This window comes from Strongylocentrotus purpuratus, unplaced genomic scaffold (genome assembly GCF_000002235.5).
Source record: "Strongylocentrotus purpuratus isolate Spur 01 unplaced genomic scaffold, Spur_5.0 spur5_scaffold_16, whole genome shotgun sequence".
Taxonomy (NCBI): domain Eukaryota; kingdom Metazoa; phylum Echinodermata; class Echinoidea; order Camarodonta; family Strongylocentrotidae; genus Strongylocentrotus; species Strongylocentrotus purpuratus.
Genome location: NW_022145601.1, coordinates 26,199,668 through 26,260,615, shown reverse-complemented (window position 1 = coordinate 26,260,615; position 60,948 = coordinate 26,199,668). Strand labels below are relative to the sequence as shown.

General features: G+C 37.2%; 3 protein-coding genes across 8 annotated transcripts in view; all 3 read left to right on the top strand.

The window, feature by feature from the left end:
* Positions 1–1,088: 1,088 nt before the first annotated feature.
* On the top strand, positions 1,089–34,055 carry LOC579383 (mesenchyme-specific cell surface glycoprotein). 6 transcript variants are annotated; one of them, XM_011677657.2, is made up of 13 exons: positions 1,089–1,317; positions 21,154–21,372; positions 21,983–22,639; positions 22,676–23,553; positions 23,983–24,434; positions 25,811–25,955; positions 26,593–26,704; positions 27,415–27,612; positions 28,180–28,248; positions 29,362–29,624; positions 30,193–30,410; positions 31,840–31,973; positions 32,343–34,055. In XM_011677657.2, exons 1-13 carry the CDS (start codon positions 1,113–1,115, stop codon positions 32,423–32,425), a joined length of 3,633 nt encoding a protein of 1,210 aa, XP_011675959.1. In that variant the 5' UTR covers positions 1,089–1,112; the 3' UTR covers positions 32,426–34,055. The 6 variants fall into 6 exon arrangements, with proteins under 6 accessions (XP_011675959.1, XP_011675960.1, XP_030843019.1 ...); XM_011677658.2 differs by having other exon boundaries at positions 21,983–22,663; positions 22,712–23,553; XM_030987159.1 differs by having other exon boundaries at positions 21,983–22,969; positions 23,156–23,553.
* Positions 34,056–49,516: 15,461 nt separating this feature from the next.
* Positions 49,517–52,330, top strand: LOC587614 (insulin-like growth factor-binding protein complex acid labile subunit). Its single transcript, XM_030987498.1, has one exon. The coding sequence runs from the start codon at positions 49,517–49,519 to the stop codon at positions 52,328–52,330; it is 2,814 nt and encodes a 937-aa protein (XP_030843358.1).
* Positions 52,331–59,173: 6,843 nt separating this feature from the next.
* LOC100888659 (DNA-directed RNA polymerase II subunit 1) overlaps positions 59,174–60,948 on the top strand; it is a 16,880-nt gene continuing 15,105 nt past the window's right edge. Inside the window, exon 1 of the mRNA XM_030987155.1 lies at positions 59,174–59,432. Within this exon, the coding sequence (XP_030843015.1) occupies positions 59,302–59,432 (131 nt within the window). The 5' untranslated portion in view covers positions 59,174–59,301. The remainder of the gene's footprint in view (positions 59,433–60,948) is intronic.

Here is a 60,948-nt window from a genome sequence, read left to right as displayed (position 1 = left end):
ACGACCACAAGCGTTAGGAGGTGTTACTTGACGCTGTTAAAAAAATGTATTCTCCAAAGTCCTTAAAATTGCTAGGCGAAATTGTTTGTTAGAGGACTGTGTCTCATATATAATTATTTATGTTGTGGAAATCATAGCTTTTCGAAGCTGAAGAAATAATCAGCCAATTCACGTCATGGGAATGCAATTACTTTTTACAACTTTTTTCTTGTTAAGTTTTCGAACATTATCTTTAAGTAGTGTCGGATAGGGAGGGTTAAATTATTACCTAAAGTTATCATGCATGTCATAATTTTCTGCAAATAAAGTAACAAAATATTGCATTATTATTTTGTTCATTGTTAGTTTCCAAGTTCTGGTCAATCATTCGTAAGTACAGTCTGTTAACAAAATTAACTTGCTTACATCATGTTATTCTTAAGGTTTTGTTTGAAACTTTTGGATGGATGAATCATTCTTTGGAATAAAAACAAATGAATCAAATGTCCTAATGTTTGAATTGACTACGTTTATTCCAAATCTTCGAACTCCGTATTATAAATTAATAGAAAGCCAAACATTTTGGAATGATACGCTTTGTGAAAATATCATTTTCAGCACATCTACAACCTACGTAAGTACCTGACAATCTCAGAAACTTCTGAAATATGATTACCGATATTCATTATGGCGCATGCGGGATTAAGAAGGCGGTAGATATACCGTTCGGCCATGAAGCCAAACCGGCATCAGGTCATATCAATAGTAGCACCGTCTTTCCAATGTTAGTAACTTGGCTTTGGTAAGCCGCGGCAAATTTAGACTCATTTCCTGCCTGCAAACCGATTCATCCGCCTGCCAGTCTTCAACCGACAAACCCTCGGAAGACACGTTTAGTGACTCGCTGAGAGCCTCTCCTGTCCTGGGTCTACAGCAACCTTCTCTCTGCACTTACCCTCGGTCTCATTCAGTCTTTATTTTGACTGCAGAGCTCACAGGTTCAAGCTCTCTTCTCCTCCATAACTGTTGAGGAATGCAGTCACTACGTATGCTCAACGAGGTTTGAATTTCAGCTGATATTACAAAGCCAGGGGACAAAATTATACCTGGAGACAATAGAAGAAGTCTTCGTCATGTTTTGTTTTCGCGCGATTTTGGTACTTTCTGTCTGTGTTGTGTACGGGCAGAAGAAAGAGAAGACAAACGTGTTCACCATCAAGCCAGTGTCGTCTATCTATCTGCCTCATTATGTTGCCGGGAAGAAATCCTGGGGGATCAATAAAGATGCAGCCGTCAAAACAGCTTACGATATGGATACTAAACTGGCATACAGTGCTGGTAAGAACACAAAAGTTACTCTTGTTATTTGATTGATGTTTATTAAATACAAACTGCTATGACAAACTAAGTAATACAAACTTAGTTATTGGTAATAACTCATTCAGGGCATTGCCCACATGTTTATGCTTTGGCTAAGTAACTTAAGATTTAAATTTTAGAACAATAGACATATAGCATATACATGAATAGGCCTATAATATACCGACACAAAATAGCAAAAAAAATTTGCTCACACGGTGTTCATTTTTGGTGCGCTGCTAAGAAATTTGAAACCATAGGTTCTTGAAGGGTCAATACGCCTGAAAATTCATAAGTTGACAAAATGTTGGAAAATTCGAAATCTCGGTTTTGCTACAGTTAATTTGCATTAAAAAAAATCTGATAATGTAGACCAATGATGCAGACTATGGCAATAGTACCAAATCCAAGTATTGCCAATTTAAAAAAGGAATACTTTAGTAGTTGTATTGCTTTAACACTTTCTGGTTCAGATGGCTTAAACGAAGTTATCTGAAACGGAACAAGGATACAAGGAGTACCTAAGACCTCAAATCAAATCCGAGGCGTTGATGATTCATGTCAACAGGCATTATTTCACAGGGTTGGATTTGAGCAAGGGGCCCAGCAAGTTAAAAATATAATTGGTCTCTCTGCGTAGGCCTCGGGCAGTATAGTGAGAAGATTTGTCTAAAACAGAAGATAGTGGGGTCACTGATATCATGTATATAAATACATCGCGTAAGAGAAGGGTAAAAATGGCCAGAAAGGAATATGCATATAAATAAGATGCAGTAATCTACATGTAATAATAATAAATAATAATAATGTAACTTATATCGCGCCAAATCCACTTTGTGGAGTGCTCAAGGCGCGTGTAAACAGGAAAAACGATCAAGACTTGAAAAGAAATGTTTTGAGATGAGTTTTGAAAGAATCAGAATCAGATAAAAAAAAAAATTTGATGGGTAATAGTAGATTAATTTGGAAACGTGTTATCTGATTTATATTCAGTGGTATTTTTTGTTGTTATACCAAGTCTTCACGACTTCATCTTATCAAATTATTGTCCTTCAATCATTGTCTTTCAAATTGACTCGACGAGTAAACAAAATCTTTGTCTTTCTCCAAGATTGGTCGTTGTTGATGATAAACCATTTTTTTACAAGGCAGTGGTCATCGGTGTTTTATGTTCTATAAACGAATAGGCTCTACTCGTAACGATTCGTTTTCTGTTACCTGGTTGCCTATTTAGTGAGAGACAAACACTTTTCCAGGAAAATATGAATGTCGAATTCAGAATTAGTCAGATTAAGTTCTTTCTTTATGAAAAAATATTATAGATGATTTTATGTATATATTTAGCTTCATTATTAAGTTTCTGAATATCCATGCATTAAATATATGCACTTTTGTATCGATGGTATGTGCTCACGTAGACACCATCCTTTATTAGATTAAATGAGTAATCATCGAAAGCACGATTTACTGTGTGGACGCAAATGCTATCTGCTTAATGTACGCGACTAAACTTGTTGATTACACCACGGGTAAAAGCCTTCTCCACGAAGGACACGCCCTTCCACAACATGGCCGTATAAATCTATTAACGCGAGGACTGCTTTGCTCTAAATCGTGTTACATCCTTCAGACTTCGTTCATACTTATTAATGTGATTGTTTTGGTGCACTCTGCCAGTCGGAGCCATTATAAAGTGCATGTACGTGATGATATTCTCTATGATGTGTAAAGGTTTACACGGAGAAAGTGTTTATATTGCATGAAGTTAAAGTGTAGTCCACCACGATGATTAGCTGATATTAATAAAAGCAGAAAATATACCGAGAGAAATAGATGAGTGAAGTTTGAGCAATACCCGATTAAAATTAGGAAAAACAAAAGTTTTAAACTTTTTTGAAGTTGTCATCCGTGAAACACACATTGGCAACAGTGTGACGTATCTTGTGAGACCCTTCCAAATATGCTCTGTACAGTAAATTTGATAAACTTCATTTTCTTAGTTATTGAAGACGGAATATATTTGTTTTATACAGAGGTTGTATATAAACATATATGCAATAATCATATTTTGGGTGCATGTGCAATTGAGAATTTTCTTTGGGGAGTTATGAATTTCAGATTTTCTTTTTAAAGTGCAGAGCAAATGACAGGGAGGCTCGCAAGATACGTCACAGAAATGTTAGTGAGTTTTTGATTGACTCCATCTTCAAAATTCATAAATTTCTTATTTCTAATCGGATTTGGCTAAAAAATTGTACAGGTATGTTTCTCTCATTTTCTGCTTCTAGTAGAACCAACTTGATATATCAGGGTGGACTACCCCTTTAAAGAAGTTGGCGTCACCTGTGACTGGGAGGAGAAAAGCTAACTAAATCACTCATTGTGTCCGTCGGGTCTCCCCTCCCGATAAAACTAACTAGGGATTGGCAAAGATGGTGATTCACCTCGATAAACATGGATTCATTACGTCCTATCCGAGGGACGGAGTGTTTCCATTACCTTATGTCTTATGAAAGGGGGATAAACACGTTAACACACATTGCGTGATTCGGTCATCCACCTTGGTAGGATTCGAACCCACGAATCTGTGGTTCGACATGCATGTGCATTACTTACTGAGCCAACTCGCCTCCTGAAATATAGCGACAGAATATAAAATAGCGACACCAAATCCACTCGCTCGTCACTCGTCTGAGCAGTTCTTTAGTTCTTTATTTCCTGGGACAACGGATCATGTTCAATTCCACTTTGAGACATCTTAAGACATTCGAGGAAAGATGAATCATATTCCTTTAAAAAACAGAATATGGGGAATGATATATCGTGAGGATTTGAACCGAAAGATAGGAGAGATGATGTTTCTATTCTCAAAAACACATGCATTAACTCTACACATCCACCACCGATTCATATGATTCAAATAAGGTTAACAAGATTTTGGTACATTCTTTTTCTTTCAGTTCTTCACCTTTTTGTTCACAACCTCTTGGAAATTTATGAATTGGACACTGGTCGTAATATACGTCATTTATTATGTTAAGTTATTATTTAAGTTCAGGGAGCACGGTAGTGAGTGGCTTTTATACTTCACTTTAAGTTGAAAAGTTGAGGGTTGGAATTCTTGACAAAGCATTTTACATCCCTTTTCGTGGTCCGGGTGTCAAGTAGGTACACGATAGGATCCATTAAAATTACAGCACTCATAACTATTATCATTCAAGATTTCTTGTTGTGATTTTCACAATAAAATTTAATATATACAAATTTCCTTACAATAATCACTATTTGGTGGGTCTTGAAAGGAGTCTCATTATAACCTTGCACTCCCCCCACAAGAGGGTAAAATAGAATAAATGATGAAATGATAAAGGGCATAAATCCAATAAAGCTTAAAATCAACAGTCATCTTTGTGTGTGTATGTGTGGAGTTGGGGAGGGGGGGGGGGGGTTATAAGTGATTCATGTACAATCTGTTGACTTATCGGTCGACATCGGTGACCAGTATTGTGTTCATAATTCAATTTATTATTAAAGTATTGTTGCATATAGTCTCCAGCTTACATAACTTTGAAGAAAAAAAAAAAGCCTGTAAGATAGTTGTAAGCTTTCTTGGAAGTCCATTTTCTGCTAACATATTTGATAACATATTAGTTTTGAATTTGAGATGAACTGATATTTACCCAATACAATATTAGCTCATTGGCCAGAAGAGATTTCTTTCATAATAATTTTTATTGATGTCAACTCAAACATGTATTCTAACAAAAAAAAAAAAAATTAAAACGACATTTAAGGGCCACGTTAATTAACGCAATACATTTCGGATGCCATTATCTATAGTCAGAGTGCGACGAATTCCTTTTTTTAGATCTTCATGAAATAAACTCCCAGGACATATGAAAATAATTTGACCTCGGGTAGAGGCCTTCAGGTTGCCTGTATCGGACAGACGATAGAATAACAAGGCTGGGCTATTTTAAGAAGACTCAATACAGCGCCTTTGTCCACAATGAATTACGTATCATTATACTCTGGCAAAGACATCCTATTGTCTTAGGGTATATCCCTTCAAATACAAATTAATATTGCTGAATTATCCAAATTGAGGCGAAAATGAAAGCATGTATGTTTAGTGTTTGTAAAGCAAGATTTTCAACGGGATGAATCATCTTTGAGAGACAGCCAAATTGATGAATGATTGCTTGTGATGTCTCAGTGGTATTAACAAAATGCTTTTCAATACAAGGAATGATAGGTTTAACCTCGACGCCAAATTATGTGGCTTTGTGAGTGACAAAGACAATAGAAACAGAATATTTTGACATTCCCTAATAGGGTTACAATTATTTTGTCCATGAACAATCATATCGTGTTTGTTGTCTAATATTATGCGACAATTAAATCATCAAAATGTGATTGTTTGTTTGCAATGACTCAGTGACAGAAATAAAATTCCCCTAAATCGACTTTTATCCATAATCCTCATCGTTTTATTTTGTGTGTCTTAAAGATGTATCATGGAAAAAATAGAACATATACAAATAATGTTTGAGTTCTTTAAGTTCTCAATAGCTATATTATTGGATAATGTTTGATGTCGAAGTTGACCAATCAATTGTTGTATTTAATCAATTTATTTTCTAAGGAAAATTCATTATATTTTCTTTTAGTATACTCACTGCATTCGATCAAAGTAATTTTGAATTTTATTTTCTTTGGAAATTATTATTCTTTTGTCCATAATGAAAGCTCGCCGTACTCGTCTTTTATCATTTTATTCGAAAAATCTTTGTACTTTGATAGGAAAATCACCTTTTTGTTTTAGATCCCAATCAGTTCATTATGTATTTTTCCTCAAATCAATGCTAATATTTGCCATAGACTTGAATAATTTGTGTAATATGAATAGAAATACATAAATAAATGACAATATAAAATGGGCTATTTCTCTGATGGGGGAGAATTTCGAGGTTGTCCAAGATGATGGCTACGTCATTGTCCTCGAATTGGTAGTCATATCATGGTCTGATACCAACACCCACGAGACCCCCCATACCTGGAAATGGCGCGCAGACTAATTAGCAACTTTAGGTTTACACCTTCCCCATCGCTTCCTTTTCGAGTCGTCTATGTTCAGTATTGATTTACAATAGACGCCGTAAACTATCAGCTGACAGGCAACTGTTTGAGACATTGAGGGCTTGTAAATACATGATAATGTGGCTGATGTGGTGATAATATAATTACCACATGACTGGCTTCATAGCGACTGACAAAGGCGCCATATTGATCTCCTTCATGGGGTTTCCATACTAATTTTTGTTTTAGAGACACAATCATCCAAGATGGCGGTCATGTAATCGATAAGAGTACATGTATTACATTGTGAAGTCTTATTTTTCTTATTTGTATGCATTAAATTTCTCCTCTTTTTCTCTCAAAACTCCAATTCTTTTAATAGTGTAGAATCAACAAAAAAAAATCTAAAACAGAACTTTTTATTTATGATGTGCTAACATACATCACAATCTAAGTGACACAGTACTATACTGTAAAGTTCATATGTTATGATGAATCAATAATAATATTATCGTTTTGATCTTATTCAACATTCATTACAGATCGAGTGATAGATAAAGCTGTTTGATGGCTGATAACTTTAATACATGTTCAGTGAAACATTTGCAGTCTCCCAAAATAGTTGTTTTTTTTTATCAACATTTAGATACGTCACATAGATATAGCTGTTTGATGGCGGATAACTAATTGAACATTCATTACAGATCGAGTAATAGATATAGCTGTTTGATGGCTGATAACTTTGATACATGTTCAATTAAACATGTGCTGTCTCAAAAAATATATATTTTATCGAAATTCAATGAAGTCACAGAATCAAAGAAAAACAGTATAACTTTATAAACAGTATTACAATGCTTTTTTTCATACAGCCATACGTACAGTAAACGTTGTTGTATCTATAGTAGGCACTTAGATCACCCCTTCTAGAACACGTTAAGCTCTGAAATTAAAAAAGGTAGATAACACTGCTCAAACTGTAACATCATTTCGTCATTTCTATTAGGGGAGAATCTAAGTAATAACATTTAGCAACGGAAATAGATACTGAAAATCTTAATTAATGATAAAAACAACCGTGTGATAATCTATGGGTACTAGACACTAGACAGGTGTTACGGACGTCCCTTCTTCTCCTGCAGGATGTTCCTTCTAAATCGGGAGCACGGAAGTTTCAATCCTTGACCACACCACACCGCCATAAAAATAGACGCCAGACTTCGATGGATGCATGTTTACGTGAGCCGTCAACAACAGAGGCCTTGCTATAGTGGGAAGGTACTCATCATGTGCTTGAGTCGGTTCTATATGGTTAGAAGAAGTCCCGTGAAGCTTAATACCATTAACGTCACGGCCTGACACACCCTTTCGTGATATACTTATGACATGGCATCATGTCTGTAATGAAGGAATAGTGGGGATTAACTAATCAATAAATTTGACGGCATTTTTAATCAAAGATGACATGCTCTGTAGAAACGTTTCCGATTGATGATAATCCTATTGTTCACATTATTCGACCTTTCATGCTACTTCCTGTTCCTGGACAGATTGAAAAAGTTCAGTGTTAACTTCAACAACACATATTTCCATGCTTTAGAAAAGAAAATGTGTTCACATAACAAAAAAAAAATGTGTATTGGTCTTTAACACACTGCCCAACTGAATTTGAAATTCAAAATTTCAATATAATATCTTAAAATAGATTTATGGACAATCATTGTTAGAATGTATCAATAGCACAGTCATGCTTTTATTTGTTACAATGACGTTACTTAAGTGTGAATATAACTGTTTAAGGAAAGTATACAAAATAAGCAACTTAATTTAGTGATATACCAACATTGGTTGTTGTATTCTAAAAGGGATTGGGTAACTTCGTCTCAGATTCTAAAAAAAATCCTAGATTTAGCTCATGCTGCAATCATAATTATAATCCTTTAGGTCATACGTGAATCCCATGACTCTCACAAGCCAATCGCCTGTCTGATTATCAAGATATCTATGATTGGAATCAGAAATGTCAGAATTCGTTTTCCTAACGGTTTTCATAACACTACAGTCTAATGGAAAAAATGAGTATGGTAAAACCGGTCACTCAAAGATTCTTACTTTTTTAGGCACTTCGTGATCATTTTGAAGCGCAATTTCTGTAGGGCCTCATTATTACACCATATCACAGACAATGATAATACGTAGGGCCATGCATCTCAGATTTAACATTGTTAAACGATGCCTTTAACCTTAATTTTTCAAGGGTAATTCCAATTTCCTTTGAACGAATTATGGGAATTATATTACTCGTTCGTATAAATAAAACGGGCAACACTAATTGCATGAGCGGGGTGTGTGTTTGACATATTAAGATTAATGAAACTTGACCATTGCAAATTAGTTGAGACTGGTCGGTTTTCCGGAGACGTGGGAAGATTTTAAGATCAGCCATGCATGTGTCATAGTACTATATACATAAAAGAAAACACGTAATTATTACACTATTTTTGACAAAGCATTGTGTCTTTGACCTCTCGAAGCAACATCTTAAATGGTAGCGATATCCTGTCACATGTACTCCTTGATATCTTATTCAATTAACTTGCAATTAATCCAATTAAGGCAAATAATTGATCACGTTGTGTTATTAATCAAATATCTTTTATTTTTAAGTAAGCAGAAAAAAGGCCTTCGAGCATTGAGGAAACAAAAGAAAATTATTTAAAAGCGAACAAGAAGAAAGAAAGACTGCTACTGAACGAAAAACATTGAATGAGAAATGGAACATCTTAAGGTAAACAGTGATAATAAACATGAAAATTGAATGAATGAGGACCGGAGGGGTCCGCTCATTTCGCATTTATGTGTGATTGACCGCCCTCGACTGCCATGGACTGCTCAATTGAGTTGTATATATTGTGTAATCTATATGCTATGTAATACAATTTGAAATACTGTGTATGATGTACATGTATCGAATGAATACGATATAATAATACTGCAAAAAAAATTCAAGGTACACCCTAAACAAAAAATAATAACAATTAAAAAAAACTTGCCCGTTAACTGGTCACTCCATTAGGGCAAGGATTCGGTTCCTCGCTCTCATCGACACAAATTAATCCGTTTCAATTATAGTTTCATGTAACATATTCGCAGTAGCAACAAGTGGGGTAGTTTTTTATATGGACACTGGTTATATTTTCATAAAAGGACCCTGTTTTAAAAGGAATTGAGGTTAAGTGTGAGGTCTTATTTAAGGTTCGTGTATTCCAAACGCTTATCTAGTCCATTGTATGAACCTATTTTATTTTAATATTACAAGTTTCCGTCGGACAGGTGCCCGGAAGATCCGCCTGGCCGACGGCACACGTGACCAAGAATTTTAACCTCCTGGACCCTGTTCTTTTCTGAGGGTCCCACAAGACCAACGTTCTATACTGTAGTGTTCCGTCTCGGGATCCTCCTTAAAGAGAGTCCACGAGATAAGGTACTCGTAATTTAAGGGAGATAACACGTGGATCTCTAGTCTTCTAGGCCTGGTTTGTGCTGGTCTTCAGTCGTTCCCTTCAAAATTCGACCATGATCCTACTACATTGTAGGTCCCTTATCCTAGAGCACATACAATATGTATATTCCATAAATAGTACGTGTCTATATCACTTACACGTGTCTTATGTGTGATTCGTTTTTTTGGTAGGCCTTTGGAAATCTTTCAAAGCCGTGTCATGGGAAAGAGGTTTTGACTCATCTAACCTTGATATGTATGCACACGTGTTTGTTAAAAGTTTACTAGGCAAGTCAGGCATCAGTCCTACTCTCAGTAATTTAGTACAGGAGAGAGCAGCTGAGGCACTCGGAGGGGACAAATATAGAGAAAATTATAACGCAATTATTACGTATGAGAGAAAGAGAGGAAAGACGGACAGAAGAGGGAAATATGGAAATGGGATTGAGGGAAAGAAGGGGAAGAGAGGGAGGGAGAGGGAGGGAGAGAGACAGAGAGAGAGAGAGATATATATTTATATATACGGTGTTAGCTAAGGGAATAATGGACAATACAGAGAGAAGGCTAATAGTTGCATAAAGAAATATCAAGTAGGCAAAAAAAAAGGCGATAAACAACAACAAAACAAACGATGATGACTGAGCCTACTCACTCACAACTTTTAAAATGCATTTGAAGATATTTCAGTAACATTCAACATTCTTTCTTACTGTGAGCGTACTACCGAAAATATGTCGTCAGTACATTCTCTTGCGCTTCCCCCAACATGGAAACTCGGGATTGTGATCATGACATACGTGACAATGTGTACTGCCTAACAACCATCATCATGCAGCGCTTCCTAAAATAGCTCATTCCTCCGAGAGGCCTCATGTCTTATTTTCTCTTCCGCTTTCTATTGAAGGAATTGTAACTCATTGTTTAATACCGCACGTACTAGCTATGCTCTTTGGCATTTCATAGTTAATGGAGAAGATTAAATAAAACAATCTAAAGCTTTAGCAAAAGGGGGCTTACAGCGAGGCGTAAGGTAGTTAGTTGATGAAAAAGTATTAACTAATAGATATAATATTAGTCGTAGTAATAAGTGAAGTATCCCATTGATTTGTTAGAATATATTCAAAAGGGATTGTATTGATTAGGAATCCGTAAAAATAGTAGCAATAGTAGTAGCAGTAGCAGCTGCGGTAGTAGTAGTAGTGGTAGAAGTAGTATTAATAGTAGTAGTAGTAGTAGTAGTAGTAGTAGTAGTAGTAGAAGTAGTAGCAGCAGCATCAACAGTAGCAGTAGTAGTAGTTGAAGAAGCAACAGTAGTGGTGGTGGTGGTAGGAGGTTTATTAAAAGTATTGTGTATTTTTCATTGAAGAAGTTTGAGTGGTAGAGGTTGGGGGGGGGGGGGACCCAATTTAATTGATGGTACTAATGAGTGCAGGTAAATAGAAGAAGATATGGTTGACATACATATTTTCAGCACTAACTATAACTCCCATTGTTTTCAATTCATAATTATTATATCTGCTTCTCATTTTTATATCAAAAGTTTTAAAATCTAAGAGTGCCTATATTATTTACAACAAGTGCCGTATCATTTTATAATATCGAGAAATATTTCTAAATCATAAAAAAGAAAAGAACTAGAACTGTGATGTAACAGTTGTTTTCAATACTGTGTCATACATGGTGTAAATTTTGTCTAGTGCCCAGTGCATACATCGATTAAACAGTGTTGCGATGACCGTCTGCAATGCGTGTCAGTCAATATCAAACAGCATGGAAAAAACAGGATGGTTATAACCTTTCCTCCCATTAGAAGTAATAATAGTTGTTACTCATTTCGGAATATAATTTGAGTGGGCGGTCTAGGCTTGGCGACAGATGATCTCATTGAAGTGTTAATCGCTTTTAAGACGGAGTGCTCCATACCGTCATGTGAGAGCATGATTTTGCGTGCACATGGTGGGTGAGGTTATCCCGGAAACTCAGGCTTGGTCCACGGGGAGTGGAAACGAAAACCTGGATTGAGACTAGGCTGAGAGATCTAATGCATCAGACTTCCACTTAGTCAGCTAAAGAGTGCCCTCAAGATGGCTCTGATTTCTTTTTAGAGTTTTACATCTTCCGTTTTTATTTATATAGAAAGTCTTAGAAATGGAAGGATAAGCACAGCACTTAACTTGAGAAAAGTTTCCAATCCCTCTCCAAATGCTTTGCCTTCAAGCAAGCAGCAGGAACCATTAGGAATGGTAGGACTACCTCTGCTTATTATATTATTACAACAGCATGAAGAAGATGACGATGAAGAACAAGAAGAAGAACAAGAAAAAGAGCAAGAATATCAAGAAGAAGAAGAACAGCAACAACAACAACAAGGACAACAAATACTACTATTACTACTTCTACTACTTCTACTACTACTACTAATACTACTACTACTACTACTACTACTACTACTACTACTACTAGTATAATTACTACTTTTACTACTACTAATACTACGATAACTTTTTCCACTACTTTAACCCGAAATACCCCGGTATTGTGGCCCCTGACTATCAAATACTAAAAAGTTGCTTGGAACAATGTTCTTGCAAAGATCGATAACGTGATAACAAAAGTGATTAGTTGAAATATAATATAAATCTATATCTAGATAATTTGTCATGACCAAGTGATTGAACATGTTTGTATCTTCAAAAGTCATTCCTAAAAGTGGCGATTTCTTCTGAAAAATGAATTCCCCAATCAAATAACTTCAAGACATTCTCTACGAGTTTCAAGTTCCTAATCCTGAGAGTTTTTATAGAGTTTTCCTTTCCAATTTGTGACAGACGTCATCTCATATTTAACTCCACTTGACCTAATAAATCTTTGAATCCGACAGATTTGAGTTAATTGAGAGAAATGTTAATACTTTGCGGTAAAGACTGGGGGAATTTACTAAATGACCTCTATAAGCTTTCATCCTTTAAACGAGCAGGAAAGCGTATATTTGTACATTTCTTTAATGAGTGAACCTGATATTCTTTAAGGTACTTTCTGTCGGGAAGTCAAATTCAAGTGGGAACAAAGAGAAATGGAAGTTTGAGAATTTCTAAGAACGAAATGTTGAACTTATCTAAGAAACGCGTGTATTCATTACGAGTAATTCAACGAAGAAACCTCATTACAAGATAAAAAAGTTGTATTTGATTTTCTTGGACACATACATGTATCTGTATATTCCTACTATATTATCCTGTCGGTGTATACACACATATACACAAATACTGGCCCCTTGAATGTGCAGTGTATTTGACCATGCATCTAATGATTACCCTTTTGTAATAGACTATAAGTGGTATATTTTTTTGATTGAATACTTGCTGTGATCAAGTGTCCATTTGGTCACATAATTCATCAGATATTCCGTTTAATTGCTCCTGGTGTGCATGAGTAGTACAGCAGTAACAACGAAGGCATAATTATTACCAAGATTTGATGTAATGAGAAAGTGAAAATGGTGAAAGAGAAGGTTTTTGGTATATATCAACTCATATTTTGCCGTCCACTAACACCCCTGTCTACATGGAGAGATGGGGTTGGAGGAAGTCATATTGTTTGAGTGCCATAGTAATTGATCATAATATGTCTACTTGTTAAGAATGTCGGTGTCAAAATCCAAGCTTATTAACACACCATTTGGAATAAACACAAATCTACACAACTATCAAAACAAATATTAAACAAGTAACAATTCTAAGATGTAAATAGTGATGTAGTTAGGAATATTCGATGTTGGATTACCCCCAAAAGGGATATTATTAATCTACTCAAATATGAGAGGGACATGAAAAAAGATAGTGTTACTACATGAACATGTATCTCGGGAATAAAGTGCTGAATACAGTATCCAACGTAAAACAAGTCTGTATTGTCATGGCTATCTTGCATAGTTTAACCTGAGCCAAATAAATATAAATAAAAGTGCTTTCATAAGGTTTTTCAGAGTGATTACCCTCGTATGGATTAATACCAATGGGAAGATAAAATGGTCCGTTGATTTGAAAGTCACAGTCATATTGTTGACTACTATGACTAAAGAAGATTTAAGTTCATTTTTTCAAACCTCCTATGACTTTACTTACACAGACAGCTTAAAGGCTTAAAAGAAAAGAACATAAAACATAGCCATCTTGATAATCAAAGTGTATTAGATAGTTGGAATGACCTCAAAACGAAAAGTAAAGAATACTATTCAAGATTGTTGCTAATTTGCTGTACGAAGTAATTAGGTGTGAGCTCTTAGGAAGAATATATTTGGGTGGATATTTGCGATGCGATGACCTTGTTTAATTTATGTTTAGTTTGCCCCGACTATGATTTAGCTTTAGATTGACTAATGCCCCTGTCACAATGGAGAGATGGGAATGGAGGGGAGAATTGAATTCGTGTCATTCTGTATGAAAATGATTGATTATATATGTCTTTTGACTTATTTTTTGTATATGTACCTAGTTTGTTTATTACTTTCTATTATGTTGACAAATGAGGAAATCAAAATCAAACAAACACACAACAAATGTTATAATAGTTGAAAACTAATATATCTTTTAGGTATAATTCTATGTTTAAGAACATAGGAGTGTCAGAAAATAGGACCGTTTTTTTCCTTTTGGAAACTGCATGACCTGTTTGTTTCCAACATCTAGTCGCATTTTAAACGGCTGGTAAGATTTTTAAAAAAACCTTAGATAGAATGTGCGATTAATATATTTTAATCGTAAAGGAAGAACAAATATAGCACATGAAGCTAATATCCGTTGTCCCTCTCTTCTAGACGAGGTCAAACTTAAAGGGAACAGACTAAACCTCTGATACTGGAGTTGGAAGCATGTATCAAGGATTGTCAGGGGGGTATCTTTTTCAGGAAGAGAGGTTTCGGTTATGAATCGGGGTTATTGCCTCACCCTCTTTACTTTCCTTAAAAAAAATGTTTCCCTATTTCTATTTTTTGTGGGCGCCGGCCATTTCGGCCGCTGTATCGGCCTATGGAGTTGCGTCACAAAACAGAGTTTGACACTTTACAACTGTATGCAAACTGTTCCACTTGCATTATCGCGATATTTCTTATTGATAGGCGAAAAGGTAAGAATGACTCATTGACACTCATGGCCAGTTTGTTTTATCATTTCCCCTTTTCCATACTTTTCAGTCTTAACGTTTGAAAGGGGGAGGGGAAAGAATGGGGAAGAAGAATCAGCTTGAACAAACCACACTCATGTCCTTTGCAAGGAAATTCATTCACGTTTGCTTAGGGATGATAATAACATGGCCCGCAGGAAGTGTAGTATTGACTCTCTGGTGGCTACCCATGGTAAATCATTATTTTTCCTACTTATTATTTATCAAATGAATACCATAGCGCACTTCTGCATGGATGTAAACATTCAATTTACATTGCTGAGTGTAGTCGTTTCCCATTTGTTTATTTATTTATTTTATTTCCAGGCAAGATGATAACATACAAAACATCACAAGGTTGACAAATGATATAATATAAACATAATGATATTTAGCACCAGCCAATACCTGAGGATCACCTAAAAGAATTTTAAAATTCTGTCTAGAGGCTCTCCCATTTCATAATTCATAATTGTTTTAAGTGGATTAATTTTGTTGGCGGAAGGGGAGGTGTCAGTCCAATTCTATTTCACACCCGCCCACTCATTGATTCTGTTTGTGTGTGTAGTGGCATGTTTCACATTCAGCAGGGAAGTGATGTCATTCCCCCCTGAGGCTGAGATGAGTGATATCTCAGCTATAACGGGAACCTCCTCGGTCGGTGCGGTCGGTCAATCTTAATTACTTTAATATGTCTCTTTTTAAGATTGGCACGTTTATAGAGGAAGTAATCCAATCCGGTTCGTCACAATTTCGTCTTATGGTATCTCCTTAATGCAAGTAGAGGAAGATTGTATCGTTAATGAGAGAGTAGTGTGGAAATGGAGGAAAATATCCCCGAATTGGCTCTAAAATACTCTCTAAATACACGTACATAGTAATAACAATTAACCCGATCATTGGATCCAATTGGTATATTCCGCACAGGATATTGCAAACGTTACGCTCCCTGCGGTGTATTCTGACCAGTCGCCAGTTTACAAGCGCACACATTTCAATGCAACCACATCAACACTTGTATTCCGTCTGGTGAGGAGAAATAATATAGATAAAATACCTTTCTAGAGGATATACGTGCAATTCTGGGGATCGAACCCACGACCTTCGCATCTCAAGTCAAGTGTTGAAACCGCCCAACTCAACTACGACACCTCTGTTATAATTATAATTATTGATATCAACCTTAACATCACTACTAAAATCAATTTTACCATTATTACGAATATCATCGTTACTAATATTATTGTTGTTGTTGTTATTATTATTATTGTATCATTATTACTATTATTATCATCATTATTATTATCAGTATTAGTAGTAGTAGTAGTATCATTATTATCATAATCATCACTACTTATCATGCTACGACTACTGCTACTAGTACTACTACTATCATCATTATTGATATCATAATCATTAATGGATATTTTTTTCAAAAAATTATCCCCTAATTATTAAGAATTTAACCGGGCATGGTGGCTCAATGGTTAGAGCGTCCGCCTCATGAACGGAAGGTCGTGGGTTCGATCCCCGGCCGAGTCATACCAAAGACTTATAACAATGGAACCTTCTGCCTTCTAGCTAGGCGCTCAGCATATTAGATTGGAGAAGGGTAATAGTAACATGTTATGTTATGCAGGGCCCGCTGGGAGAGCAGTTTTATAACTGAAGTGGCTACCCTGGTTAAATAAAACGTTATTATTATTAATATTGATTATAAAAAAAACATTAACTTAAGTGTGAGCTTTGGAGACTGTGCATGAGATCGGTGCTTAAAATACAACAAGAAATATCGTGGAACCCCATCTCTAAAAGTAAATATGTTGCCAACATTCTGCATTTGAAGGCCTTATGATTAACTGGCAAGATAAATTGTGTTTTTCCTAATTAGATAAGAGTATATTAGACCGACCTATGATTATGAACACTGCCAGGATTTACATATCTTTCATCAATACAGGTGATGTTTATATATAAGTTTCAATGTTTTTTCCTTCTTTGGTTAAATGAATTACCACTGTGTGGGACAAGTGAATGATGTTTCTATTTAAACCCCTCATTAGATGTTTGGAAACTCAAGGATGATCGATTATATCTCTCTTGTCATGGCATAACCATCGCTATATTTAGTATTTTGAGAAAGTATTTTAATTCTTTTTGTTAAATGATACCCCATTTGTTATGATTTATATTGATCATATTATGTATTGTTACATCATAGTCGAAAGCATGGCATGTCAATCTCTATATTGTAATGTGTTTTTGTTGTATGAGCAAACGCATTTATATCAAAATATATTGTGCATGCAGATTCATATAATAACCGCATAATTCTTATATTGAACTAAGACTTGTTTAGCTCTAGCTGAAATAAGTTGAAGAAATATCTTTCTTTAGTCTTCCGTTCAATTGCATATATATGCGTCCGTGTGTATGTGTGTGTGCCTTGCATAGAATAACCCAATCATAAACTGTCTGTGCCTGCACTGCCAACACTTGCGGAGGCCTCATAAAATATCTCATTATGACTTAAAGCTATAAACAATCGATAACAATTCATTCACTTCAAACAAATTATATTTACAAACGTACATGACTGTATTAGTTTAGTCAATTAGATTAAACGGAAGTGTTATTCAGGGAAGAGGGGCGGGAAAGGGATTACGGGAGAGTTGACTGTTTTTTTTTTTTAATGAATGGTCGTTAAACTGCTATCTCGTCCTACAAAACATTGTTATTTGTTCTTCTCAAAGCGCTTGATTTTTACCCCAAAAATGTTTTGCTGGTGGCATCAAACTCGAGACAGCTACAAATTCATATTACTACATCATTCAGCTCAGTTTCATTCCTCAATCAGTTCTCCTGGAAATTAGCCCTTCCGATGTTTTATATATATATATTTTCAAGGTCAACAAAACTATATTTCAAAACCCAAAATAGGCTTATTTCATCACTTTACCTTTCGATTTATAAAAGATACACCACGCATAAAGTTAAAAAAAAAAAGTTTTTACATGTAATTCAACAAATTTTGATGCTGTACGTAATTATTGACATAAAATATTCAATCATATAAAATGCATGTATTTTAATGATTCGTCAATTTTCCTCTGCATTGTGTAAATATTTAAGTATTAAAATATTTCAATAATTAAGTATCATTTGGCAATTTTGAGATCGAAATTAATACACATTAAATGTTATCTTCGTAATGGTAGGTTGTAGACGCATTATCGAGAAGGTGGGAAGCGTCAATTAAACGTGTATCCTCCTAAATCACAGCATAGTGATCATCCATCCGAATGTAACTCTGCTAATGAACCAATGTGTCAGAGACAATTATAGTTCGGGCACCTCCCCAATTTAAAACAGACAGAATCATGAAGGTTTCATGATTAAACATTTATGGTTCATAAATTGAATATATCACACCGTTAGTAAATTGATAATTTTAGGTAAGCAACAGGCGATAACATTATTGTATTGCTTTCAATCAAATTATGAAACAAGTTATAAAAATGAATAAAGAATGTTAGATTATAATAAACCATACGGTAATAGATCAAGTACTGTTGATTTTATTGAAATCTCTAGTCGTGTGTAGAGAAAAACTACCCGAAATGGAGATCGCCAACATCAACTTAAAAGTTATTGTTTTATTCCTGCTTCTCGTTTGTTTGGGATTCTTGTTTTCTTTTGAATAGTTTTAGTCCTTTGAAGAGGATCGAAAGTTGGGTATAGGGCCAATGGATGTAGGACCTACAAGACTTTTAAAATTAGAAGAATGTGACGTAGGAACATTTATGAAGATCTTTCTCCTTATCCTTTAGATTTTCCGAGGTCTGACTAAAATAGGAAGTGACACATCAATCATGTCAACCTTAATACATGAGATATTAACGAGAAGGGGGAACTTATTATGAAGGGGAAGCCATTGCAAGGATACTTTTAAAAGTCCTTTGTCGATCTTAACTTGGGTATATAGTTTAATCGAGAAGAAAGTGTGAGATGTCATGCAGAGACAGTCGGTGAATATATCGTTAACTAAGTCGTGTTACTAGTCAATATATTTGAGATTTATTTAAAATTCCGGGTTAAACAAACCAGGTATAAATTGATGATCAATGAACCAACATTAAATGACAATGAAATAAAGAGCCCAATTTCTGAAATAGTGAGAATGGAATTATAAACTTTATTTATTTCTTTTTAATTTCCATACATCTTCGAGCTCCTCCAGAGACAATGTCTAAATTATGTGGACACTTTCTTGTCATCATAATGATATGTATTCATTCCAGAGTGGCATAGTGTCGGAAAAAGAGCACTCCTGGAATGGGAAAGTCTGTAATTAAAAATAAATTAGAAAAAGTTATCGCTTGATAAACACACCTGTACATAAATGACCAACAAGCAAATAATTTTTTTTTAATGTTTTCCACCTGCTGTGGAATCCAAATATATATATATATATATTCTTTTCTTCAAAAATTCTACTTAAATACGTTTGGCACTGTACACTTTCTAGAAGGATTTTTTTTAAATACACTGCATAATGTAAGTAATCTATTTGGATCACTAAAATTTAATATATATATATATACTAAACGATATCGTTTATTATCTCGACATTCAAATAGGCCTACACTTAAAAATTATACAGTTGACAAATATGAAATTATTCAATATCCTTCTCAAAACATTAAAAATAATTGTATTAAATGTACTTGGCACAGATCTCAAACTTCAAAATCTATGAAAAATTAACAAAAACAACAAATTAGCGAATCTTTTTCTTGGACCCTCAATATTTCGAAGGTCACGTAAGATATATGGAGACGCTATTCAACCTGATAACGCTACCAAATGGATATGTGATATACCACTCCACCTCGCAAAATGATTAGTATAACCGGAAAAAGGCAATTAAATGGATTTGGGTTACATGCTTTAACCTTAACCTTTGGTATGTAAGGAATAACTGTCATGCCATGGTCAGTGAGGCACTCGGTGCAGTAGCAAATGCTTGAGGATTAACCTTAAATAGTCCAACATTCAAATCTAGGGCACCACATTAGTGCTCCTAATTATATAAACGGGGCTGGGATAATTCATGCGGCTCAACTATTATCTATAAATATGGGCAGGATGATTATAACCCAAATAAAACGTCCCTGTGGAATAATGGTCAAGTAATAAAACAAATTGATGATTTATGAATTGGGTTTATCAGGAATTCATTTTTATTTGATATATGAATATAAAAACATGTTGTCAACTCAGGTATAGTGAACAAAGACAAAATTTTTTATTGTTAAGCTTCTTTCATAAACTTTGACTTTGTTAAACGTATCCAGAGAAATTGTAGTTGGAAGCGGTGTTGTGGAAGAAAGACGGAATAACAAATAAACTTTTCAAAGAACAGACCTGTTTTCTTTTTATAGACTCAACCTTGTATATCTCATTCAGAAACACCTTTCGATACAAATTTTCTTTTAATGACATCAATATTGGTATCAAGGATTATGAGGTTATTTTTAGAACTTTGGACTTTTTGCCAAGAAGGAAATTATACTTTACTCAAATAAATTGCTATATAAAACACGGCAATGCCCTAGCCAGGATTTATATGGCAAAGTCTCAAAGAAATTTGTGTTTGTTTTGGCAAAACCTGGCACCCGTGCGGACTATTTCTTAGCAATTGGTTCACTGTCCTTTTAATGCTTTTTTTAATCTTTTCTTTTAAAATATATATGCTTACTTTTTAACCTGATCTCATCTTTTAGCATCTTATGGAAATATCTCGAAAAATTAGAAGCAAAAATTGCTTCCGAAATAGTTTGTACCTAATTAGGCTCCTTTATAGAGAGAGGAAGGTGGCGACAGACTGAAGAATAAACGACGACGACTCATAGTCCCTCGCATTCTTTCCTCTGATAATAAGACAAACATCCTATGATTTAGTTAACCCTTAGCGATATGCAGGGATTAATTATGAATAGTACCTTGTTTACGTTTTCTTGACAGGTGTTAACTTTTTGGTCTTCACTTCATTTATTTTCTTTTTCTTTCAGGTAAACAATGGATCCACGTTGTCGACTTTGCGGATATGTTTTTTCCCAAGATCCTGGACAAGTTCGATTCACCACGCCCTGTCACGGATATCGCCGAGTGCGGGCGCTATGTAGCATGGGCTGTAGAAGGTCAGGAGATTACAGACAGTGGATCGGTAGTTCTCTATGATAAGTTCTCAAGGGTCGATCGGAAGTGGAACAGAAATTGTGAATTTATAGGTAAGGGATGATTTCATCACTTTTTTTTCCTTTTTTCCTTTCTCCTCTTTTCTCATTTCTCAGTTGTCTTTTCCTGACCTTTTCCTTCTTTTTTTTTCGTCACAGTATTATTTTTGTTCTTTTCTCTTCTTCTTCTTCTTCTTCTTCTTCTTCTTCTTCTTCTCCTTCTTCTTCTTTTTCATCTTCTTTTCCTTCTTTAAGGATCCCCCACTGGCATGCATACTTTAATGTGCTATTGTAATGTATCATAGGTTTTGATTCGATGTCCATCAAGGCTTCAATAAATACTTCGACTCTGTTTATAAAACACCATGTTGTTTTCCTTTTAAGTAAATCATTTGGAAATTACGTAATTCTAATGATTTTTTTGTGTTTTTGTTTTTGTTTTTGTTTTTGTTTACAAAAAGAGTCCGTAACATAAGAGAATACAAATATCCCCAGGTTGAAACCCAAAATTTCTCATCTCTCAAACTATTTTAAAACAGCGAAACAGGTGGTTCGTATTTGGTGGATTTTAAAATGCCTCAAATAGTATTTTAACCGTTATACCAGGAAATGGGGATGGTGTAGATTTTACTAACGTGATTTGTTATTTTCATAAATTTTACAGTTGGATCCAGGCCAAAGAGCATCAGATTCACGAAGGATTGTTCCACCATCGTTGTTGCTAACGAAGGAGTTGCTGATGTAGCCGGTACAGGAAGTGCTTCACAATGGGTAAATCCCGAAGGTACGGTGAGCATCATTAGGTTGTATGGCAGAATGCATCAAAGGCAAGGCCAAGGACAAGGAGGAGGAGGAAATGGCGGAAACAACTGGGGGAACCAAGGAACAAACCAGAATAATTGGGGTAACGCAGGCGGGAGAGGACAATGGGGAAACAATGGTCAAGGTGGACCACCCAATGGAGGACCAAACAACGGTCAACCTGATTGGAATAACAGAGGAGGCAATGGATGGAATAATAATGGACAGAATCAGGGACCCAATCAGGGACCCAATGGGGGTGGCCCGAATGGGGGAGGAAGAGGCTGGAATAACCAGGGTCCAAACCAAGGGGGAAATGGTCCCAATCAAGGACCAAACACAGGTGGACAGGGATGGAACAACCAAGGCCCAAACCAGGGCCCAAACCAAGGACCAAACCAAGGACCGAATAGAGGAGGAACTGGATGGAACAACCAGGGACCAAATCAAGGAGGACGGGGTCCCAATCAAGGACCAAACACAGGTGGACAGGGATGGAACAATCAAGGCCCAAACCAAGGCCCAAACCAAGGCCCAAACCAAGGACCGAACCAAGGCCCAAACCAAGGCCCCAACCAAGGCCCTAACCAAGGACCAAATAGAGGAGGAACTGGATGGAACAACCAAGGCCCAAACCAAGGAGGTAGGGTACCAAACCAAGGGCCGAACGGAGGTGGAGGTAATGGCTGGAACAACCAAGGTCCAAATCAAGGAGGTAGAGTACCCAATCAGGGTCCAAATCAAGGAGGTAGAGTACCCACTCAAGGTCCAAATAGAGGAGGAACTGGGTGGAACAATCAAGGAAACAACCAGGGACCAAACCAGGGACCAAACCAAGGCCCAAACCAAGGCCCAAACCAAGGCCCGAACCAAGGACCAAATAGAGGAGGAACTGGATGGAACAACCAAGGCCCAAACCAAGGAGGTAGAGTACCCAATCAGGGTCCAAATCAAGGCGGTAGGGTACCCACTCAAGGTCCAAATAGAGGAGGAACTGGGTGGAACAACCAAGGAAACAACCAGGGACCAAACCAAGGCCCAAACCAAGGACCAAATAGAGGAGGAACTGGATGGAACAACCAAGGCCCAAACCAAGGAGGTAGAGTACCCACTCAAGGTCCAAATAGAGGAGGAACTGGGTGGAACAACCAAGGAAACAACCAGGGACCAAACCAAGGCCCAAACCAAGGCCCAAATAGAGGAGGAACTGGATGGAACAACCAGGGACCTCAAGGAGGAGGTGCCAGAGGAAATCCACAGATTCCTAATCAAGGAGGGCCCAATCAAGGACCAAACGCAGGGGGAACCGGGTGGAACAGAGGGCAGACCAATACACCTAATGCTAGAGGAAGAGCTCCACCAAACAACCCCTCTAATAATCCTGGACAGGGCCCGTGGCAGATCCAACATGTGCTTGGCCACCTTATCCGACAGGTAAATCTTATATCCCTTTAAAAATGTCTTCGTGTTTTTATAAAGACTAAACATTATACTCTTTTCCTTTTCAGAATCAGAGCTGTAAATATCTCCTTGATTCAATCACTCAATAATCATGATGAATCTAAAAACGGCTATCACATTTCGTATACTGCTTCCAAATTATTTATTGTGGCTTTTTAATTTCCTTTGATAAGTGGGTCAGACGGATTGTATTTGGTTCAAAAGAAAATCTGCAAGTTCGTAATCTGTTCTAAGTTTGTTTTAATTGTGGACAAGGGCGGAGACGTTCGCGTAAATTTGGAAGTTTCTTTTTTTAATCACCTTGCGATCTAAGGCAAATCCTCTCGCAAATATAGTCTAAATCATGGAATATGTCAATATAAGCATATAAATGAATAAGCAGATTATTTTTGCCTCACATAGAAACGACAATATCCTCCACCACCACAAACACCAAACTGGCAGCCACAAACACCGCAGTGGCAACCACAGACACCGCAGTGGCAACCACAGACACCAAGATGGCAACCACCTCAAAGACCAACCTTTCCCCAGACCCCAGCCAGGGGTCCAGGCGGCGGAGGTCACGGTATGAACCCTCCCAACAGAGGACCAGGATTCAATCCAGGACAAGGTCAGGGACAGACACAATGGCAGAGACCAGGACAAAGACCAGGTCAAAGACCTGGACAGAGACCAGGCCAGTTTCCCCAGGTCCCTGGGCGAGGGAATACACGAGATCAGAATCCGCAGGGGCAGAACCCAAATGGACAGCCCCCTCAAGGAGGAGTGACAACAAGCAGAGGTACCTGTTCTGGTGGTGGAAACTTTAACCCAACCGTTACAACATTGGATTTCACCAAATTTAACGCAAGGTGGGTACATCAATTATTCTAGGAGGCTTCAATAAAAAATACTCTTTTAGACACTTACTCAGTTGTTTCATTATCCATGCGGTTATCAATATCAAGAACCTTTTTTTAAATTATGAAAAATACATTTTTGAATTGAGATTTTCCCCAGATGCAAATCTGGTGCAAAAGATGTTTGTGAATAAGAGTTTTACATAATTGAATTTTACAAACATTCTGATCTTCTTAATATTGTTCTGTTATATTTATTAGCAGGAATACTGCATAAGATTTATAACTCTTTATCTTTTATTTCGAGTTTTGCGTCAGTTAAAGTTAGTGTATCCCTTTTGCAACCAACATCCAATTCTGTAGAACTTTGCAGGAATTATGAATATGTCACGTATTTCTTATCGGTGAAATTTAAACGTTAGTATCTAGGGTCCTGGTATTCAGATTATACAGGTAAACCCGATTACTGTTTAGACTTCACTGTCAGACACTATTGAGTGACTGACTGACTTCTTTTTTTTCTTTGGTAATAACATACATGAAATGAGCTGTAATGGGTATGTGAGCATTTGTCTACATCAATAACCCACTTCGTGTTAAGCCAAATTAAACTGATTTTATCTTTGCGTAGCACAAAACAAACGACCACTTGGTACAAGGGTTTGAAAATCAGACTAATAAATTAAACGATCGCGATCGCTAAATTCGATTCGACAAGTAACGGTCGGTATTTTCCCACAAACAGACATTGTTTTGGCATGAAGATGGTACATTGTACCTTTAACACTGCCCCAGGTATAGAGTCATTCAGATCATTTGCATTAACACGATTCAAATTTAGCAAGAAAAAGAACATTCATTTCAGGCAACGCGAACATATTATAAAGGGTTTGTGAGGATTTTTCAGAATATTTTCGTAGGGTTTGTATCCAAACACATTCACATTGAAAGAGCTAAAAAGCTTGTCTCAGTATACAGTTGAGCATGGTACGTGACGTTTCTTATATGTTATTTTCAATGTAAGTCAATTGATGTTTTTACCTGTTAGAGAATGACCTTTGAAGAAAAAACTAGGATCTATCCGTCTTGGATCATTACCATGAAAATCGTCACAATCTTGGGGAGGGGGAGGGGGGGGGGGTCATCATAACTGTTACCAATTCCCTACACAGTAATTTGTACATTTTTGTTTTTCTCATTCGTTAGGTACATGTTAGTCTGAGAAGTAGTCGTCCTATGACCAATATTAACATTAGGTTCATGCATTAGATATCGGACGTATTACTGCATAAAGTGAATTATAGATGGTTGGTAGTATTAATTATTAGTTCGCCCTCGTATATATATACTATTTTAGATCAAATATTTGAAATTCTTTGTCGTTTCAGGGCTGATTGGTTCAAGTCTCAGCTAGTCCGACAGCCCTACACTGGTCAGATGGGTGACAAGCAACTTAATACATTTTCACAAGGTCTTGAACCTGAGTACGTGACATTTGACTCCATGGAAACCACTGCATATGTTAGTCTTCAGGTAAGTCATTAAATACATTTTGTTTTAAATGCCCTTTGGCCATAAGCTTATGATGTCAGGGTTAAGCTACTCCCATCCCGGCGGCAATGGGTATCTTAAATTTTGCATAACCTGTAGGATATATTTTAAACTATCGTTACACTAGCGCTATAAATGAATTAAAGAGCGGTCTGCATGTGGCTCACGTTATCGGCATTTTTTACTCGCTATCTTAAAGCATATCAAAGATTTTATATATCGGATAAACAAAGAAAGCCCAATATAAAAGTTTGTAGGACAATATTCTTCGACAACTTCTTTTTTAGATCTCAACCACTGTACAACCATCCTTGGAATATAGACCTCAATTCTTGAGTAACCTCTCTAGAACAACTACCATTCGGACAACTACTCCCGAATTTAAATACCCGGGGGTTAATGAAAATAGGAGCATGTTGTATAGGGGTTCTCCAATGTTCATTAATGCAATGTTTATGTGAGCAGTAGGGCGGGTAATCGACTCAGAGACAGTTCTCCTGATACGCAGTTTTGAAAAGAGAGTTGGAAAAATAAAGTAGAACGTATTAACTTAATGAATAGTTTATTTTGAAAGTATGACATCGGTGGATATAAATTGGTTCTTTTTTTGTTCTTACAGGAAAATAACGCCATTGCGAGTGTTGATCTGTTTGCCAATGAAATCACAGGCATCCATCCTCTTGGCGCCAAGCAATGGAAAAGATATGATCTGGATCCTAGTCCTGGCAATGGTGAGAACTAAAGACAAGGCATTATAGGGCGTGAGGGTGTGGGGGTATGAGATCCATCCCCCTCAAAATAAAATTATGTCGGCAAAGATGCCATTTTGGGGAATTGCTTTAACCCTGGGCTCCGTCGTATTAATCACAACTTTTTTGCGATTAATATCAATCGCAACAGTGTACATACGAGATGGCGACTGCAAACTTGCGATTGATTGGAGGACTTACGATTGATTTGGACCTATCACAAATCTTTATGAGACGGGGCCCTGGTCTGCAGTTTCCAAAGTTTGAGGATATTTTTTCACCCTAGAGAATTTCTTCTTCATTTGGAAACCATACGACTCTTTTTAATGTTACTTGGGAAGTGTCGTTTTTCCGAAGCAGAATTGCTCGTCAATTTTTTTCTGTCACCCCCTCCTGCCCTTTGCTGCATGCGAGTTTGTTATAGCGCCCGTCATTTAGCCTGAACATTTTAGTGTGGCAGGTTTTTGATTTTTAAAAAAATCTTTAAAATCTTAGACTTTCAATACAATAGTTTATATTACCCGAAAATAAATAATCTCCATAATGTGAGGATGATGACGATGATGGTGATTAAGCTTTTATAAAAAATAATCAGAGCCAAAATAACATTTAATCCTTTCATCCTGGCTTGTCAGACTAATTCTGATTTGAAGAAAAAAATATGGACCCATTCTCCTGTTCTTTGCCTCCAGCTCGAGGTTTCCAGAAGTATGACATCGAAAGCTTCCGTCAGCCCGATGCGATTGAGTCGTACACGGCAGCCAATGGAGAGACTTATATCGTGACAGCCAACGAGGGCAAGCAGCTTGAATACACATGTAATCTTAATGCCTGTCCACCGGGTGGTGGAGAGTTCGTCGAGTTCGAAAAGGGAGACGAGTTCCCAGAAGGTATCTATAGTTGATAGTTAAATAGTTTGGAAGAATATCATAAAAGAAATAAACCCTGGCTTTTATAAATTACGTTCATTTTTCTTTACAAATCAAGAGCAGGGGAAACTAGGTCCATATACATGGATCTCCTAATAGGTGGATACTAACAGAGAAATTTTAATACTGTAATTACGCCACCGACTGAGAAATTTGAAATAGCCTTAAAAATAAAAGTCGTTAGGTTTTATTATATGCACAATCCACCTGTGTTAAAATGTCCGTATTATTCAGAATATAGCGTAAAGGGCATGGAGTTGTCCGACTTGACGTATGAATACGATATAATTATATGGTATAATGATGACAGTCGTCAAAATAACGGTCTGTTTTCTATATTCCTAGCTTACTGGTTAACTGCAAAGTTCCTTCTTCAGATTTACAATTCACTACTTCTGTTGATAAATGTCAGACTTATTAGGATTACTTTGCAAAGGGCATAAGGTTGTCTGGCTGGATGTTTAAACATGATATTTGTTGTGCTGTGTAATGACGTCAAACTAACGGCCCATCTTTCTATATTCCTAGATTACTGGTTAACTGCAAAGCTACTTGAGAGGGTCAGCAATGCAGAAATGTTAGACGCGTTTAGATTAGGTAAGTCTTCTCATTTTTCACATCATTTTCTCCTTGCTTCTTACTTTATCAACATGATAAAGATTATGGGCCAAATGATTGTGAACATTGTGATTTGGTATTTAGGAATCTGTGTACTCATATGTTGCCTTAAACAAAAACGGCTTATTCCGTTCATAGGGTCTTTGTGTCGTTTTTTTATTATCGGGTTACATGAACTTTTGTGAAAACATACCCCATAACCACGAAGGTCGGTTACTTCAGGGTGTGGGTAAACTGAAAGCAAATGATCACATTTCTTTCCAAATGTGGTCCTTGAGATAAGGCTAACATTTCTACATGTATATTTGTGAAAACATGCCATACAATCAAACAATAACGAAGTGTCAATCGCTAGCATTTTTTGAGAACTCTTGTGATTATTTATCTCGTATTAAAAAGCTTCGGATAAAGACGCGAGTTTTCGTAGATTTGCTGCAGATTTTCAAGAACGGGTCGGGTAAACTGACAAGAGAGGTGTAAACGTTTCACCCCGTATCAGGACGATTACCCCCTGTACAATCATCCCCGAAAAATTATCCCCGGGGACAACCACCCCCCCCCCCCCCACCGAAGACAATTACCCCCTTGTCCTTGGGCTATAATTGTCCTAGAACTGTTTCACCCGACGCTTCGGTATATAGGGCATGATTATTTACGATTGTTCGTTAAACCACACGACGCGGAGATCCGATGGAACGAAGTAAGCCACAGCGGTGTTTGTCTTTTCCTAGATCAGGAAGGGAGAATTTTATCGAAATTTGTGTTCGCCTAGGCTACAGCCATTGTACTATTTAAGTCCCCATTGTATAAATGCTAAATTGCCGACAACAATTTTAAATTCAAAGCATTATCCTTGCCAAGTTGTCAAAGCAATTAAACAGATATAAGGTGATGATGATTTTAATAATAACGATAGTGGAGTCTTGTATATCGCTCTTGTCTGGCGCATTGTCACTCGTGGTGCTACTTTATTTGAATGTTTTATTATTTTGATAATGTACAAAATAAATTGACTAATTTTAACGCATCAATACCTAAAAAACATTAAAGATATTTACTTTAACCTACTCCTTTTTTTCCAATTTAACCCAGGCAATCTTGAGTTCAGTCGTATCGATGGACGCAGTACTGAACAACCCCTGAAGCACGATGACGTGTATTTCTACGGAGGCCGTGGTATCTCGGCCTACCGCGTAGACAGACAGACCGGCAACCTGACCCTCGCGTGGGACAGTGGTGACATCATCGAGAAGGCTACAGCTAAGTACCTTCCTAAAATGCACAATGGTAACAACAGGGTAGGAGATCCAAGTCTTACCATGGCCAGCACATTCGACTCACAGTCAGACAAAATGGTGCGTATTTCCCGCTTCTCGGACAACCCCTTAACCAACTGCACAATATTTTTAGAATAGTATTAACATGATAAAAATACACTATATAGAATCACTATAATACAATTAAACAATATGCAATTGTAAATTATTCATGAGTATAATACCAAGGGGCACATGTGAATCTACCATTAAATTAGTAGTACAATTTTAGGTGTATAGGTGAGGGTTCAAGATAATATGGTTTGATGTAAGTGAAGACCGCAAAAGGAAGGTGAGGCTACCCTGCATAGCAATTGAGCAAGGGCAACATCTCACCACTATGGCTCAGAAGTGCTCTAGAACGCATTGTTTCATCATTCAAAAATGCTTTACCCTCTCGGTCCCTTCCTCGCTCTGAGACATCTTAAATAATATCACATGCCCCCCCCCCCCCGTTATAAAAAGAAATCGTCACCCCGGTTACTTTATTACTTAACTTCACTTGAAAACAAAACCTTCGTTCCCCTTTTTCCTCATTCACCGCCGATTTTTACTTCTTTATATTTTCATCATTGTCTTCTTTTTCTCTTCCCATCATAATCTCCAGGGTCCTGAATGTGAATCCATTGAAATTGGCGACGTCCAGGGCACAAAACTCATCTTCGTTGGTATTGACAGGATCAGTGCTATCGCCCTCTTCAGCGTCCCACCAGATGGAAATCTACCGATATTCGAGTCAATTCACAGAGATGGCCATATTGATAAATCTTTCTCGGAGCTTTACAGGACAAAGGAATTCGGAGATTCTGATCCAGAGTCTATAACGTAAGTAGGAATTATTCGGTAATTTTTAATAAACACTTAAACAATTTCCTTTGCCAGGAAAATGAATATATTCAAAAGTGTAGGTTCATCAGTGTAAGTCTTTAAACATATTGGTTGTAAAAATTAATTGTAGAATATGCAATTCTAAATTTATGCTTTCTTCATTACAGAATGATTCGCCAACAGGATTGTAAGAACAAACAAACGGTTAAATATTGACTAAAGGCTCCATTTTATTTCATTCAATGCTACCTGTAGCTTAGTGTTTTATATCAAAAGTAACATAGTATGATTTGATTTATCCATATAGAATTCACGCAAACAGCCTTTGCATCCATATTTTCGTTTGGTAAATAATAGTGTAAAGCCTGAAAACTGAAATGATGTTAAGATCATGACAATCAGGATGTGCGTAAATTAACAATAATAATACAAAATAAATAAAGTAATTGAAGTATTTACAATCGGTATTAAATGGGTTATTGGGTTAACTGGTCTCTTAAAAGCAGATAAACAAATTTTTATATTTGTTTAAATTGTATAACTACAAGGAAAAAGCTCTTTTACAAATATTTTGCTTTGTGTTTATGACTGCTGATGTGTCCCGTCTGCGTTATTGGTCGTATGGCACTTCCTCCTACGGCAATTGCTCTGCAGTAATTTCCTACAATAACCAAATTCCTAATTTCAACCCTGGACCCAACCCTTTACCAATCCCTAACACTAACCCTACACTTGACATAAAAAACGAATTTGAACCCTAGCCCAGTCACTACCCTTTAAACCATAATTCTACCTCTCTGTCCATGTTTTGATAAAATAATAGCCCGGAGCGATTGTCGCCACAGCAAATATGGGGAGCATCGCGTAATCAGCCGACCAAAGATCGTATACCTTAAAGCCCTACTGCACTACTTATAGTTCAGTGGCGGATCCGGGGGTGGCCCGGGGGCCGGGCCCCCCTGGCAAATAAAAAGAAGGAAAAAAAGGGGAAAGTTTTATTTGTGTGTGTGCTAAAGAAAGCAAAAAAAAAAAAAAAGTGTTCCTTCCCCCCGCCCAGCCATTGAACGAAATATCTGACGACGTAATTTTCCAATTTCCAGCCCCCCCCCCACCTCCCAAGAAAAAATTGCTCATCTGACCGTGATTAAATGCCTTAGAACCCCTGAGCTTCTAGGGGCTCTGCTCCCTGGATTTCACTTATGGCCCAAAGTCAGGCACCTGGATGCTTATCTGACGGTAATTTAATGCCTAAAACCCCTGAACTTCCGGGGACTCTGCCCCCTGAATTTCAACTAGGGCCCAAAATCAGGCACCTGGATGCTCCCTCCTGGCTACACTAGTGCAGACAGGCTTTAAACTTTTCAAGCGTTACATATCTTACGCCTGTGATGTATTGAATACATATCTTTGCTTATCACATACACAGATTTATTCCTCCCGAAAAATCGGCTGACAAGAGGCCCAAACTGATGGTAACAGGACGGGTCAGCGGAACTATCACCATCTATCAAATCAGGGATGAACCTATCTGGATGTTACTCAAGGATGGCCGCAGTAGAGGTAAGTAATAAGGGAATGGTGTCGTGGAGGTGCAGTGTTATAGGGGTTCATTTACCTAACTCGCAATCCAGGGGGTTGAGGGTTCGAATTCCAGCTCGACACTAAAATCCTTTGCCATAAAATTACTAGTATTATGGGTACCCGATATGGCAGGACCCTATACATATTATTTAGCCGTCGGCCATGATCAGGGTAATATTTCTTTCCCTATAGCTCATGTTGAGGCATTTGCCTGAGGTATGTCCTGGATGGGCAGAAAGCACCCTTTTCCATTCTCTATAAACCTATGCAATAATACCCGTGAACTATGATTATCTAACCATATTGGTCGTATTTGATGTATCATTGTATCCATCTTTCTCATTTCAGATGTTCGTCTGTTGGGCTCCTTGCACGTTGTTCTTCTATCTACCTTCCTAGCGATCGTAGCTGGTTATAGAAGACTAAATTGAGACTAGGTGTGGAAGAGACCATGTCTCAAAACGATCAACCTACTATATGATTACTGTAAGGAAAAAATATCTATCGGTTCGGTGCAGAGCATCAAGAAGGACTGAGCCATCAATGTTCAGAAGATGTTTCTCTTCGTATCATCAGACACAAAACAGCGATGTCATGGATATGGACAAGGGAGTCTACAAGGCGTTATACTCGCCAATGATCGGGCCGCTTGTCTTGTTAGGATGTCATAATGATATGAAGAGAAAACATTTTTAAAATGGCGCCATCACCGCTGCATCATGGGATAAACTTTACACCATCAGACAGTGGACAGTAGACAGTAGTGTGCAGGCACAGACCCATGACAGTCGCCATGCAAAACAGGGGCTCCAAACCAAGAGACTATGCAAGGACCGCAGTCGATAGGCCCTGTACTGTAACTGCTCATGACTTGTTTCAGTGACAGGACCAGAGACTTATTTCAACTCTGTTTGAATGTCGAAAGAGAGTCTGTGCCTGCACACTAAGTAAAAAGAGGCCTTGGTAGCGTTTCACAAGACCAACTACACCTTCACCGTCGTCCCATTGAAGCGCGTGTTAAATTAAATACACGCGTTCCAATGGGATGTCGGTGAGCTTGTACTTACAATGTATTACAGTTTTGTGAAACGCTGGTCAACAATGTAAATCATGCTAAAAAATTGGAGACGTCTCACGATTGGAAAAAAGAAAGATAAAAGTTCTTCTTGATAAAATAACTACTAGCAGACAACTGTACATTGCTTGATATCACAACTATTTTTGAAAATTATTCTAAACTATTCTAGACAAGGACCGACGCCAGATACTGTACATATTTTCTGTAATATATATATTAGCCCATTAAGCTTTCAAACTGTTACAGCAATAGACTCTGAGAATTATAAGTCTCCGAGAAATAGAGCAATATATGGCTATTTGTATATTAGCTTTGAATGTATGAAATCAATTAGATCATCTCGGAGAATTTCATCTATATCATTCATATTTCTAGTTTTGAGTATAATGCCGATAATATTTTGTCCATGCATGAATACATTTTCATGAATTGTGCAATATTATTTATACATTTTAGAGCAGAATTGTATTCCATGAGAATATTTTATGAACCTATTGCGCATTGCTATTTTCTTCGAAGATGAAATACGCTATATAAGTCTAGGTTATTATTATTATTATTAACCTAGATATTTTCACTGCAGAGACTTTGCTAAAAAAATACTGTGAAATTATATGCCGATATATTCGGTTAAAATGCATTGATAAGAAGGAAATATGTCTACACAAGTATGTATGCGTACATTTTTCTCTTCACCTCTGTCTCTGTACCTCTGTCTCTGTCTCTCTCTTTCTTTCTCTCTCTCTCTCTCTCTCTCTTTGTTCTCTCCATCTCTCTGTTTCCCACTGTCTCTCCCATTGTTACCCTCTGTCTCACCCTATGTCTCTTCCTCTGTCTCTCTGTTTATTTCTTATATATTACCAATCGATATTATTAACACGGTCATCCTTTTCAATGCAAAGTATTTATATTTTTGTCATCAGCACAATACACAATTGATGTTGCCATAAACTTCATAATAAAGACAATTATGAAAACACGTATACAACTAGCATATTCTTATCTGTTCATTTCGCTCCTATATGTGTTATTCTTTTCAATCGATTTTTTTTAAACATAGTATTCAATCATTATTTTTTCCTTATCTTTTAATTTTGTAACAACACATTCCCTTGCAAAAAAGGTTGTATATTAATCACCGCTACAATTTGCCTAAAGTTTTCGAACTCTGTAGCGTTCCTTTCACCATCTTTATAATTAAATTTCCTTTACTCTTCAGTTCAGCAGGGACTGGTTTGTTTAGGAGGAGAAGACATTGGATCTGTAATGTGAGCAATGTTTGATGATGTAAGACCCAAATGACTTCCCGTCTCTTCCGCCACAAGTGGTTTCTATAGTTACGTACGACTTGAGTTATCCAGGGCACCAAGAGAAAGTGTTCATAACTCGGGGTCACTTGCTTACCTGGAGGTTTTTTAAATTGGTCTTTTATGTTTCATAGGGTTCATAATTCCGAAAAATGTTATGCATTACTCCGAAGCTAGCCCTCATACACCACGGTATCAGAACAATATTGAATGTTTATGGCCCTGGATCGCGTCAAAATAACAATAAAGGTATTTTACGGCTGGCCGTGTTTTTAATTAATTACAGAGTAGCCGTTTAGTAAACTTTATCTGTTGTTATTTCTTATTTTTGAAAATGGCATTTCTAATTATATAAAATGGGGTAGGCACTGGTTAGGAAATATGTGATACTTATACGCTTTTACGTAAAAGGCACAACCCTTTGACAACACGAGAGAGTAAGAATCGTTCATCTTGCACCCATCCCCCACCCCACCCCCCCCTCCAAAAAAAAAAAAGAAGATCAAAATTACTGGACAACTATCCGCCATTGTTTAAGAGGCTGGACATTCTTATGCCCTAAACATTGTGTTCATTCTTAAAGTAAAATTACCACTGTTTTTTGTTGTTTTGGGTGCCCTGTCCGGAAAATACGGAAGCATTTGATTATAGCCTTGATGGAAAGCTCAAGTGCATTGAGATCCACTGTCTGCCGTGGATCTGTGACAGGTGTATTACTCATGGGAGGTAGATATGGCGCAGAGAGATAATGAAATAGCGTTGTACAGGGTTGACTTTAAAGATAAGACCAGTTATGGTAATGCGATCGCATTGTGAAATAAACGGTGTGGAATCGATCAGAAAAGGTTGATCATCTAGCATATAAGTATTGGTGTGTACTGCAAGGTTCTGGATTCATCAAAATCATAAGAAACTTGGCCCAGTCTTGGTAAAGTTATAAGCACTGTACACAGAAAGATGTATATGGGACTACGCACATGTACGCGACACGTGCGTAATATCTATCACATCCCAATAGATAAACTAATTTAACAAATATATCCATTAGTAGACGGTTTCTCAGCAAAATTTGTATGCTCACGTATTAGTCAAAACATATTCTTTCACATGATTGGAAATAAGAGCTTCATTTCATTTTTTGATAGGGGGGCGTTTCCAAAACTTATCTTTACCTTTAATAATAACAACTTAATATTTGGGATTTGTAAGGCACCGAATCCGCTTGAAAGCAAACGCTCAAGGCGCACTTGTGAAATAAAAACAAAAAACAGATCTCATCAACGCACATTATTAGCAATGGAACATGAGTAAGATAGAACATACAAAAATGGAAGAACAATTAATCATATGCCGAATTAAAAAGATCCGTCTTAACATTATTTTTAGACACTTGGGTACGCAATGAAATCCGGAGTTTTTTTAGAGCGTTAAGATCTTGACGGAATGTAATGATTTATCAGATTTATACTGTAATGTGGAGCAGAGCCAAGGAAATAATGAAATAAAAGCAAAATAATTTTAAAACAATACGTTCTATCACGGTCAACGAATGTAGTTTTGAGGTGATGTGATGTGACTGTGTACGTTGGAGATGGTCACTATACGATCATCAGCTTTCTGTAATTTGTGTAATCATACAAGATGATTTTGAGGTAAGTTCAACAAAAGAGCATTTCCAAAATCAAGACGGGATAAAACCAAAGCGTGTGTAATCTTCTCTGTGCCACTGCGAGTACCATGTGCAATGGCATAGACACGGGTTGGGAAATAGATGATACATGTCCATATCCTCCCAATTGAAAGGCGCAAACGTTTGCAAATAGAAGCGAGAACAATATATAGGAAGTTTGAGAGAGAGAGAGAGAGAGAGAGAGAGAGGGGGGGGGAGGAGGGGGAGATAACGCATGAAATAATGACACGACCCGCTTTATGGTGTTTCGTTCATCTCGCACACCCCCCCCCGTCTTTGCCCCCCCCTCCCCCTACACGCATATACAATTAACCTTCTCTCCGCCACAGATGCCAACAAAAATTGACGAATCTGTATTCATCGACGGATGTAGTCCAGATATCGGAATCAGTAAAATTGAACATTATCGAACAACAAAAAACAACAATAAACAAACAAATTAACAATAGACTTTTCCCTATCCGGGCAATATGGAAGTACTTCATTATGGAATTCGATGGAGGGCTCAAGTGGAATACGGTCTTCTGTCTGCCGGGATTGTGTGACAGGTATATTACTCATCGGGAGGTACATTTGCCGTCAAGAGATAATGAAATAATAAGTGTTATATTATTATACAGGATGGACTTAACAATCCAACGGATTTTCATTATATTATTCTGGCTTTATACGTGGTAATGGTATTAGCTGTCTCTTATATAATTATAGTGCTCATGTCCGTTACATTAGACATACCTGGCGCTCCATAATTATAGTAGTGTGTGTAGTATGACTGCTATTGTGGCGGTCTAGCATTTTAAGGAATTAATTCCTGCCAGGAACCCATTTAACTCAACTGGGTCAAGTGTGGTAAATGTAGATTAATGTCTTGTGAATGGAATATAGGTCTGTAGCAGGGATTCGAAACACGTTCCTTCTAATTAACAGTCCCTTGACTTATTCACTAGACCACAACACCCTAACGAAGATATGGCATTTTATTCAGCTCCCCTATTCCAAAAATTGACCCCTTTTCCCTTTAAAACAATTTAATCAGTTAATTTTGTGATGTCATTGCGCCATCATTATAACTCATTTATTTTGTTAAAACATCTGTGTATTTACGTTGCTTCTTTTGGACTCCTGACGCCGACAAGCTAAAAGAGGTGTTTCTTTTTTCTTTAATTAAAAAAAATATTATTATCATAGTTTAGCTTTAAATCTCACCTGATGCCCATGTTTTTTTAATGCATATATTGAATATTTACGGAATATGGTATATTGCTATTCTATATACATCAACATAACATAACTTCACAATCTTATAACTTTTGATGTACGCTAATGACATGGAATATAAAAAAAATGGGTCGTCTTGAAGTGACGTCCTCTAGAAAAAGTAGACAAAAAAATTCATACAATATAAACCGATGCATATATTGTTGTGTTCTTTTTATTGGAAATAAATTTAGGACTTGAATAGTGAAGCGAATCACTAAAACACCCCCAAATCCATTAACGATAACTCAATTAACACAAATATCCTACTAGAGCATAATGTTATGATATGTAAAAACTAAAATCTTAAAAAAAATAATAGTGATCGCGTGATTCATTAATTCCGAAAACACACCCCCTTCCACCACCAAACGCCTCTATGTATCATCAAGATTACTCAAAATGTGCTTGTAATTAAAATTACTTGGAAATTTGAAAAAGCTGCGAAAGTTTTCTATTTTTGTTAATTGCTAAGTGATAACTGAGGTACCGAGTCAATTGCCGATGAAGTCATAATTACGGCATAGTTGAAACAGCCGTACTAATCCACGCCGCTAATACGGTCTTTGTAATTTGACAATTGATAGCTTCCTGAATCAGAGGCAATTATTTTGCTGAGCATTTTGTCATTATCAGAAAACAATAAGTTACTTTTGTTTAGATATCACTCATTTGTATGAAATACATATTATTAATTAACCTAATTATTCGAAATAAATTTAGATAGAAAACGACAGATATGTAAAGAATATTCACATTTGAGTTCACTTTGAAATTATTATAAATAAAAAGTTATTTCCCACTCACCCCAAATCCCATATCCAAAATAGGACGGACGCACGCTTTCCCCTTGGAAGGCTAGAATAAAATGACCATTGATTAGGATACAACGGGGATGGGATGTACCAACTTGTAACGGTTGCCCCTATGTTAGCTACTTTTCGATTAATTATTATTATTATTATTTTTACATATAAGGTTATAAACATGTATTGTAATTTTGACCCTATAGTTACCGTACAGTGCCATCTTTCTACACAACATGATTATTACAATTCTCTTTATTTACCAGTCGAACTTTTTCTTTACCGCCCCCGCCCTCGCCCCCTTATGAGAGATCGTAAAGGTAAATTTTCAGTTTATTAAAGGAATGAAGCTTTAAATAGTTAACAATTTCTTGGGGAACACACTTTCCTTCCTTAGCGCAGTGGTTTCCCCCATGCCAGCCCTTTTCTCATTTTCTCTCTCATGTACTATTATTTTCTATTAATGTCGGACTGTGGACTCATATCTTTATGGTATAAAGCATTAACATTTTCCTTCCATCTGGGATATAACACAGTCCGACTAATGCAATCATGTGTGTTTTCGTCATGTTGTGTAAAATTTCAGACATCCATCTAAAGAAACTCTGTTGTGTCAGTTTTGAAATGCCTCATATGACCTTAGGATACGTCCAATAGATTAATTAAAAACAAATAAATTAAATTTCTGTTTTAGGCTTTAATTATTATGTACTGTAAGATGGGATGTAAATGTGGGAATGAAAAAGGGATAGAGAGAGAGAGAAAGAGAGAGAAAGAGAGAGAGAAAGAGGGGGGGGGGGGCAAGATGAGGCGAAACAGGAGATAAATAGAACGGGTGCTGAGAGAAGGGGGAAAGAGGGAGTAAATATGAGGGGTTTACCAAATTCCACTATCGCCAATCATAGTACTCTTGCCTAGTATGTTTTCGTCTTTAGGAACGCATCATATTGGAATAGGCCTATTTCAAAATGTATTAATCCATTGAAGGTATTATGTTCGATTTGCAGGCCAAAAAATTAAAAGGTTAAATTCCAACGGCATTTTAAAGATAATACTAATTTAGAACTTCCCTAAAAAAAAAAGGGGGGGGGGGGTGGGGGGGGGGGGGGGGCTTGAAAATGTCTTAAAGATAAAGACCAGCTATGGTCATGCGATTGCATTGTGAAAGAAACTTTGTGGAATCGATCACAAAAGGTTGATCATCTAGCATATATTAGTGTGTACTGCAAGGTTCTAGAATCATCAAAATAATAAGAAATTCGACCCAGTCTTGATAAAGTTACAAGCACTGTAGACCTATACACAGAAAGATGTATATAAGACTACCCCAACACGTGCGCGACACGTGCGTTATATCTATCAGGTCCAAATAGATACAATAGTTATATCAATTAGTAGGCGGTTTCTCGGCAAAACATATTCTTTCATTTTTTGAGAGGGGGGCGTTTCCAAAACTGGCCTTTCAAGTGGGAAAATAACGACTATTAGTTGTCGAATCGACTTAAGAGCTATAGAGCCGGTAAGTAATAGTCTGATTGTCAGACCATTGTTCCGAATGGTCGTACGTGTTATGCTGCGCAAAGAATCAATCATTTTAATTTTGGCCATTATAAGAAGTGGATTATTGATGTAGACAAATGCTCAAATGCTAGGTGTAGGGAATTGGAGGCCACCAAGCCTGAGCACATTATGTGTCTGTCCGTGTTGGCTCCAATGTTGCTATAGCGCCATATGTGGTCTTTAACAACAATACTGCATATATCCAATTAATTTCAAAGACTAAAATGCGTTCTTTCTCCAAGAAAATTGTCAAAATTGACCAAGATAAGCAATTTTGATCGTAAAATTTTGCTCTGATATAAAAACACAATTTTCACTGAATGTTGTGGTGAATGCAGATATTTAGAGGTGGCTCTTAACAAGGAAGTTTATGAAGTGTGCCAACCATCACAGAAAACTTATGGCCATTGTGTGTTGCGAATGGGTGTTGCAATGCACATTACGAATGGTGTCTGATCAGAAATGTGTGCAGGCAATGGCGGACACCAGGTCCAATATGGGGGTCGTTTGTTGTGAATGTCGAGTATGCCAGTCAATGACCCGATGCTGGTTGGTTAATTGTCCATGTACAGAAATATTTTGGGCCACATTTGATTTATTTATTTCTGTTTGATTTTCTTTTTCTTTTGCCCTATTACAAATATATAACAAACAAACAATTTCAAAAGAGTATAATGTCGAATAAAGTAACTTATCTAAAACATCAAACAGGAGGGTTGTCAAAGTAAGCAAAGCTTGATAGCATGACTACCCTCAATGGATACATAATAATACGAATATGGTGGAACAAATATTGGTAAAAGGGGAAAGAGAGAGAGAGAGAGAGAGAGAGAGAGGGAAAAGAAAAAAGAAAGAGGGGTGTGCATCAAGATTTACAGATGTATGTGATTTGATATATGAAGATAAAAAAGATGCACATTTGAATATTGGGTAGCCAACTTGGGGTGTATTATAGAATGAGAAGACTCTCGAGGTTTCTGGACAATATGAATAAAAGTGTGAGATCAGCGAGCAAACCAGCTCGCTGATCTCACACTATATAGACTGTAAACCTTTGTGTGTATACAAAACAGGTTTTGGGAGTATCCCAAGTAGGCCACATTGTTTTAAAATCGTTTCAAAATTACAGTAAGTTTATTGGCTGCATGTATCTCTCTCAAAAAGTGTTTGAACTAACTATAATAATCCCTTTTTCATTCAAACTGTACTTAAAATGTTTTGATTTGTAACTGTCCATTATTACCTGCACATGTAGGTAATGAGAAACCTTTGGTGATGACGTCATTAATCATTGTTAACTTATTAATCAGTTACATCATGACCACAATTTTGTCACTAAATAAAGAGAAGAAGTTACTGAAGAGAATACAAAACTTTCTGTATGTGTAACGTTGTTCATGTTTATGTAAATTATGCAAATGTGCTTAAGGGTCTCCAATTCCCTACACCTACCCTATGTTATTACCAAAGAAGAAAAGAAGCCAGTCAGTCACTCAATAGTGTCTGACAGTGAAGTCTACAAGTAAACGGGTTTCCTTGAATAATTTGAATATTAGGACACTGCTAACGTTTAAATTTCACAGATAGGACATACATGACATATTCATAATTCCTGCAAAGTTCTACAGCATTTGGTGTAGGCTGCAAAAGGGACAAAGTGTCTTTAAAACTTTTATAACACAAATAGATATATGGATATTCGTTAGATGTGAAAATATTGAGTAATGTCAATATGTTATCACAATCAGGATACAATCAGCTCTTTGGTCGTTTATGTTAAGGCGGTTTGTAAGAAACTAGTATTATTATTATAGTTATTTTCATCATTATCATTATTATTATTACCATTACTGTTATTATTAACATTATTGTTATTATTATCATTATTATTATTATTACTATTACTATTATTATTAGTAGTATTATTAGTACTATTATTATTATGAAAATCAAACCGTAACTTTAATTTGTATACGTATAATTGACGTCATTTCGGTGCAAAATACATTTAGAATAATGTTATCCACGGTATATAATATAATCAATCTTTCAACAATGGAACTTTTCTATGTCAAACCAGGGACTGTGAATAGCGAACTTGATTTAATTTACCTTGTCCTGAAGTGAGTAATATGGTGTCAATTAGCTTAATCCGTGCGAATCAAATTAATTAATTGCTCCTGTCATAGGCCAATACATTATCGGCCGATTTTAGAAGCACAGGTGCGACAAACATTATGTGTCAATTTCACGGGTTTCAATTAATGAGGATTCCTGCACAGGTTTCTGACTGAAAGACAAAATTGGTTTCAGGTTTCAACCATTTTACATGTGGATATGTCTATTGTCATAATTCAGTTTCAGGTTCAGTTTCACTTTTTATTTTAATTTCCAACAGAACAGTAATTTTGACAAGAAATCAGATAAACAATCCAACATTCAATAATATAATACATTTAACATGGTTTAAAGTTATGAAATAGAAAGTATACATGACTATTCAGTATAATGTTTTTTTTTATAAAGTTTTTTTAATGATAAACCTGTGGAAATGGAGGGATCCACTGAAAAGCAGAGCTTGTAGAATATGGATCCCTCAAAATAATGACAAACATAATTTTTGTAACATGTAAATATATTGACTTGACAAAAATATATAAACATGAGGTCCCATTATATCACTTAACAACTTTAGCCCACCATGTAATCCATTGAAAATTTAGTTTCATTAATTATATGACTACTCAAATCATCGAACTTATACACAATTTGAAGTTGAATGTTCACATCAAATGCTATTGCAAATTCTTCCAAAGTCAGTTGTTAATCATTCATTAAAACAATAAATTAGGCACTAAGATCTTCTTTTATTTAAACATATTTGAAATTTCTCCCAGGAAGCATTATATTTATAAAAGTTTATTGTCCTATGGCGGACTAATGAATATTAATAAGTCAGAATGAATCAGGGGAGCTTGGGTATTTGTTTCTAGTTCATCGTGACTGCGCCATGGACCAGTGATGGCCTGGTGGTAGAGCCGCTGTCCGGCAAGCAGTAGATGCAGGTTCAAATCCCGCTGGTTCCAATATTTCTGGCTTGTTTTTTTTCTTCAATACAGATCGATCAATCGATCTTATTTACTGGGTAACAAATATGTTTAAATAATAGAAATTTCTCCCAGGAAGCATTACATTTATAAAATATCTTCTTTCTGTTCATTTCAGAGGCAAGGATAGGAGAAAAAATATCAAACAACTTCCATCGGCCTCCGTATTATGTGGGGTAAAAGATCAGATATGTACTTGTTAAGATCAAGATCAATACATTTTTGATGATTAGTGTCCTGCAGTTATGGTTTTGTTTTTAGATGCTTTCCTTGGGTGGCATTGTACATAAGTGTAGAATGTGATGCTGAAAAAAGTAATCAGAAAATTTCAAGCGCATCTCACATCATTGATCATAATTATGTTGAGATCGGACGATGATGAACCTGTGAAAAGAGCGTGGGATCCGGAACTGGAAGGCATAAGAGAAAAAGATGAAAAAAGGCCTAAGCTTTCATGGAAAGATATGATAAATAAAGAAGGCAGTAAGGTTGGTCTTAATGACGCAGATGCTTGAGACAAGAAGAATCGGAGGGAGGAAGTGTCACCAGGGCGCAAAAGTCAGTAAACCCTCGTAAGAGGGAAAATATTGACTTTAATGATGACGATAATGATGAAAGAGGTATTGACTGACATTACCGTGAAATGTGTCCATATCATATCATCTACAAATGAAGAAAAAAAACTTTTGATACGGTCATTGACCAGTGGTTTTGTCTGATATCACTTTTTCTGGTAAAAGGTCTTATCAAGAGATTTGACATTTAACTGACTCTGCTCTTATTTACGGCATTACTAAGACAACTTTTATAATTATATATCTAGATTTGGATTAACAATCTTCCTGTGCATGCTAAACTCTTCACAATTATGTTTGAAGCTTCACACATTTTGATGAATGACTGACCTATGGATGACCATGTTAGAGCCTGCCAGATGTCATTGAACTGCCAGTAGAGAGCCCCCATGCAGTGACCCTGGCCATCAACTAAGATGCTCTGAAGACATCTGTAGTGCTCTGTCTCAAACTTAATGCATAATGCTTGGGAGATCTGCACAGATCATGGTGCTGTCTATATTGTCAGTAAATGCGCTGGTGTAGGACCAGTCTGTTTTGTGGAAATATGACTAAGTGTTAGGAACGAGGGCCAGGACTGGTCTCCGTACCCCTAGGCAAAGCAAGGTTAATGATAGCTAGATACATTCCAATAGTTGTAATGGTGGACTATGGGGGAAATAAACAATAAAAAATAATGTTAAACACTAATATCATATATTTTATGGCACCCATATCCTTTAAGGTCGAAAGTTCTTGGATTTGTTAAATACATGTAACTGATTTATTATTCTTTCTTGTGTTTCAATAACAACAAAAATGTACCTCATATTTTTACAAGCCCTTGTTTCCTGGTTTCGACAGCATGGGGATATTCAGTAGTGGATAAAAAATGGTTTACTGATGATGATTAATGATGCTTGTATGTATTGTCATCATTTTCGGTGGTTGTGAACTCCGCTGCCATTATTTTGCCCAGCGACTGTCATTTATTCTGGCTTTAAGGTCGAAGTTCTTGAATGTGTTTAAATACATGTAACTGATTTACTATTCTTTCTTGTGTTTCGTTAACAATAAAAATGTACCTCCTAGCTCTTGTTTTTCTGGTTTCGAAAGCATGGGGCAATTCAGTAGTGGATCCAAAATGGTTTACTGATGATGATTAATGATGCTTTTGATGTTATTTCTGATGCATAATAGTGGTTTCATCCAGGGGCGTCGCTAGACCGTTTTCAGTGTGTGTGTGGGGGGGGGGGGGGGGTGTAGAGACCAACGATTACCGACAAAACTAGCGACCAATTACCGACAAAATTAAATGTCCAATATCTACAAATTTAACCTTATAAACCCGGGGCCGAAGGCTAAATTGTCTTTCCTATGGACTATCTATAGAACTTGCATAAGCGCAAAATAATGGTCATTTTCCTCGACGACATAAATATACGAATTATTTCGTCAATTTAGTCATAGCTGGTATATTTTAATGCAGGCGCGGAGCTAGGATCTTATTTTAGGGAGGTCGGTAGTGAGCAAGCGAATCACTCATTAGGGGGTGTGGGTGATAGGCCTCTAAATTATTAGGAAAAGAAACGATTTATTGTACCTTTCCCGACTGTTAATCCTTGTCTAAATGAAGTTTCCCCCCCCCCCCCTCCCGCGCGAAGCGCGAAAGCTTTGACGTTTCCTTAAATTATTATGAAAAGAAGACGATTTGCTGTACCGTTCTCTTCTGTTAATCCTTGTCTGAATTCAGTTTCTCCCCATACCGCGCGAAGCGCGGAAGTTTTGGCGTTTCATTAAATTATTAGAGAAAGTAGACGATTCGTTGAACCTTGCTCGACTCTTAATCCTTGTCTGAATGAAGCCCTCCCCCACGCGCGAAGCGCGGAAATTTTGACGTTTCATTAAATTATTAGAGAAAGAAGACGATTCGTTGTACCGTTCTCGACTCGTCTAAATGAGGTTTCCCCCCACCCTCCCGCGCGAAGCACGAAAGCTTTGACGTTTCATTAAATTATTATGAAAAGAAGTCGATTTGCTGTACCGTTCTCGACTGTTAATCCTTGTCTGAATTCAGTTACTCCTCCTCTCGCGCAAAGCGCGGGAGTTTTGACGTTTCATTAAATTATTAGAGAATGAAGACGATTCGTTGTACTGTTTTCGACTCTTAATAAGCCCCAATTGTCTGAATTCAGTTTCCCCCTTTTTTTGGGGGGGGGGGGGGGGGGCGTTTCATCACAATATAGAGAAAGGAAGAAGATTCGTCGTGCCGTTGTTGACTCTTAAACCTTGTTTGAATCTAGTTTCCCCGAAAATTTTAAACCTCTGATTTCTTTAGCTGATATTATAGGAAAGTGAAACTTCGAGAAAATACAAGTATTGTAGTTGTAGTCACTCTTGAAGTCGTCACAGCGGATAAAAAGTCACAGTTCGTAGTGAAAAAAAACTTGTCGCCGACCGACAATATACATCTCACCGACTTCAAACGTCTGCATTGATATATAGTACACAGGGATCAAGCGAGAATACCGACACAGCTGACCCGACATAGCAACATATTTACCCGTGTCTTTCTTGCTCCCTCGACGAGATGACTTCACCCAACAACCCCCTTCTCTCTTTTACTCCCACTCCTCCTCTCTCAGGCTCTTACCTCTCCTCTCTTTCACCCCCGTTTCTTTTGTTTCCCTTGTACTCTTTTTTTCTTTTTCTTTTCCCTTTTCTTTCTTTTCCCTTCTTTCCTCTCCTCCCTCTTTTTCTTTTTTCTCTTTCTTTCTTCTCCTTTCTTTCCTTTCTTTTCCTTTCTTTTCCTTTCTTTCTTTTCTTTTCCTTTTCTTTTTCTTTTCTTTCTCTTTCCCTCTCTTGTTTTCCCTTCCCCTTTTCTCTTTTTTCCAGACGGCAGCGCAATTTTACCGATAATATCCTGACAGGTGGAGGGGTGTCGCACCCCACCCCCCCCCCTTTGGCGACGCCCCTGGCTTCATCCACTGATTTACATAAGTACCATTAAATTGTATCGGTGTTTGTAACATCAGTGCAAGTATTGTCATCATTTTCGGTGGTTGTGAACTCCGCTGCCATTATTTTGCCCCGTGACTGTCATTTATTCTGGCTTTAAGGTCGAAGTTCTTGAATGTGTTTAAATACATGTAACTGACCCACTATTCTTTCTTGTGTTTCGTTAACAATAAAAATGTACCTCCTAGCTCTTGTTTTTCTGGTTTCGAAAGCATGGGGCAATTCAGTAGTGGATCTAAAATGGTTTACTGATGATGATTAATGATGCTTTTGATGTTATTTCTGATGCATAATAGTGGTTTCATCTACTGATTTACATAAGTACGATTGAATTTTATCGGTGTTTGTATCATCAGTGCATGTATTGTCATCATTTTCGGTGGTTGTAAACTCCGCTGCCAGTATTTTGCCCAGTGACTGTCATTTATTCTGGCTTTAAGGTCGAAGTTCTTGAATGTGTTTAAATACATGTAACTGATTTACTATTCTTTCTTGTGTTTCGTTAACAATAAAAATGTACCTCCTAGCTCTTGTTTTTCTGGTTTCGAAAGCATGGGGCAATTCAGTAGTGGATCCAAAATGGTTTACTGATGATGATTAATGATGCTTTTGATGTTATTTCTGATGCATAATAGTGGTTTCATCCAGGGGCGTCGCTAGACCGTTTTCAGTGTGGGGGGGGGGGGGGGGGGGAGGGGGGTGTAGAGACCAACGATTACCGACAAAACTAGCGACCAATTACCGACAAAATTAAATGTCCAATATCTACAAATTTAACCCTATAAACCCGGGGCCGAAGGCTAAATTGTCTTTCCTATGGACTATCTATAGTACTTGCATAAGCGCAAATGGTCATTTTCCTCGACGACATAAATATACGAATTATTTCGTCAATTTAGTCATAGCTGGTATATTTTAATGCAGGCGCGGAGCTAGGATCTTATTTTAGGGAGGTCGGTAGTGAGCAAGCGAATCACTCATTAGGGAGTGTGGGTGTGGGTGATAGGCCTCTAAATTATTAGGAAAAGAAGACGATTTATTGTACCTTTCCCGACTGTTAATCCTTGTCTAAATGAAGTTCCCCCCCCCTCCCGCGCGAAGCGCGAAAGCTTTGACGTTTCCTTAAATTATTATGAAAAGAAGACGATTTGCTGTACCGTTCTCTTCTGTTAATCCTTGTCTAAATTCAGTTTCTCCCCATCCCGCGCGAAGCGCGGAAGTTTTGGCGTTTCATTAAATTATTAGAGAAAGTAGACGATTCGTTGAACCTTGCTCGACTCTTAATCCTTGTCTGAATGAAGCCCTCCCCCACGCGCGAAGCGCGGAAATTTTGACGTTTCATTAAATTATTAGAGAAAGAAGACGATTCGTTGTACCGTTCTCGACTCGTCTAAATGAGGTTTCCCCCACCCTCCCGCGCGAACCACGAAAGCTTTGACGTTTCATTAAATTATTATGAAAAGAAGTCGATTTGCTGTACCGTTCTCGACTGTTAATCCTTGTCTGAATTCAGTTACTCCTCCTCTCGCGCAAAGCGCGGGAGTTTTGACGTTTCATTAAATTATTAGAGAATGAAGACGATTCGTTGTACTGTTTTCGACTCTTAATAAGCCCCAATTGTCTGAATTCAGTTTTCCCCTTTTTTTTTGGGGGGGGGGGCGTTTCATCACAATATAGAGAAAGGAAGACGATTCGTCGTGCCGTTGTTGACTCTTAAACCTTGTTTGAATCTAGTTTCCCCGAAAATTTGAAAACCTCTGATTACTTTAGCTGATATTATAGGAAAGTGAAGCTTCGAGAAAATACAAGTATTGTAGTTGTAGTCATTCTTGAAGTCGTCACAGCGGATAAAAAGTTACAGTTCGTAGTGAAAAAAAAACTTGTCGGCCGACCGACAATATACATCTCACCGACTTCAAACGTCTGCATTGATATAGTACACAGGGATCAAGCAAGAATACCGACACAGCTGACCCGACATAGCAACATATTTACCCGTGTTTCGACGAGATGACTCCACCCAACAACCCCCTTCTCTCTTTTACTCCCACTCCTCCTCTCTCAGGCTCTTACCTCTCCTCTCTTTCACCCCCGTTTCTTTTGTTTCCCTTTTACTCTTTTTTTCTTTTTCTTTTCCCTTTTCTTTCTTTTCCCTTCTTTCCTCTCCTCCTTCTTTTTCTTTTTTTCTCTTTCTTTCTTCTCTTTTCTTTCCTTTCTTTTCCTTTCTTTTCCTTTCTTTCTTTTCTTTACCTTTTCTTTTTCTTTTCTTTCCCTTTCCCTCTCTTGTTTTCCCTTCCCCTTTTCTCTTTTTCCCGACGGCAGCGCAATTTTACCGACAATATCCTGACAGGTGGATGGGTGTCACTCCCCCACACCCCCCCCCCCCCTTGGCGACGCCCCTGGTTTCATCTACTGATTTACATAAGTACCATTAACTTTTATCGGTGTTTGCATCATCAGTGCATGTATTGTCATCATATTCGGTGGTTGTGAACACCGCTGCCATTATTTTGCCCCGTGACTGTCATTTATTCTGGCTTTAAGGTCGAAGTTCTTGAATGTGTTTAAATACATGTAACTGATTTACTATTCTTTATTGTGGTTCAATAACAACAAATATGTACCTCATATCTTTACAAGCTCTTGTTTCCTGGTTTCGAAAGCATGGTGAAGTTCAGTAATGGATCCACAAGGTTTACTGATGATGATTAATGATGCTTTTTATGCTATTTCAGATGCCTAATAGTGGTTTCATCTACTGATTTACATAAGTACCATTAACTTTTATCGGTGTTTGTATCATCAGTGCATCTATTGTCATCATTTTCGATGGTTGTGAACTCCACTGCCAGTATTTTGCCCAGTGAATGTCATCATTTGCAATATATAAAACAAAATCGAAGATGATTGTCATTAAGTCGTCACATGACACATGATGATGGTTTCTTAACATGATTTTCCAAGATTCATTTTGGTCGGTGGTGGAAGACGGTTTACAGTGTAGTGAATAGCGTCAACAAAATACTGACATACAGTAAAGCATGTCAGGCGCTCATTTTGAAGGTTTACGTTTAAACTGTTACTTTATACGCTGTTGAGTATTGATGACATTGTCTGATTAATCAAGCTTTGTGAATGAAAAACCATGGCTGCCAACATGGCAAATCATACTCCTCGCTTAATTTCAGTGCTGGTTGCATTGGGATTTGTTTTCCTGTGCCTGCTTCCGTCGATGAAAACTGCGCCTATTGCAGAATCCCACAGGAATCGTACAAAGTGCCGCTTCATCAACTCAAGTCATGAACGTACTGTCAACTGTGAAAACAGTGGGCTTCAGAATGTTCCTGACGGCTTACCCAGGGAAGCAACAGTCCTTAACCTGTATGGAAACAACATTACGATCCTCCACAATGCCTCTTTCAAGGATGTACCAAATCTCGTTACTCTTATTGCATCTAATAACCCACTTTCGGTTATTGAAACCGAGACCATGTGGTCTTTGCCAAAACTGGGAACTCTAATATTGAATTTCTGCAATCTACAGACTGTGTCACCACTGCTCTTTGTCAAAAACATTCTCCTTACAAAGTTGTATTTGACTGGAAATCAATTGAGTGATGTTCCCTGTGAAACACTCGCAGTCTTGACAAGACTGCCGAGCATGGATCTAAGGCAAAACAAAATACAAGGTCTCAACTTTGACGGGTGTTCAAGATGGCATAATTTAACAAGAATCGACCTTTTTCAAAATCTGGTGGAAAAAATTCACAAGAGAGATTTCCTTGCTTTGCAAAATGCTTCCATCAAATATTTCTCACTGATTTCAAATAAAATCAAGAATTTACCCAATCGTGTATTTTATCATCTGAACTCAGTACAGAGTCTACGACTAGACGATAATCTTATGACTTCATTTGATATTCAACCTTTTCTAGGTATGGGTTCCATCGAAGAACTGTCAGTCTTCGGCTGTGAAATTCATCATCTTCTTCCGCTTGGCAATGCATCGTATCACTTTGACAACTATCCATTCATATCTATTCTTGACATGAGATGTAATTCGATAGAAAATGTACCTGCTGATTCATACTGGGGTTTCACAAAACTTCAAGCCCTCTTTTTGACTCACAACAAAATTAAAACTTTTGGTAATCAGTCCTTCTGCAAGCTCCAATCACTTACAGAACTTGACATTTCATACAATAAAATAGCAGCCTTAACACCTCATACATTTGCCTGTTTGTCAAGTTTGACCAAATTGAATGTATCAGAAAATTTGATACAAACTATTTCGCCTAAATCCTTTACTGGAATGCCATCGATAACATCAATTTTCCTGTCCCATAATAAGATAACAAATTTGAACAGCTATAAACGACTTTGGACACTAACGACTCTCCTTATGCTTGATTTATCATTTAATGATATAAAGTCTATTTTTCCACGCAGAATGAATGGCCTTTCGAATCTAACGGAATTTCGTTTATCATTCAATCCAGTCTACCAATATAGTCCCTCTGCATTTGAGGATCTTCGGAGCTTGCAAAGGCTATACCTGTCCAATCAGAAGACTATATTCCTACAAGATACCTTTCAGCAACTTCATACAGTTCTCTTTTTGTGTATTTCAAATACTCGTATCGAGATTTCCGGAGATTCAATAGAGCAATTTGTTAATATGACCCATCTTCATGAACTACGCATGGAGAAAGCACAGCTGACCGGCAGTCACTTATATGATGTGGTCAACAATCAGTCGCTATTTACGGGTCTCCATGCGTTGAAGAGACTACGTCTCAAAGACAACGATTTACACAGCCTGGATAGTAGGGTGTTCTACAACCTTTCGAAACTTTACTATCTCGATATGACCAACTCAAATATTCATGTGCTGAGGCATGGAGTGTTCCATCCTCTGTCGTCCCTTGCCGACTTGCGTCTCAGTGGTAACAAACTGGCGGAGATTGCAGGAGACACATTCCATGGTCTCTCTTACTTGTATTTTTTTAACCTCCAAAACAACGGCCTTCGTGGTCTGGAGGTAACAACTTTTGCCCAGAATCCTAAACTAAAGATCCTCCTTCTTTCTGGAAATCAAATCAGTATCATTAAACCTGGAACGGTGTTGCCATCCAATAGCTCTCTTCGCTTGGATGTGTCTAGAAACCCCTTCACATGTACATGCTCGTTAACATGGTTTAGGCAGTGGCTCCACTCAGCCAACATCGACTTAAAAAACGCGGACCAGACGTTGTGCTCTGGTACTTCATTGAAGGAATTCGCAGATAAACCGATCCTGTCGTTCCATCCTGAGGATCATTGCGGTGTGAACATCATTCTCATTGTGGTTCTCTCTTTCTCAGGTGTACTCGTCGGTGTAATGGCTTTGCTAGTGTACAACAAACGATTGTGGCTGAATCATAAAATCTTCCTGCTCAAACTTGCTATCGTTGGTTACACAGAAATGGAAGAGGACTTCAACGCTGGCAACTATCGTCATCATCTCAACCTCATGTTCCAGGAAACAGAAGAGGAGTGGGTCAATCAGGTTATGAAACCTGCACTGGAGGAGAGGTTGCCACATCTGCAAAACATCATCTACGGAGACGAGGACCTTCACCTAGGCATGTACTACATCAACGCACTCTACGATGCCATCGACAACAGCTTCAAGACAGTCTTGCTGCTAAGCAACCAGTCTGTCAATGATGCCTGGACAATGACCAAGCTCCGTATGGCTCTGGAGCACATTAATGACACAGGATTAGACAAAGTCATCTTGATCTTTGTTGAGGACATCGAGGATGAGAACATGCCGTACCTTGTCAGGTTGTTCCTGAGTAGGAACAGACCTTACATGTTGTGGACAGAGGATGAAGATGGACAGGAACTATTTTGGGTTCAGTTTGAGAAGAGCACAAGAGCGAACAGGGCTATAAACAATGCCATTCCGCTGTAAATTATTAATGTAGACAAATTTGAATCTCACTGTGAGTAATGCCACCAGCAGAATAGAACTCATGCCATAATACACATTCCAGTTGAAGTAATGTAAAAATGAGGCGAGTTATCATTTCACAATTTTCCACTTACACTTGGCTAAGTAATTTACTTATTATATTTCAAGACAAAACATTAGAAAGAAGTACATCCTCAGAATATACATGCACTAGATTCCAGTTTAAATGTATATAGCTGCTAAATGAGCGTACAAAAATAAAACATCAACGATGTCTTTAATCCCTTTAATGATATGGTAATACACTGGTCATTTTATTCAAGCTTGTCCGCACACAATGTACTAGTATGCACATTCTCCACTCCCTGTGGAGCATTCCAGCCAGGCACAATTTCAAAGACAGTCATACAATGCTGAACAATCTGCAATGATTATCGCATCCTGCCGGGTATCCATTTAACACCTGGGTGGAGAGTGCCAAAAGTGAATGAATGTCTTGTCGAAGGATGTTAGTCCCAGGCTGGGGTTCGAACCCTCAACTTCCGGATTGAGAGTCAAGTAAATGAGCTACCAAACCATGACACCTCCACACAGTTCCCTAGAACCCTAGTCTATACCCTGTATTGATGGTCCCTATGTGGAAGTAAAAGTTGTGCTGTCCAGTCGATGTGTTTTCCTGCACGTTTCTTTGGTTATTTTTTCTTCTTCTTGGTTTTGAACGACCTAAAGCTACTGTGTTCCAATCACCTGAAACAATAATTTGTGCACAGCTAGAATGTATAATAACCAACATTGTATGAATAAACAGTAATGTAGTATGAGGAACATAAAGGATAACATAAAACCCTGCGTAAAAGGCTCGCACGGGACCCAAGTCGGACTTGGTTTCTGTGCCTATTCTATTTGATTGCATACGCGGACGTTAAAACAGTCTTCTCAACAAGGCGTTTTAATATTAACTGGGAGTTTATTTAAACCGCAGTATCTCTCTGTAGAAGTTATACCTGAAGCTCTTGTTTTTAATACAGTAAAGCTACATGGAACTCCTTACATCAAAGGAAAAACGTGAATTGGTGATTGTTATTCTTTAAAAAATTAGCATCAACTGAAAATGTTATGCCATTGTCATTAATCAAGATCTTGGGTATTTTTAATGGGATCTAGAGGATGACAATTAAATCATTCTCCCTTGTGAATTAAAATTCTTTATTGACTACTAGGATTCTAGGAAGTATAATAATACAAAAGCACTGACTGGGCTTAGTTCTACATTTTGGTACGCTCCAATGACAATTGCCATTGCGTACAGGTAGTGATAATGTAACACAAGTATTTTAAGGAATGGGGTAACATTGGTCATATACCTAAATGACCGATGTTTACCTATTCCTTAGAATAAGTTCAAATTTAATCCTATTACGTTATCTATTATACACAAGACTATATCAATGTTATAACTTCCGGAGCTTATGACCTACAAGAATTGCTTTCTCTTTAGACTCCATCATATTTATCCCTTTATTTAACTTAATCTTATGTTTTATTCTCTTCGTTTGTATTAAATAAAAATGTTACATGCCAAATGTGACGATGTATTATACAACATGTAAAATATGAAAATAAACTGAAACTGACACTCAACTGAATTATGTCATACAATTAAAATGCTGTAAACTGCTTATGTCTAACCATTTGTTTAAAACGTTGTTATGAATGTTGATTACAAACACCACATTTAAAGAAAATGTAAATATATTGCAAAAGTTCCAAATGTCATCAGCCTATTTTCGAAGGCAATCTGTACAGTATTTTAATTTGAGGTCTAGATTGATGATGATGATATCTTCTCGTTGGTTGTAAGCTTTGATTCAATTATAGATGGGTAAATTTATATCTCATACCACCTTTGACCTTACATGTACCATCGTTAGAAAAAATGTAAAAGATTAAGAGTAAAAAGTATCAATAATCTAAAATCTGGGCCCCGTTTCATAAAATTTACAATTGATATCAACTGTCACGTTTCCTCTATAACAACATTTGCCAACAACCAATCAAATGCAACTATATCAGTAGTTTATAACAGGTATCAGAATGTATTGATGATAAGTGTCATGAACCCACTATTATTATTATTATTATTATTATTATTATGAAACAGGGTCTAGAATATCTGCAATGTATCTGCTATACAAATGTATTCCTTGTCTATTTGTTTATTTCGATTTATTACATATTTTTTTCGACATGTTGTTCATAAAAATTATATGTCAGATTCACAATTATATTTCGCATCAACTGAGTGATTGTGTACAAGCAATCCATTTCTAATGACTCATGAAAGCTGCATTCCATTTTACACAATTTGTGGTTATCATGGCAACGTCAGAGGATGTCTGGCCTTTTTCAGGTTGAGTCAAGAACCTTTCGAAGCTTACCTTGACTTTGAGCAGGGAGATGGGAGCAAGGGAACTCCATGCTTTGAGCTTATCTCACAATCAACCGCACGAAACTGTCGTGCAAGTAGTCAAATGGAACGTGCTCGTAGCAGGGGCGTATCCCGAAATTGATGAGTGAAAGGGGGGAGGGGGCGGGTCTGTATCTGGGCAGCCCTGCATGCCGTAGATCCATTTCACTGTTTCACTGTTTCTTTATTGCTGTCCTTCAAATGGATGGGGGCGTTATACCCTTTGATGGATACGCCATTGTATAAGCGTGTCACATTTTAAACACCTGCTCTTTATGAGCGTGGTGATGATAACTTGGCAAGGCACACAATCATTGTGTCTTCTTCTCTAGTTATGAAAGGCATACACAGAGGAAGAAAGGGAAGTGCATCATCTTCCTCTAAAGTTTCTAAGAGGGAGAATGAGCATCTCTGATTAACAATTGGCTTTCCTTCCCTCTCAAATACCCATATTCCTTTCTCTATGTAACCGTTTCTTGTGTTTTCTTCCTTCAGTATTTGACTGTGTATAGTCTGCTTCTCTCTCTCTCCCTCTCTCTCTCTCTCTCTCTCTCTCTCTCTCCCTCGCCTTCTCTCTCTCTCTCTTTCTTTCCCTCTCGTTTATCTCCTGACTTCTATCGGAAACAATAATTGTACGGCCAAGGAAGATTCAAGCTGAAGTAAGAACAATGCATTTGATCTTTAAATTTCACAATAGGACTAATATTAAACAAAGATTCTTCCTTCTTTTTTCAAGATTTCTTGAGCTCAAACTACATTCCTCGAATTTGGGGCCAAGGCGCATACCTAGATTTAATATACAAACTTGAATATAGCCATTCATTCTATGAGGTATAATCCATAATAATCTGGCGATGCAACATGAATGTGAATGCAGGTCGAGAGGTATTTACGAAGATCAAAACCGCTAGGAATGAATCATAGAAAATCGTCGTCGTAATTATTCAGTTCAATGTCTGAGGTAGTATAAACGATGTGACCTTGAAGACTCCCTTCTAATCTCATAATTATCTACCGACTGCTTTCTCTAGACCTCATCAGTTGAATGACAAGCTACGCAAGTCACTAAATATGAAAAAAATTGGTAAACTCTTAAGATTTAAAGGCAGCATTCAATGTATTCGAAATCTTCTGCTTTTATTGAAGCGTGTCTGAATGTAATCTAAATGTTCAATAACGTAAGAGTATGATTTTTTGTATCAAATCAATAGACGGGTAGGAAAAAGGGAAGGGGAAAGAGAGAGAGTGGAGGAGAGGGAGAAAGAGAGAGAGGGTGAGAGGGGGAGAGGGAGAAAGAGATAGAAAGAGAGAGAGAGAGAGAGAGAGAGAGAGAGAGAAAAAAAAAAGAGATGGAAAGAGAGGGGAACTTGGATTAAAGGGCGGAGGAAGTATGCTACATCAATTAGGTAAATTTAGCGAAAGTTAATCACTAATTTAATGGAAAACAATGTATCAGTTGTAAATGAGATAAGTGGACTAGTTTTAATCCATTGTATACCTTGGCCTAATGCCCGGTATTATATTCTAAACAATATATGATTATGGTCAACCCTATTGTATTACTCATAGACGGTTAGCAGTCACTGTATGTTCTGCAAGTCCAATTGCACGTGAATCTATACTACTGACACGACTGATTATGTTCATCCAACTGAAAAGTGAACTACGCAACGACAATGGGAATACGGTATTCTTATGCAGCATATTGGAGGGGGAAAAAGGGAAAATGAAAAAAAAAATGATACTACTACTACTTCTACTACTACTTCTACGACTACTATTACTATTACTACCACTACTACTACTACTACTACTACTACTACTACTACTACTACTACTACTACTACTACTAATAATAATAATAAAATTACCACTATTACTACTTCTACTACCTACAGACTGTAGCTACTATTAATGATAACAATAAACATAGTTTATAGAATGTGACTTATGATTATCGCTTTTACCTTTAACACATTTCCCCTCTTCTGTATAAGTCTTTCAGGCCTAATTAGATAACGACATTGAATCTAGTCTAGCCTCTACGCTTGACACACGCACTCTGGAAATGAAATAATGATCGAATATGAAATTACCATAATTTCAACTCTAGAAGTGAATGGGGTCACTCCAGAAGAAAGTTATCGAAGACATCACTCAGCGACGGTGACGCTTTGAAGCACATCCGGTCCTTGTGTTCAGGTGTCCGAAGCTCTGTCATCATATTAACCATTGTCTGACTATATGACCTGGATGATTATTATAGAAGCTGCAAACTATTGTCATTAAATATGAAAATGTTCCAGATGAATTGATACAAAATGAAGATCAGTGAATAGGAGAAACGAAAGAAGTGAGAAGTGCATTATTTTATTCTATATTGATCATGAATATACTTTAATTTTGTACTTGTATATTTATTGTCTTATTGTTTGGTATAAACTATAATTTTATGAATTATATTCATCATCATATTTTTACGGTCAGGGTGACCATGTGGGAATTAGACTGAACCACCTGTCGAGTTTAGTGGGAGAGCTATCTCGACTTTTTTAGGTTTCAAAGAGATTTCCATGTAGATGAAGGTATACTGTATTCTTTGTTTTTCAATCGTCCAATAATTTGACTTGACTAGATAATACATGGATGTTTTTAAGGGTGCGGTACAGTCAACGTATTAAGACTAACCCTTCCTCCTCAAAGACCTTCATACCCCACAATCCCTGGGATTAACCCACGGATTAATGGATTCCTTCATTTTATTTGAAGTTAAATGTTTTTGCCTTGGGAAAAGGTCCCCTGTATATTCACCTGTTTAAAGTTTTGTCTATAGGATTTAACCTTCAGACTCTTCCCTTCCCGGGCGCGGAATGGACTCATCGCCCACAAACACACACAGAGTGCAAGGTCGAGAATGAGCCTATGAGTAGTCTCTCTGTTTGAGCTTACCTGGTAGTCACATTTTACAGTTAAAGTTTGTGATAAAGAGCTCTGATATAACGAAATACCTGAGACAATGTACATTGGCCACCTATCAAGTCCCGTATCAAGTTGAGAGTACTTTATTAAGTTATCAATGTTGCCGTCAGTATGCTCCATCATATCTCATTGAATTTTTAATAGAGCACAGCATTTGTCAGGGGGGGGGGCGTGAAATGTACGAAATTTGTAACGCCAAGCCTTTGCGATGCGGGGACCGGGGTCCACTTAAGGGCCCCTGAAAATTTTGAACCTTAATGGTACATTCTGAGGCATTTCTGAATTAGTTAACTGAACATTTATGTGAATATTTTTGTAGAAGGTAAAATGGGGAGGGGGTGCGTGCGCCCTCATGCCCCCTGGAGCCGTCCCTGCAGTATAAACCAGAAAGAATGCCGCAATCCAGTAAAAAATCTTTATTTTATGTCCCATAAACTGTGACAAAATCATATGGAGAGAGGCTATTTCCATATGCAGCCACTGTTTTATGTAATAGCTTGCCGGGATACTCTAGAAATCTAGAAACATATGACAAGTGCAGAAGTAATTTGAGAACATATCTATGTTGCATTTTGTAAGATCCCACAATTATGAACCCAATGCACCATTTCCACTCCTTTTGTATTCTGTTCTGTATGGCGCATAGAGACATGCAATTATGCCTAGGCTATGTGTTATGCACTATACCCAAACGTTTCATTATTATTACTATCATAAGGAGGTGATTTTTTTTGTGGTCCCAATGTCCTCGTTATACCGAGTTTTCACCGTATTTCATTCTGATTTTTGCGATGTAATATAAGATCAGACTTCCCCTGTTTCATTGTACAAATTAAAGCTAAGTTTGACTCTAAAGACCCATTTTTTAGAGTGTAATACTTTGCGGGGCGCGGTGTTTGCAAATAACAATATTGACTGAAACAGCAAAGCCTTTCTTGAATTTAAAGCTGCCAAACGTAACATAAAAGTTTTCTTATTATCTTTAAAATCAGACGTCGCTTCCAAGATATGATATCTTAATAAGATAACGACAAGAACATAGCAAAATTATATCTATATTATAACAACACATGTGTAACGGCTAAAAATAATTTCGGTTTTATTTTTGTTGAGAGAGGAATATAGACGGAAACTAGATTTTCGGATATCTGAAAGCTTTTTTTAAAGAATCGTGAGTTATACCGGCCAATACTTGTTCTTTAATTGATAAAGCCTTGTGCAAGTGTAGCCTGATAACAAACAAAAAGTCTACCGTAACAAGACTAGTAAGTTCTAACTCTTAACCAATCACGATAGAGATGAATAGTTTCCCGCGCGCTTCTCGTAGATTAATCTCAAAAAATTGTGCTCGTCTGATCAATTAGTGTTTGTGGACCGAGTTACAGATTCGCGTGTGCCGCCACTTTCTATCGGCTAAATCCATCGTCTGATGCTCTCGCAATCATTCGGTGAGCGGTGAAATTGATATCAGAAAATTTCTTGCTGCATTTTCATTTTAGATTTGGTCGGATAAAGAAGGTGGAAGATGCAATTATCTGGATGTTTGTTTGCAGCGGGTGTCTGCTTGCTTGCCCTGCCAGCAGCGCTCGCTATATGCCCACCAGCAGATAGGGTGATGATTTCCGGCTGGTTCCAATTTGGCAGAGCATGTATTGGGTAAGATTTTAAATTTTGATATTCTCCCCTAAATATCTCTTGATAATTCTGACTGATTTTCTGATTTGCTTCTCATTTAATGTTAAGAATAGGTTTGCATGATCTCCACCTACAACTATTTAGACATTCCAAATATGTTAGATGTCAAAGCTATAGTTTTTATTACTAGTGATTCTATTTGTTCGGCATAACAAAAATAGGCCAAAGTGCAAATCTGAAGACATGATGATTTGAAAGATGGAAATAAAAATGATAATATTCAGAAATATATTTTTTAAAAGTATTAAACATGTGAAATTATAGTCATTAATGAGTTACAGGTTAACTTAAAAAATTGCAAAATCATCCGGGAATGGGGAGTATCAAAGCCTAGCTGTTAGCAGTAGGAGCTGTCGTTAGCAATTACAGGTTAGACGATTGATGCTCTATCTTATGTTTAGGACACCTGTAGGAAACCTGATATTAACCTGCACGGCAGGAGTGGAGTAGCGGATCAATTAAAGGAAATTTACACAACGGGGTGTCACTCATTCGCTGATGAGTCGCTAAAAATGAACACGTGCATCGTTTGTAACACACGATGAAAACAAGATTTCACAAAAATCGAAAATGTTCTATGTGTTGGTGCTAAGTGAAAAGGATACAGATTCTTCTCAAGTGTTGACAAATGAGACTGTTCAATTGGCTTTTTGGTTCATGTTAGCTCGGAATAGTGGCTTTATTTACAACGACCTTTGAAATGAATCCTCTTGCACAAGACTCGTACATAAAATTATAAAAAAGTTCATAGACATCAGTAACTCAATCTTTTATTCTCATGATATAATCATGAAAGACAGGAACACATTCGCAAAGACCTTAAGAAATCGTCCTATAAGGCTATTTCACTTGCTATACCCTATCGAATTTGCGAACATGACAATGAGTAGTACATATTTACATATGTGATTTCTATCTAGGCAATACAAAGAGTATTGAAATCGCCCTTCAGATTGTTTTTCGAAAGTCTTTGTGAGTGTGTTAGTAAACTTTAGTATACATGGATAGGTTCCATAGTCTTAATCTATCCTTTTAAAGCAAAATTATTACAAGACTGAACATGATAATCGCAGATTTTTTTGATGTATTTTCTCATTAGTTTTATCGGCTTCAAGGTTGTCTGAGCTGAATATGAATGTGCTCGCTTAAAACAGACAGTGAAATTGTCTCATGACTACGACCGTACTGCAAAACACAACAAAAAGAACAAACAAGCAAAACAAAGCATACAATCTTCTAGAACTTCGATACATAATAATGCTTTAAAGATGCCAAAATTATAGTGATAAAAGATATCCTTCTGTATACATGTATATATTTATAAAATCTATGTAATAGAAGTGATTCTGTATGGGTGCTTTATATGCCTACCAGATCAAGTCTTGCCTCATTCGACTTTAAGTTATCATTTCCCCGTTCTCCCCTTAACTACAATATGTAATTAAGACTTTCAAAATGGAAATAAGTAGGAAGAGGA

Bases quoted from the DNA above. Each gene is read 5' to 3' on its own strand.
- LOC579383 (XM_030987156.1), top strand. From the start codon at position 1,113: ATGTTTTGTTTTCGCGCGATTTTGGTACTTTCTGTCTGTGTTGTGTAC. The intron at 1,318-21,153 runs GTAAGAACACAA...TTTTTCTTTCAG, and splicing joins TAAACTGGCATACAGTGCTG to GTAAACAATGGATCCACGTT. The intron at 28,249-29,361 runs GTAAGTCTTCTC...AATTTAACCCAG, and splicing joins GTTAGACGCGTTTAGATTAG to GCAATCTTGAGTTCAGTCGT.
- LOC587614 (XM_030987498.1), top strand. From the start codon at position 49,517: ATGGCTGCCAACATGGCAAATCATACTCCTCGCTTAATTTCAGTGCTG.